Genomic DNA, 72,089 nt, shown 5'->3' with positions numbered 1-72,089 from the left:
AACTGAGCTGTAATTTTCAATAACGTTGCGGCCCATTCCTTTTGGGTATTCTTTTGGATATACTTCCAGTGGAATTTATGGGGGGCTACTTTCAAATAATTGTGTTACCAGCCTGACTGAAAAATGTCTTTTGATACTAGGGAAAGTAGGATGTAGGCATCATTAAGTCCAGGGAATAGACATGTTCCTGCTTTCATCTTGCACTATAGTTTCTGATGGAAGCTTTCAGCAAACAGATATGTGCACATCTTGCTTCTTTTCCTTCATTCGTTATAGTGAAAGTAGAAGGTACGGGGACATCTGCTTGCTGCAGGTAATTAAAATCTGTATTTTAAGATTGAGGAATTACTGGTGTCAGCATTATTCCATTCATTCTTCTAAGATGCTTCATAACTCTTTGTCTCATAACTCTGCACGAACTGATATGCTGATTGGCCATTGCACCACTGTTCTACAAAAAAATCTTACTATTTAATGATCTGCTTTTTCTTTTATTAGAATGTGAATTCTATTTAAATTAAACTCATTCATTAACTTGTTAATAGCCAGCCTTGTACATTGCTTGCTAAATCTCCAGCTGTGAAAAATGCAGTGATTTAAAAACTGGGCTGAAATAATGCTGCTTGATTGTGCTCCTATAGGCATATTGGCTCTGGCATCTATTTATGGAGAAAATGCATAACTGTGTGTGAAGGAAGGCTTAATGAGGTTTTCATCTAGCATCTTTACCCTGTTTTCAGGATTTTATAAAAACGAACATTTCTGTAGCAATAAAGTGAATGTTTCAGCAGTAGGCTGGCATGCAATGTCTCAACCTTTCCAACCTTGTTGCAGTGTAATACCTAAAAGCTGAGCATGATTCTCTAATGGAGGGAAAAATGCAGAATAAGTTGCTATCTATGTGTTTGGGGCGATTAGATACACACAGCTAGTCAGCCTGGAATGATCACGTGTGTTCTCATTTTGGAGGTCCTGTCACAATTCAGTTGACTGTTAACATTCAGTTCTCACCCACAATTTGCACAGATCTTTTGGTTGGTGAGATTCTGTATTCGTTATGTAAACGAATGTTGTATCTTGCAGAAGGTACATCTGAGAGATGTTAGACTTTTCTCTCTTGATTATGGTTTTCTGTTTTAGGATTTCCATTTAAATAAATTCCATACATGTTCTCTTTACGACAACTGGCACGCACAATTTCTTAAATTCCCACAGGCGTCTTGGAGTAGTCTGAGTTTTAAAACTTTAGATTGCTGCATCCCATTCTACAGTAAAACAGTTTTACTCATATGTACTCTTTTGAGTTCTTGAAACCTGCTCACCTGTTCGTATTCTGTGGCAGGAATGGAGATCATATTAAACTATAACTCCCACAATCCCCCATTAGGCTAGTTGCAGACAATGAGGGGCCCAGTCCTGCATTTGAGTAGCCTCTCTCCCAACCCTGCTCCATGGTCAAGTTTTTTATAATTTGTGCTTTTTTTGGTGTCAGGAGCAACTTGAGAAACTGCAGATCGCTCCTGGTGTGAAGGAATTGGCCGTCTGCAAGGATGTTGCCCAAGGGACACCCAGATGTTTTGATGATTTATCATCCTTGTGGGAGATTTCTCTTATGTCCCCACATGGGGAACTGGAGCTGACAGAGGGAGCTCATCTGTGCTGACTCTGGATTCCAACCTCCGACCTGTCGGTCTTCAGTCCTGCCAGCACAAGGGCTTAATCCACTGCACCACCGGGGGGGGAGGGGGTCTTATATAATCTGTGTTGTACAGAACATTCTCCACCATGAAAATGAAATGCTAAATCCTATTGGGAATAGCTGTTGTGTGGTTGGGACAAAATGAGAGCATTGCTCCCTCAATAAGAGCCTCCTCCCTCATTAAGTTTTCCTTAATTTCCCAGATTTCCATTGTTTTACTAGATTAAAACTTCAGTTGAAGCATCCAGAACAACTGTGCAAGCAAAGTGACCAAGTGTAAATACAGCAAATATCAGTTCTAGATGTGACATTTTCAATGTTGCATTCTCTGCAATGCTAGAAATTAAGAAAAAATTCACGGGGAGACAGAATTCTTACTAGGGGATGGGGGTACAATGTTCTCCTTCCCTTTCCCCAGTACTCTATGGAACCTATGGAAGTCACATTTACATAGTCTCTTTCAATCGTTTTTTGAAATGTGCATAATCTTCTCATTTGCATACATTTGACATGCTTGAAATGCTTTCTGTTTATATAATTTCCCCTACTATGAATGACAGATGGATACAGTAGTCTTGCCACATCCCCATCATTGAAAGTTTTTATCTAACTGGATTATGAAATGTCAGTAAGGCTCACATGTATGGGACAAGACTATACTATCTTTGTGGCCATCAGGACTAAAAACATGCTTTAAACATTTACACCAAGACTCTTTGAGTACAGTTGTCTGACCATATCTGTTGGGGATTGGTTCCAGGACCTCCTGCAAATATGAAAATCACAAATGCTCAAACCCTCATCTTAACAACCAAAGTGGCAAAGGGACTGTCTACCATCCACCTTGTGTGTCAGCCACTATCGAAGGAAACATCGGGGCAGCTTTCCATCCTTCACTGAATTTCCGGTTCTGCTCCAAGCAATCCCCTCTCTTATTCTTTTCCTCTCTTCCTCACTTTCCCCCTTGTTTGTTTGTTTGTTTGTTTCATATATTTATATCCTGCCTTTCTCCTCACAAGGGGGACTCAGCGCAGCCTCACATGAGCATCAGAGGATGCTAACAGCATAAATACCATAAAAATTACAATTCACAAAATAATTTTAAAACATGGTACAACATCATCAGTAAAATTTAACAATAAATTAATAGATTAACATGCCAGTAAAACCAAGCTCAGCTGGGAGAATCCATGTCGCAAAATCCAAATTTCATTTTCCTATTGCCGCTGGCCTCTAATCGAACACCTGGCCTCAGAGCCACGTCTTCAGTTGTCTTCTAAAGGACAGAAGGTAGGTGGCCAACCTGATATCCTTAGGGAGAGAGTTCCACAGATGTTGGGGGGCACTGCCGAGAAGGCCCTGTCTCTCGTTCCACTTCAACGGCTTCTTTATCCTTAGCAGGGGAGCTCTGCAGATCGGCTTCTGCCACAGTCTTCTCCATTCTTAATGATTTGGTTGAATCCATAGATATGGAACATGCAGATATGGAGGGACGAATGTATCTGTTTTTTAGAAATACTACCTAATACTATATTTTTTTCCTATACTCACAAGCAGTTGCAATATAGACATAGCCCTGTACATACTTTGGCTGGAAGGCTCTTCATTATTTATGAGATTGTAAGTCTGACTTGTGATCTTATAATTTTGGAGAATCATTACAATCGGTAAAGACCAATTGCAAGCCCAGAAACCTACCTCTTAAATAAGACGGCTCTGCAATTTAAGAGATTCTGATGGTGAAGCATTTGTGGGAGGATCCTGAGGAGTCTCTCCAGTTGCCTGTCTCAATGACTCCTGTGTCTGGAAAAGTACTGCATTTTTAGGTCACCAGAATTGTCCAGAAACAAAATACATTGATGTATTTGGTTCTCTATAGAGCAATGTAGTAGGAAGATATCCCTGTCCGAGGAACAGTATACATTTTGACAGAAAGGAAAATGAGGGATAACCATGAGCAAATGAAATCACATGCATTTAGCTTTTGTTTCAGTTACAGAATACTATCTGCTCTTACTCGTGTCAGTCTAGCACCAAATGGAGTGAATAGACAACCCTGATTTGTCTGATTTGGCAAATTATTGTGAAACAGTCCAGCTTGCCACTTTGACCTTCGGTGAGAAATTAGCTTTGCATTAAATGTGATCTAAGAGAAAGCATGAAGTGTAACCAGATCTGAGCTTTAGGCGGGCTGGGGAAGCTCATTCATGATTGGGAAGGCTGTAACCTTGTTGAGGGCTCAGCATGTAAAGACTCAGCTGTTAGATGAAGAAGACATGATCTTGAGCACTACACAATTCACCTATTCACATTCGGTCTGCCTGGTTTATCAGCTTTTACCCTTAGCTGAATAAGGTTGTTATTATTCTGTTTGCAACCTTTCTGAGTATGGGGTTAGATAACGAGAGTCGTAAACTTAAGGCATCTGGTAGGTGCAAAGTTGGGAAGGGTTGATTTGTTTGATTGTGCAAAACAGTCTAAAAGATTTATGTATAGCGTATCTTTCTCTCTCTTAGTAACAAAACCATTGTTAGGTAGTAGGTTGTCACTGAGCTCCGGGTACTACAGGACTGAGCATAAACGTGACGGGGAAAAAATTAAATTGAAAAATTCATCATTTTTCCTGTCTTCGAAGACTCAAGCGCAAAATGCTAATGTTGGCCTCAGAGGGGAAATAGTTCTCCTGCATATTTGAGAAAATGTGAAACCCTTTCAAGGAAATCTAATAAACATAATAATCGCAGCCTGCTGACACAAAGAAAAAGGGACCTCATTCGCTCTTTCTTTTTTATGCTGCAATTTAGTGGCCCCTACTGATTTACAAATTGGATCGCTATAGTAAATTACCCATTCTCGTACCTGTGAAAGCAAGCACTGAGATCCATATTTGTTTGGGGTTCTGCTTAAATCAGCAAAAATGATAAATTCGATGGTCTGAAATTGGAAATATCAAGGGCTTTCTGCAGTGATTGAGCAAAACGTCTCCTCTTGTAATTTATTGTGACCCTCTTTCATTCTAGACACTTTGTATGTCTAATATTTATTTCAACACAAATTAAATTGCTCCCTCCAATATTGTCACATTCCTGGTTTTATTGATGTTGTCAAAATCAAATTGCTATCCCCCTGCCTGGATTCAAAACAGTCGCACCAGTTTATATTGTAAGAAAACATCTGTTATTAAACCTCTGGTTTCTTTTGTGTTTCCATTCTTGCCTGAGTAGTTCAAGGCACTGGAATCAATGTGATAATTTTGATGGGGGGGTTGGTGGGAGAGAAAGAATAGTATTTTGGAAATAATTAAGTTAAATGAGGGCTGATGAGAAGAGGTGAACAGGAGTACGTTTATTGGTTATTTAATTGCAGTGATGGACATCAGCCCACCATAATGCAGTAGCCTCCATTGTTTTCCTGTATCAATGATGCTGCTAAGCATTTAGCTGTGGACCTGGTTCCTTCTCATCACAGTGTATGAGAAAGGGTATAAATGCAATAAAATCCTTTTTGGATCAGGGACTGTGCATGGAGTATAGAAAATATTTTTGAAATAAGAATACAATCTTTTTTAGGGGCAATGGTGCTACAAGACAAAGTGCATAGGTACCTCCTAAAAATACAGTCAATAGGGTTGCCAAGTCAGGATACCTTAAGAGATTTTGGTGCCAAAACCTGGTAAAGGAAGTAAATATGCCTGAGAGAATGAAGGGTTCACTTTTGAAAATAGCAGATCTTACATTGCAGGTTTCAATTAAAAGTGGTTGCTTCAGCATTGTGTTCTGTGTATGGGTAGACACTGCAAGACAACAAAACTTAACCCTACTGTTTGTTTGATTTTTTTTCTTTTTTAAATATTGAGATAAAGAATCTGTCATCTTAATATGAGATAATAATTTGGTATGTACAGTAGTATACTCTATTAGAATGTGCTGCAGCTGCAAAGTTTAATCCTGGGAGCAGAAATCTTCACAATGTGCTTTTAGTAAGCTCCTACCGTTTGTTTTTAAGATGTTGATGGAGCTAAGCAAATGTGTGCGACCAATTCTTTAGCAAACTGGTCCCTGCCTTGAAATCTCAGACTTATTCCAACCTTCTGTTGTGTTTTTGTCTGCCACACATTGCCCTCTGGTGGTAGTTTCTATACTTTTTTTAAAAAAAATGGAGGATTTAACTTTTCCGACTTTCTAGTTCTCAGTAGTTTTATGGAAGTCTCCCTGTAAAGCTGGAAATCCTCACATCATAAGCTCCTGTTCAGCTGAATGTCAAGAGTCCTGTCCTTCCCATTTTTGGGCTTGGCCTCATGTTAGCCACCCCAATTCCCCTTTGGGGAGATGATGGCAGGGTATAAATAAAGATTATTATTATTATTGACACAAAAGCACAGTATGTCACAGCAAATGAGATCTCTATGCTGGATTTCGTATCACAAAATCACAAGTCGAACACTTCCCAAGCGGCTAGGACTGTGTGATGTATTTTCAAATGATGCGCATAGATCCAAGTAAGGTGGCCTTTTGTAGTTGACAGATAGTGATTTTGTCGATGTTTATTGTTTCCAAATGCCGACTGAGATCTTTTGGCACGGCACCCAGTGCGCCAATGACCACTGGGACCACTTGTACTGGCTTATGCCAGAGCCTTTGCAGTTCAATTTTGAGGTCTTGATAGCGGCTGAGTTTTTCCTGTTGTTTTTCCTCAATGCGACTGTCACCTGGTATGGCGACATCAATAATCCAGACTTTTTTGTTTTCCACAATCGTGATGTCTGGTGTATTGTGTTCCAAAACTTTGTCAGTCTGGATTCGAAAGTCCAACAGTATTTTTGCATGTTTATTTTCCACGACCTTTGCTCCACCTTGTTGTGGTGGGGGGCTTAACTGCTCCAAGGATGCTGAGAGCTGTGCTAGCAGTAGTGTAACTACCAGCAGGTCCAACCAAGCCAGAGAGGTCTCAGCTGAGGAGTGGAACCAAGAGCACCTAACCCATTAGCACTATGGAGAAGCAAACCAAAATGAAGTCTATACTGGCTCGGTCAACGCCCAGGATAGAAAGGACCGCGGTGGATGCTGCTGATTCTGGACAGCCATCCACAAGTGGGCTACAGAATCAAAATACAAATGAACCATCACAGAAGCGGCAGAAATATACAATGTCAGAAAATCGCACTATTATTATTATTATTATTTCCCTTCCCATCTCAAGTCAACACTCTGACACCATGACTTTTTCATCACATCCATTTCATCCATTCCTCACTTAATTTTTTGTAACATCTAATGAAAAAATATTGAAAAGCCCTAAACATTTATTGCTCTTTTCTTTGACTTCCCCAACATTTCAGAGATGGAATCAGGAAAAATGTAGCCATACAACATCAAGACTGTTGGGCACAAGTTATTAATGAGGAAGAACACACAAGCTAGGAGAGAATGCCACAGTTTACTTTTACATGTGACAAATGCAACATTCTGTCCCTTCCTGCCCTCTCCTGCTGCTGAGACAATTGAGGGCAAACTACTTTTGCACTTTGAACTCAGAATCCAGGGACCGAAGTATGCCAGATTGAAAGGGAAAAGCAGAAGGAGAAAGAAACTGGGACATTTTGAAAGCAGGTTGACAAATGGGATGAAAGAGGATTAATTAGGACTGTTTCTGCCAAATCTGGAAGGTATGATAAAATATTGGAACGAATCACCTCTCTATTCTCATCTGTCCTTTTCTCTATTATGGAAGCAGTGAAACCTCCTAGGATCATGGTGTAAAAAGTTATTTATTTTGGCTCAAGAATCTAATTCTGAAAAGCAATTCCTCCTTTGCAGGTGATAAAAAATAACCTGTATAATCCAATAAAATTGTTTAAAAAAAATAACCTGAAGACTTAATGCACAACCCTCAAATGGGTGCAGAATGGCTTTCTGACATTCTCATTGAGCTCAGTGTGTGTCACTCTCGACTCCCTTGCGTATAAAAAGTGAGTTGCTAGAAAATCGGTATTTAACAGATGCTGAACAATCTGAAGAATATTTGCAATAAATACAAGGGAGACGTTTAACCTTTCCTCCTTCATTTTCTATCTACTTTAGCCCTGAGGTATGGAAATGGTATGTGCAACTTTAGAAGTGTTTAAATTAGGGTGGGAATCATCATGTTCTCTAGGTAATGTCGGACTGAAACCTACAGCATTCCTCACTTTTGTCTCACCCTGTTCATTCCACAGATATATAAACCCTTTTCCCTAGTTCCAACAGACCTCACTACCTCTGAGGATGCTTCCCATAGATGCTGGCAAAACGTCAGGAGAGAATGCCTCTAGACCATGTCCATACGGCCCGAAAAAAACCTACAACAACCCAGTGATTCCGGCCATGAAAGCCTTCGACAATTCCTCACTTTTGCTATGTGGGATAAGGCTGATGGGAATGAACAGTCCAACAATCTCTGCACAGCCACAAAACACTCTGATTTAAATAAATACATATTATTGTTAATATTTTATCACTATTGTTCTCATGACAGAAGAGCTTTCTCAGAAGATCTCAAGGCATGGGCTTGAGATCATATAGGGTTAATGATCACTAATAAACTAATAATCATTTGTTAAGTATGTCACATATTTTAATGCACCAGTAAGCATTTTCAAACAACTAAACGATAGAACCTCTGTGGGCTTTTTGCAGGGATTCCTATTAAAATGTCTGTACATATAAAACCATTTTTGTTATCGCACTTGTATCTCAACTTTTAAAATAGTTGTCCCTGGGAGCCACAGTACAGAATTAGTTTAGCTCATATGATATACTGTATATACTCGAGTATAAGCCTAGTTTTTCAGTCCTTTTTTTAGGCTGAAAAAGTCTCCCCCAGCTTATACTCGAGTCAATATTATTTATTATTTTAATTTGTTTTTGTTATTATTATTATTACATTTTATTGTTATTGCATTTATTATTTTACTCTATTATTGTTATTGTTACATTTATTATTTTACTGTATTGTTATTATTACGTTTATTATTTTACTCTATTATTATTTTACTCTTTATTATTATTGGAGGACATGTAAGCATATTTACATTGAAGAAGGTTAGAATAATGGTTTAATCAGAGTTGGGTAGTCTTATCTTGATTTACACTTTTATGTAAATATTCAAAAACGTTTAACCTACTGATGCCTAAATTAATATAATTTTATTGGTATCTATTTTTATTTTTAAATTTACCAGTAGCTGCTGCATTTCCCACCCTCGGCTTATATTCGAGTTAATACATTTTCCTAGTTTTTTGTGGTAAAATTAGGTGGCTTGGCTTATATTCGGGTCGGCTTATACTCAAGTATATACGGTAGATAACGTAAGCACTCTCTGGCATTTTTCAGCTTACCCACAGTCAATTTAGTGCTTAAATCCACTGGAAATTCAGATGGCACTTAACAAGGCAGCATCTGTTGCTAGATTAGTGATATTCTCCATACATTGTGATCTCACTTTCAGGATACATACTGAAAGAAAACATATAAACTTATAACTGCCAATGTGCCACCCTTTTATGGAGGAATGCATTTATTTATAAAGATTTATCTCTGGTAGCTTTGATGACACTTAACTGGATTAGTTGAAAATAATTTGATTTACCTTGGCAATGGATAAGACTATAAAGGAAATTTTCCCTAATGTCTTTAGTTTCATTTCACCTAAAGAAAGGCACTAAGTCCCTGAAATCAAACTGCTTGGGATTAGTTCGTTAATTTCGTTTTAGGAGGATAAACACAATTCATCCAATCATGTTTACTTGGAGGAATGTCCCATTGAGTTTGATCAGATTGATTTTGAAGTATTTTTGAACACAACTGTGGCCTAGCAGCACAATCCTACATACGTATGACCCAGAGCAAGTCCTGTTGGGTCCAGAAGGGTATTTTTTAGCAACTTGTTAGGATGTGACTAAACATAGCTACTGTATTTTCTGGCATCTTCCCAAAGGGGACTCTGGGTGGCTAACATGAGGCCAAGCCCAAAAATAATACAACATAATTAGACACTGAAACAACAAAAATACATCATAACAAATATAATTGTTTCTTGTCTGGAGTTTCAGTTTCGTTCTTTATTTACTGTTTTAATTTTAGAGTTTTTTTTAATACTGGTAGCCAAATTTTGTTCGTTTTCATGGTTTCTTCCTTTTTGAAATTGTCCACATACTTGTGGATTTCAATGGATTCTCTGTGTAGTCTGACATGGTGGTTGTGAGAGTGGTCCAGCATTTCTGTGTTCTCGGATAATATGCTGCATCCAGGTTGATTCATCAGGTGCTCTGCTATGGCTGATTTCTCTGGTTGAAGTAGTTTGCAGTGCCTTTCATGTTCCTTGATTCGTGTTTGGGCAATGCTGCGTTTGGTGGTCCCTATGTAGACTTGTCCACAGCTGCATGGTATCCGGTAGACTCCTGCAGAAGCGAGAGGATCCCTCTTGTCCTTTGATGAACGAAGCATTTGTTGGATTTTCTGGACCACTCTAACAACTACCATGTCAGGCTAGTGGTTCTCAACCTGGGTTCCCCAGATGTTTTTGGCCTTCAACTCCCAGAAATCCTAACAGCCGGTCAACTGGCTGGGATTTCTGGGAGTTGTAGGCCAAAAACATCTGAGGACCCCAGGTTGAGAACCAAACCATTGAAATACACAAGAATGTGGACAATTTCAACAGAAAGAAGGAAACCATGAAAATGAACAAAATCCAGCTACTAGTATTTAAAAAGTCTGAAATTATAACAGTAAATAAAGAATGAAACTGAAACACAGAGGAACTCCAGGCAAGAATCAGGAACAACTAACCACCTCTCAATAAAAGATTCCCCCAGGCAGTAACAAGCCACACCTAAAACTGTGAGGTCATCAAATGCTAATCAAGGTGTCCAACTGAAACATTCATACCTAGCTCTAACAGAAAATAGTTCTTTGTCCCACCCTGGACATTCCACAGATATATAAACCCAATTTTCCTAGTGTCCATCAAACCTCACAACCTCTGAGGATGCCTGCCATAGATGCAGGTGAAACGTCAGGAGAGAATGCTTCTAGAACATGGTCATCCAACCTGAAAAATATACAACAACCCAGCTGCTAAGCTTGCTGGGATTTTTGGGAGTTGAAGTCCAAAACACTTGGCAGGTTGAAGTTTATTTATTTATTTATTTATTTATTTATTATTTGCGACATTTATATGCTGTCCTTCTCACCCCAAAGGGGACGAGCAGCTTACAAGATATATATAATATAATAATACATTATATTATTAGCTTAGAATATCAGTATGAAATATTACTATATTGTACTATACCATTATATTGTAATATTATTAGTAATATTACATGCAATATAAAATATATAATTATATTATTATTAGTATATTGTATTACATTACAATATTATAAATGTTATATGTATGGACCCCCAGTGGCGCAGTGGGTTAAACCCCTGTGGCGGCAGGACTGAAGATCGACAGGTTGCAGGTTCAAATCCGGGGAGAGGCGGATGAGCTCCCTCTATCAGCTCCAGCTCCTCATGTGGGACATGAGAGAAGCCTCCCATAAGGATAAAAACATCAAATCATCCGGGCATCCCTTGGGCAATGTCCTTGCAGACGGTCAATTCTCTCACACCAGAAGCGACTTGCAGTTTCTCAAGTCGCTCCTGACACGACAAAAAAAAAAGGTTATATGTATATGTTGTTAATTTGTTGTCGTTTCTGACTCTTTGTGACTTCATGGACCAGTCCACGCCAGAGCTCCCTGTTGGCCGTCACCACCCTCAGCTCCTTCAAGGTCAATCTGGTCACTTCAAGGATACCATTCATCCATCTTGCCCTTGGTCGGCCCCTCTTCCTTTTTCCTTCCATATATATATATGTATGTATGTATATGTATATATTAAAAATAATGTATGTATGTATATATATGTAGGTATATGTATATACAATATATTATATTATTAGCATAGCACAGGAGAAAGACAGCTTCCCCGCTTTTCAAAAAAAAAAAAAATAGAACAATTTCTTTCCAAGACCCTCTTTTAAGCGGGATATAAATAATAATTCCACCAGAGAATTCTAAAAGCAGAGCCTTCCACCCACCCCTATTGCCCTCCATGTGGATTTGCCCACTGCGCAATGACGGGGCTGGAAAGGCGTGTACCATTCCGGGCTGCGGGGGGGGGGGGGGGCGTGGCCAGCTCGCTTCTGAACTGCAGGGCGACTGAACTGAGAAGGCGCTACGCACGGTCGGTCACGCGCCCCCTTCGCCCGGGCGGGGCCGGAGGAAGAAGCTGGCCCGCGCCGCCCCTTCTGCGCATGCTTACTGGCGCGCGAGGCTCACCCATAGACGCCACAGGAGGGCAGAGCGGCTCGAGCTGGACGCCACATCCGGTTCCTGCGGGGTTTGCCTTGGAAGGCGGATGGAGCGGGTTCTAGAGCGCAGAGCCGGCGAGGGGCGAGCGGGCCAATGAGAAGCGCGCTCTTGCCGGCCTCCTCGCCTTCCGCCTCGGGGCAAAGGCGGCGGAGGAAGAAGAAGAGGAGGAGGCGGTGGCAGTAGTTCCAAGGCAGAGGAGGGAGGATGCTGCCCGCCTTGGCCGCCCGGCGCAGCGGATGGGGCTGCCTCTACCAGCTGCACCTGCTGCGGCCCAGCGCCAGGCTCCCCTTCGCCAGGGCCGGCTGCCACGGTGAGCTCCTGCTGCTGCTGCTTGTTGTTGTTGTTCCTGCCCTCAAGGAGACGGCGAGTCATGGTCACCTTTTGCCTGAGAGACTCAGGGCTCTGGCTTGCTTGACCGAATATATCACTTCGGCCTTCCAGGTGTTTTGGACTTCAACTCCCACAATTCCTATCGAAGGCTTTCATGGCTTGAATCACTTCCTAGTGAGTTTTCAAAACTGTATGGCCATGTTGCAGTAGCATTCTCTCCTGACATGTCTCCTACATCTGTGGCAAGCATCCCCAGAGGTAGGAGCCCCCAGTGGCACAGTGGGTTAAACTCCTGAGACCGACAGGTCGCAGGTTCGGATCTGGGGAGAGCGTGGATGAGCTCCCTCTATCAGCTCCAACTCCCCATTGCAGGGACATGAGAGAAGCCTCCCACAAGGAATAGTAAACATCAAAACATCTGGGCGTTCCCTGGGCAACATCCTTGCAGACGGCCAATTCTCTCACACCAGAAGTGACTTGCAGTTTCTCAAGTCGCTCCTGACATGACAAAAAAAAATCCCCATAAGTTTGTTCATTATTCTGTTGGAAGTGAGGCAAGTGGAGTGTATATATGTATATCTGTGGAAGGTCCAAGGTGGGAGAAAAAAGAACCTTTGTCTGTTTGAAGCAGTTGTGAATGTTGCAGTTAGCAAGCTGGATTAGCACTGATAATCTACGACGGTTGGAACTTTAATAGTGGCAACACTGCTGTAAAGATGCCACGCAGTGAAACCAAAGAACATTGTGTATACCACACATTAGTTACATACCAACCTTACCTCTGAGCAGGACCCCCTGGTGGCGCAGTGGGTTAAACCCCTGTGCTGGCAGGACTGAAGACTGACAGGTCGCAGGTTCAAATCCGGGGAGAGGCAGATGAGCTCCCTCTATCAACTCCAGTTCCTCATGTGGGACATGAAAGAAGCCTCCCACAAGGATGATAAAACATCAAATCATCTGGGCATCCCCTGCAGAGGGCCAATTCTCTCACACCAGAAGTGACTTGCAGTTTCTCAAGTCGCTCCTGACACAAAAACAAACAAACAAACAAAAACCTTTTGAGCAAAAAGACTTGCCCTTCCTACATCAGAGTGATGCGAATAATTGAGCCTCGTATTAGCGTGCGGTCTAAAGTAAGTGTTGTTGCGATGTTTTTGAAACAAGAACAACGGAGTTGGATAAAGATTGAATGTGCCAGAGGTCGTACAGTAATTATGCCATCGTTCGATTGGCGTTTCAGCTCTGGCTGGTATGATCTGGCCCAAGTCTCATCCAACGTAATGATACGGCGTAAGAAAGTCTCTTCTTCACGCTCATAGTGTTCCAAGTGGGTACGAGCAACATCAGATCGTAGCCATTTCTGCATTTCTGTCAAATGATGTGGAACCCATCGTGAAGCAATTTTTCTCATGTCCAGGTGTTCTTTCAGAATGTGGAGCACAGTCATATGTGCAGATCCTGTGTTTTGGGCCAGCTCACAAATCGTATGCCCTTGATCACTATCTATGAGTGCGGCAACAACATTCAGATTACACAGAGGAGCCACTGAAATCCACAAGCACTGAAACAGGGGAATTCCAGACAGTAAACTATCAAGTGGCAGCTAACACCTCCCAAACAAAGGATGCCCCCAGACAACAACAGCCAGGCTTTGCAGCTGCAAGGCTACTCAATGGTATTCAAGCCAGCTAATTGCAACATTCACAACCATTTCAAACAGACAAGAGTTATTTCTCCCACCCTGGACACTCCAAAGAGCATGAAAGGCACTGCAGACTAATTCAGCCAAAGAAGTCAGCTGTAACAGAACACTTGATGAACCAACCTGGATGCAGAATATTATTTGGGAAAACAGACATGCTGGACCATTCTAACAACCATCATGTCAGACTACACAGAGAAGCCATTGTAATCCACAAGCATGTGGAATTTCAACAGAAAGGAGGAAACTATGAAAATCTGGCTACCAGTATTAAAAAAACCCACCAGAATCAAGACAGTAAATAAAGAACACCACTCAGAAACAGGAAAATTCCAGACAGCAAGCAACCAAGTACCAGTTACCATTTTCCAGACAAAGGATGCCTCCTGGCAACAACAGCCAAGAAATACCCTCACTTATTGACTTTGTAGCTGCGCAACTTTCACATTTGTCACAAACAGACAAGGGTTCTTTCCCTCACCCTGTACATTTCACAGATATATACACACCCCACTTGCTTCATTTACAACAAACCTCTGAACAAACCTCTGAGGATGGCTGCTATAGATCCAGGTGAAATGTCAGGAGAGAATGCTACTGGAACATAAACATACAGCCCAAAAAACTGACAGCAACCCAGTGATTCCGGCTATGAAAGCCTTTGACAACACTTTGTGACATAGTGTTATCTGACATGTGGACTGAGAAAGCTGGGAATTGCAGGCCAACAGCACTTGTGACTCTGAGGTTGGGGAAAGGTTAAAGGACATTTTAAAGTCAGGCATCACATCTGCAAGCCTTGTATCTAAACTGGTGTTCTTGAGCTAAGCTAATGACATTCCTTTATTTTATTGTCTAAATTGTGACAGGAAAACCATGGTCCGTTTGATGCTTGGCTGGAATATAGGAGATTTGAATACTAGTTCTCTTGAGCCACGAAATTGTCAGAATGCACTGACTAAAAGAACAAACATATTTGTGTTTATTAAAAATATTTTCCCTTAAAGTTTACATATTAGAACTAAGTAAATCTGTAAAGTACGTTGTACATTCTACTTGATAGGTGGAAATGAATGCCTTCTGTGTATCTACCAGTGGGGCTTATTGAAGCAACACCTAATTTTGGTGTATAAGATATTTATTATTATTTATTTATTTCAAAGTTTTATATACTGACCTTCTCACCTCTTTGAGGGACTCAGACCGGTTTCCAACCACAAAAACACATACAATCGGTAAAACATTATAGTTCATATTACAATAACATATTAAAACAACAAATATGTTTAAAACTACAGTGGTCAGTCGTCATACTAAAATCGATTATACATCATCTTCCATCCAAATCTTAGGGTGTTGTCTCATTCATTGAAAGCCTGTCTCCATAAGCACGTCTTCACCTGTTTCCTAAATGTCAGGATAGAAGGGGTGGTTCTGACCTCCGGTGGGAGAGAGTTCCAGAGTCGCGGGGCCACCACCGAGAAGGCCCTGTCCCTCGTCCCCACCAGACGCGCTTGTGAGGCCGGTGGGACCGAGAGCAGGGCCTCTCCAGACGATCTTAATAATCTTGATGGTTCATAGGAGAGAATACGTTCGGAGAGGTAAACAGGGCCGGAGTCGTTTAGGGCTTTATAGGTTAACACCAGCACTTTGAATTGTGCTCGGAAGCTAATTGGCAGCCAGTGGAGCTGGTGTAACAGCAGAGTGGTGTGCTCCCTGTACCTAGCACCCGTTAGTAGTCTGGCTGCCGAGCGTTGGACTTGCTGCAGCTTCCGGGCAGTCTTGTCTACATCCATGTAGCAGTTAGCATATGTCTTCCTATCTTCAGTGGCCGCCATGAGATTTTGTTGCCTCCAGTAGCTTTTAAAATGTGTTGATTCTTATTTTTTTCAGGATGGCAGATGCCTATTACACTTGGAAGTCCACTACCCAAGCTACCAGGTAGTTTTCTGCCTGTTCATTCAAGTCAAGTAAGACTTTATACTTCTGATGGACAGAAGGACAGCACCGGAGCACAAGATGCAAGCTCCCCAGGTTCTGAAGGCAGTGCACAAAAGACAGCAACAGGTATGCCTACCTTGACTTAGCCTTGTTCTCTTCAACAGTTAGAAGGGATGACAGCTTTCAACCCAGAGATTTCTTGGCGTGTAATCCTCTTGATGTGCCTCTTACCAGTAAGGCTCATGAAACACAATTGGATTTAATTCTAAGTGGTGATTAGGCTGTATTTTAAAGAGGCGGCTCTTCTCACCTGTTTTCTACTCAACCAATATAACTTACGCCCCTTCTACACTGCCCTATATCCTAGGATATGATCCCAGATTATCTGGCAGTGGAGACTCATCAGATAATCTGAGATCAGATCCTGGGCTATAGGGCAGTGTAGAAGGGGCCTTAGCTTCCCTTCACTGCTTGCTATGTTGCCTTCAATCTTTTATCCTCCAGATATTTTGGGCCTCAGCTTCCAGAATCCGTGATTGCTTCCATGCAGACTGAGGCACTTTAGAAGCTAAAGTCCAGAAAAGCTAGAGGACCAACAATGGGCGGATGGGTGTGAGGGTGAAGAGATTAATGCTACAGTTGTAATAAGTAGTTGTGTTGTCCTACTTAGCTAAGGGCTTGAAAGGTATATCTTGGTGGCAAGATGGAAACCCACATGACATTTTACTTTGTAATGTATTACTTCCACTGCCATGCATAATATAAATATATGAAATAAATAAATAAATAAAAATTGGCAGACTGGCTGATGGTGATGGGAATTGTAGTTCAGCAACATATGGAGGGTTTCAGACTACTGAGCATCTGTCAGGAGATGATTTGCAGGAATGTCTCTTGGACAGGTTTGAAACCAGTGAAGGTGGTGAGGAAGCCAGAGCTCCTATTCTTCTCTGTTTCTTTCATTATTCCTGCTGGGATGGAATGTATAGATCTCTCTTGCCAAAGTTTTGAACTGTTCCCTTTGAAAAGGGTTTTTAAAATCAAGCCAAGAGTTATCTGGTATTGGCTTCGCTGTATCACAGCTTCTTAAAGTATGGGTCCTGACCCCAAATATGGTCCTCATAGCTCAGTCTTGGGGCCCCAAAAACTTGGCAGCAGTAAAAGTTGTCTGAACATTGCCTACTCTTTTCAAGCTCTAGTGTGATAAGGCCTGGGCCCATAAGTGTTTTAGACATTTACACAAATCTGTTGTGCAGTATTTACAGTGGACTCTGCAGAAGATGCTTTAGCTGTACTTTATAAAAGGGAAATCAGCCAGTTTAGCAAGCCTTCAAGTGCTGATTTGTTATCAGTAAATATTTGATGTATTGTCGAAGGCTTTCATGGCTGGAATCACTGGGTTCTTGTAGGTTTTTTTGGGCTATATGGCCATGTTCTAGAGGCATTCTAGAGGTTTCACCTGCATCTATGGCAAGCATCCTCAGAGGTAGTGAGGTGACCTCACTACCTCTGAGAATGCTTGCCATAGATGCAGGCGAAATGTTAGGAGAGAATGCCTCTAGAACATGGCCATATAGCCCGAAAAAAATCTACAACAACCCAATAAATATTTGATTTTATATACCAAGGGGTCTCGTACAATTTTCTTGGGCCAAAAGGGGTATTGGATGGAAAAGTTTAAGAAGCTCTGCTCTAAAGTATGTCCCGGACATGTTGTGCCAAACTCTTCAATTCATCAATCCATGTGGGAAAGGTTCTCTTTATGGTCTCTGTGATTCACACAGTTGAGGTGATTTTTGCCTGCGCAGTGCATCATTGGGAGCCTTATAGAGCTATTATGTGTTTTGGTGGCAACCTCCTTTTCACTAGTCCATGTGACCAGCATTGTTCCAGGTCAATCCCTTAGTTTGGTTGTTGTTGTTTTGTTTTGTTTTTTTTGGGTTTTTTTGCTGCAACAGAAGCATAAAAAGAACTATTAGTGGACTTGCCACTTTCTTTTTAATGGACTTTTTGGCCTAGTTTTCTGGCTTCTTCTGGACTTTGATTTCCAGCTTGATTCAGACTCCCTAACTTTGGTAACTGACTTTGGGTTTTGTCTTGACAGTTCTGTTAGTACTGTAGCTTATTATGGCTTCATTAGCCATAATAAAATGTCCCTCTTGTGGGGACAGGATCTCTGACAACAATGATCACTTGTATTATTTCCTGTGCCTGGTTGAAGGGGCTGGCTCTCATTTTCAGGCATTAACCCTATGAGAATGCAAGGACCCCTGCTCTTGGTTCAAGAGCCTCCTCTGGGAGAAAGCCTTGCCACTCTGTGAGAAGCCAACTGATTTGGGCCATGGGTTGTAGCCTCGTCAGTCCTCAGCTCCAGCCACCTCTAGTTAATTGATTCGGGTGGGGTTCAAATAATCTTTCCAAGACAGCTCTACAAAAAACTAAGGCATTGGACCTCTGATTCTGCCTCTCAATCTAAAACAAAGGACTGTTGATGTGGAGACTTTATCTTGGATACCTTTGACAGCTATTGTCCTCCCAACTCTTCTATATGCCTGCGAGACATGGACTATCTACAGACATCACATGCAACCCTAGACTGATTCCATCAGTGTTGCCTCTGAAAAATCCTGCAAATCTCTTGGGAAGACAAGCGGACAAATGTCAGTGTGCTGGAAGAAGAAAAGACCACCAGCATTAAAGCGATGGCCCCCCACCATCAACTCCACTGGACCGGCCACGTTGTCCGGATGCCTGACCACCGTCTCCCAAAGCAGTTGCTCTACTCCGAACTCAAGAATGGAAAATTATATTTTGGAGGACAGGAAAAGATATTTAAAGATGGGCTAAAAGCCGACCTTAAAAACTCTGACATAGACACTGAAAACTGAGAAACCCTGGCTCTTGAGAGCTCCAGCTGGAGGCTAGCTGTGACCAGCAGTGCTGTAAAATTTGAAGAGGCACGAATGGAGGGCGAAAGAGAGAAAAATGTCAAGAGGAAGGTGCATCAAGCCAACCCCGACTGGGACCGCCTTCCACCTGGAAACCAATGCCCTCACTGCGGGAGAACATGCAGATCAAGAATAGGGCTCCACAGTCACCTAAGTAACCACCACCAGTACACCGATCTTGGATGACAATCCTGCTCGGACAACGAGGGATTGCCTAAGTAAGTAAGTACCTTTGATGCTGGGGCAATCCTTTGATATGGAGGCTGCCACAATGGCATCTAAGCACTGAACAGAAAAGAGGTGCCACAAGAAAAAGTAGGGGACAAAAGATGCAGAGGGCACACATATTGCCTTGTACTGTAAAGTGATCCGTTCAGCCTCCTTTTGTGGAGGAGATGCAACAAAGGAAATCTTCAGTACTGATCTTTGTGGAGTTGAGGCATTCCTCTCCCTAGCTTGAACTGCAGGTGGCTGAACCAGTGCAGATGCACCTTTCAAGTTGGTATCACATCTGGGGGAAAGATTGTTGAGTTGTTACCTTGAGTGCTGCAAGGATCTTCTAGGGGTGCCACCCCTGTATTGCTCCTGTTCAGTCATCCTGTCAAACTGTTTGATGTCATGTCTGTATCTAGCAGTTCCAGGGCATCAGGTTATCTCCATCCCCATCCTGTAGCCCTTTGTCAAGGTTATCTTCATGTCATCAGTAACTCGTGAATCAAATTGCCATCAATGTGGACATGATTTTGAGAATGATGGATGTAGGTATAGTGCTTATCAAAGTGCATATTATAACTATAAATCGTCCTCATCTATGAAGTTTGATTATGTGGAGTTGGAGGAAGGTTCGTATTGTTCCAAGGGATCACATCCCCACTATCACCATTATAGTCAATATCACAGGTTGGAATCTGCCTTAGTACCATCCAGACCACAGTCTCCCATTCAAGAGGGATGGTGGACAAAGCTGGTTGTAGCATAGACTGACCCTTTTGCTTAGTTCTTCTGGTCACTGCTTCCTTTTGATAAGGTAAACCGAGAAGGTGTCTCCTTGGATTTGGCCCTCAGTACATTGTTGGGTATAAGAACACTTCATACTTCATGTTCTCTAGTCCATATGAGTAGATGGCCTATGGAAGAGTCTTGGGTCTCAGAGTATTCTGATTCAGACCCAGCCAAAATTCCCATGCACATACCTCAACCCACAAGGTATGCACAAATCGATTCAAAATATTAAACAACATTAAAACACACTCACAATTAGACAAAACAACTGAGCATGCGCAATGGCACCCCACTGCAAGTCCCTGGCGCGTGCACATGGCCGAACGGCCAACGCACCCTCCACACCCTCCCTCCCCCGCCCCGCACGATCACGCCACACCACGCCCCTCCCTCCCTCCCCCGCCCCGCCCCACATGATCACATTCGCCAAACCACGCCCCTCCTCCTCCTTCTTCCCCTGCCCACGCCCCCTCCAAAGAAGCCACGCCCCCTCCAAACCCCGCCCCACCCCTTCCCGCCCTGTCAAAATCCATCCGTCCTCCCCCTCCTTCTTCTTCCCCCGCCCACGCCCCCTCCAAGGAAAGAGGGAAAGAGAGCGAGAGAAAGAAGGAAGAGAGAAGAAAGGAGTGAGGCCAGACAGAGACGAGAGAAAGAGGGAACACAAGAAAGAGAGAAGGAGGGAAGGAGAGAGAGAGGGAGGAGAGAAAGGGGGAGAGAGAGAGAGAGAAAGAGGGGAAAGGAGGGAGTGTGTGAGAGAAGTAAGGAAGAGAGAAGAAAGGAGGGAGTGAGGCCAGGCAGAGACGAGAGAAAAGAGGGAACGCGAGAAAGAGAGAAGGAGGGAAGGAGAGAGACAGGGAGGAGAGAAAGGGGGAACGCAAGAGAGAGAAAGAGAAAGAGGGTTAAGGAGGGAGTGTGTGAGAGAGAAAAAGGGAAAGGATGAAACCAAAGAGTGAAATAAGGAATGAAAGAAAGAGGTAGAGAAGGAAGAAAGGAGAGAAAGGGGAAGGGGAAGAAAAAGAGGGGAAGGAATAGGTAGGTACCTCTCTTTTATAATAGTCCAGATATCTACCTCTACTTCGAAAATTCTTACTATAGGCCACAGCAACGCGTGGCAGGGCACAGCTAGTAGATTATGTATGCAAGATCCAGATCTGAAGCTATGCTGTTTTCCTGCCTCACAGGACACTCCTTCTGGTAAATAGTTTGCTAATTTTCCATTTGCATGGGTCACAGAGAATATGAAGAAGAGTGGGGTGCGTGCCTGTAACCGTAGTTTGTCAGTGAACTCACACAACATTTGTTCTCCCTCCCTTCTGTATGTCCTACTCTCTCTAGCCTCTTGGCTAATAATAATAATAATAATCATCATCATCATTATCATCATCATCACCATCACCCCACCACCATCTCCCCAAAGAGGACTCGGGACCCCTAACAGGCCAAGCCCAAAGATACAACACAACAAAATAAAATACAGAATGCAAACAACAAAAATTACATCAAAATAAAATACAGTAGCAAAATAAGATAAATAAAACAAATTAACACAATATAAAATTGAACAGAATGGGCAGGCCAAATGGAGGAGGTAAAATAATAAAACCCTGGATGAGGTAGGGAAGAAAATATGTAATGAAGGGGAACCCAAAAAGAATAAACAGTGGGGTAGGCATTTAGTTTAGGATGGGGGAAAGTGCATCATAGGGGCAATTTCTTGGCTACTTCTTTAGCATTCAGGGAAACGAACTAAGCGAGAACTGCGCTGGTTGCATGGTCCACATGGCGGACTGCTGCCAGAATGTTTACATAGTACTGTAGATCTTGAAGGGTCCAAATGATGCTCTGTTCAGGTATAGACAACCCCTTTTGTGTGAGTTCACAGATGACCACACAAAGAACTATAATTATAGGTAAACAACTTGTCCTATCCTCAGGTTTTGGTCTTTCTCATAAGGTTATTTGGACCTGTCATTTTGCAATCTGAAACATTAATATTCTGGAGATTAATTTGTTTCAGGTTTCAAAAATTATCATCTTGAACTTTGCAGGACCCAGAAATCACCTATCTTGTATTTGAGTAGGTCAGATTTCCCTTTGTTCAGCTGCTGTGTTTTTATCAAGCCTCTAGGCTGCCGTTCTGTATTTTTTAAAAGGGCACAAAATGCTGTCTGCATTTTCAATAGTAAATCTTGACATTTGATAGGCGATTATTTTTCCTGATGAGTTTATGGTTCAACCTTTTCTTAAATAATGTCACAGTGAGCTCCCATTTTACAAGAGGGAAAAATTCATCCTCAAGCCTGAGAGAAATTGTGACAGCAGCATTCAGCAGTGGTCTATCAGACTAATGCCCGCCTGTTCAGTACATGAATGATAAAAAGGAGATGGGGGCATGGAGGGTAGAAGAGAATAATTTTTAGTCAGCTTTTAGTCTTGTTATTCTTGAAGAAGAATACTTTTTGAAGTGTCTAAAAAGTCGCCACTCTATTGAGCTGGGGGAAAAAACCTTCCATATTTATTAAGTCTTGCATTATAAAATGCAAAGCCATTTTTCGAGCTTCCTTCTCTTTTAAAGAGCTAAAGTAAATTATGCCTACCCATTTTTTAAACTAAAGGAAGGAACAAATTGCTTAACTAAAGGCATACGTTGTATAGATCAAGTGCTTAAGTTTTGAATAATTCATAACTTGCACCAAGGTTTCTATTAGGAAAAAAAAACCATAACCATGTACAGTTGAGCTTGGAGGGGTAACTCTAATGCCTCCAGTTTCGGTAAAATTAGTTTCAATTTACTGGTAGCGGATGTGTGGCAAGCATCCAACCCTAGAGAATAAAGCAGCTACATATAAGCTGCTGTTATTGAAGTCATAAGGACTTGATTATATTGATGCATTTAATTAAGATAGCATTGTCCAAAGGAGAAACATGTATTTGTGTCAAATATTTCCCAAGGAAACCACTGGAACATAAAGGTCCTTAACTTGGGCTGGTTCACATTATGGCTAGCAAGAGAGTATTTCAGAATTGCCATTCCTTCCATTTTGAAGTTTTATTGATTATTCAGAAAAAAATGACACAGATCATACACTAGGAAAGAGAGCAAAAGGCTCAGAGAGGTGTCAAGATATGCAGATGTATACAAAGGAAAAAAGAAACCCTGCAAGGAGAACAAATGAGGGAGAACTGGAATGGAAGGCTCTCCATAGACAGTTCCTGGGAAAAATTGAGAGCCAACTCGACAAAGAAAAAACATGGCTGTGGTGGGATCACAAGCTGGAAAAAAGTTACAGAGAATGAACATGCCAAACTCCTCTGGGACTTCCGGATTCAGACAGACAGACTTTTGGAGCGCAATACTCCTGACCTCATGATCGTGTTAAAAAACAAAGTATGGATCGTTGATGTTGCAATCCCAGGTGACAGCAGGATTGCAGAGAAACAACCGGAAAAGCTGACATGACATGATGATTGAAAGACTGAACTGCAAAGACTCTGGCACAAGCCAGTAAAGGTGGTCCCAGTGGTGATCGGCACACTGGGTGCAGTGCCTAAAGACCTTGGCCTGCACTTAAACACAATCGGCGCTGACAAAATTACCATCTGCCAGCTGAAGAAGGCCACCTTACTGGGATCTGCACACATTATTCGCTGCTACATCACACAGTCCTAGACACTTGGGAAGTGTCCAACGTGTGATCCAATACAACAGCCAGCAGAGTGTCTGCTGTGGACTCATCTTGTTGTGTTTCAAATAATAATAATAATAATAATAATAATAATAATACAAAATCCAGCATATAGAACTCGTTTGCTGTGACATACTGTGCTTTTGTGTCAACAACAACAGCAACAACAACATCAACAATATTTATTTATATTGCACCCTATAAAGGCAGATTCTGACATACAATGGCAAACATTCAATGCCTCCATAGAACAAGCAAGTACCGACATAATAATCCCAGAAAAAACCCCACATATGAAAACAGTATTAGAACCTAACATCAATAAATTAAACCAAGCATAATCGAACAAAAATTACATAATGACATAAAATTTGAACATAAAACATCCACATTGATTTATAAAAGCCAGCTATCATTCAGAAAGTTGTGTGGATTGATTGTGTGGCCAGTGATAGTAACTGGGCTAACGTGAACTAGCAGAGCATAGTTAGGAAAAGCTACAGAGAAGGAGAGGATGTCTTCCTTGCTACTTTTGTACTGGGTTCTTATTCCAGCGTTGGTTTATATATAAGTTGACCAAGGTTTTTTGGTGGCTGATTTTTGTGGGAGGGGAAATTGACGCATACATGAGTATATGTGGTATATGGTAGTAGCCTGTATCCCATAGAACTATAGAGAAGAGCACAAATGTAATTGTTCTAATTAGCCTAGATGCTTGTTCAGAAAATTAATATTTCTCCATTTTTAATAGCAGGTTCCAGCATAGCACACCAAACATCTGTTTTAAAAACTAAGCCTGAATATGTGTTGTCGAAGGTTCTCATGTCCTGAATCACTGGGTTGCTGTGAATTTTCCAGACTGTATGGCCATGTTCCAGAAGCTTTCTCTCCTGATGTTTGGTCCACATCTATGGCAGGCATCCTCAGAGGTCTCAGAGACCTCACAACCTCTGAGGATGCCTGCCATAGTTGTGGGTGAAAGGTCAGGAGAGAATGCTTCTGGAACATGGCCATACAGCCCGGAAAACTCACAGCAACCCTCTAAGCCTGAAAAGCTAGTCAGCCATCTTCTCCTTTCCCCTCAAATAAATCCACTCCACATTTCCCTTCCTTCCTTTCTACAGCTAATCTTCATAATCGTTTATCAATTTTCTTGTTCTGCCTTCATCGAATTCCAGAGAACAGAAGCAAAATAGAAGGCAGGTCTTGTTTCTTTTAGGTGAATAAAGGGGAGATAAGAGAGATTGCAATTTGCGATTAGTGCTAAAGAATGGTGAAATACTGGGGGAAGGACATACATGAAGGAAGTGAAAGGGAAATTTGAAATTGCCCCTTTCCATACAGCCAGTTAATTTGCAGAGTACAGTTTCCTGTTAAAAATATTACCTGCAGTTGAAATAATTGGCAGGAGCATATTCTTTAAGAGGTGTATATTTTAGCTGGATTTTAAATTTATTTTCTAAGCTTGTCCGAAAATTTTGTCCAAATGACTTTCTGATGTTTTGAATTTCAAATGAATTTCTGGCTTCCCCCGCTTTTTTTACAGCCCGGGATGCTGGCAGTCAGACACTGCCTTTGTTGCAACAACCAATTCATGTAAAAGGTAATTATAAACATAACTTTACAGTACGAATGCGTGCCAATGAATGAAAGTTTGCATAGGTTCTCTTTGAACACTTTGAGTAAAGCTACAACAGATGCTGTGCCGAATGGAAAGCAGGTGTTGAAAACATGCACTTTTGCTCTCCTGTCTAGGTTTATAAAGCACAATGTGACTCCTCTACAGGGTTTTCAAAAAAAGTGGGCCCACTTTCAGTGTATTTCCACAATGGCAACATGTGGCAATTAATTGAAACAGAATCATAGAGTTGGAAGAGACCTGATGGGCCATCCAGTCCAACCCCCTGCCAAAAAGCAGGAAAATTGCATTCAAAGCACCCCCGACAGGTGGCCATCCAGCCTCTGTTTAAAAGCTTCCAAAGAAGGAGCCTCCACCACACTCTGGGGCAGAGAGTTCCACTGCTGAACGGCTCTCACAGTCTTCCTAATGTTCAGATGGACTCTCCTTTCTTGTAGTTTGAAACCGTATCTCCCTCCATGAACCAACTCGGGCCCTCTGTTCTTCCGGGAAGGCCCTTCTTTCGCCCCTGCCAATTTCACAAGCTCGCCTAGTAAGTACAAGGGAGAGAGCTTTTTCCTCTGTGGCCCCCCGACTCTGGAACTCACTACCTGGAGAAATTAGAAAAGCCCCTACCTTAGAAACCTTTAAAAGGGACCTTAAAACCTTAAAAAGCTCTTCCGCTGCGCATTTGATGAATAGGTTTACATTCTCACACTGTTGCTTAGCCTCAATGTTTTGTCATTAGAGTATATGCCCCCCCCCCCCTTTGTGGGAAAGCCTGATTCCACAACCCCCACTATAATGAGTCCTCCTCCGCAAATAATCTGCCTCTCTCTTATCTCGCCTGAGTTTTAGTTTTAATCAGTCTCTCTTTTAATCATTACATGTAGCCTGCCCATTGTCATTGTGATTGTGCCTATTGTAATTTTATATTGCTACGTTTTCATATGTTTTATGTAATTAGGTTGTTTGTTGTTTATTGTTTGCATTTTCGGTTTTATTTTATTTTAATGTGCTGTTTGGGCTTGGCCTCATGTAAGCCACTCTGAGTTCCCATTGGGAATAATAATATAATAATAATAACAATTATTATTATTATTATTATTATTATTATTATTATTTATCATTCCACATCCTAGTCTCCAGGGCAGAAGAAAACAAGCTTGCTCCCCCCTCCCTATGACTTCCTCTCACATATTTATACATGGCTATCATGTCTCCTCTCAGCCTTCTCTTCTTCAGGCTAAACATGCCCAGCTCTTTAAGCTGCTCCTCATAGGGCTTCTTCTCCAGTCCCTTGATCATTTTAGTCACCCTCCTCTGGACATATTCCAGCTTGTCAACGTCTCCCTTCAATTATGGTGCCCAGAATTGGACACAATATTCCAGGTGTGGTCTAACCAAGGCAGAATAGACACTATACTCCTATTGATGCAGGCCAAAATCCCATTGACTTTTTTTGCCATTGTTGGTAATTACACAAAAAGTCACGAACAATTTGATGAGTTATCAGACTTTACTAAGCATTTTGAGAATGAAACAAATCTAAAAAATAACCCTGTACATGGAGTTTATCTTATTAGATGTGTCCTGTGCCTGGATATTGCTCACTTCAAGATTAAATCTGTTGTTCAAACCCTAGTTTGGTGGAATATTGGCTTACTGCTTTTCAAACAGAAAAAAATGCAAATTACAGGCCAGGGCCATTAGTTGGATGAACTTTTAAAAATGTATTTATTTATGTGTTTATTTTGATCGTATTTTGCTTTTGTAATTGTACAAATCTAGTTCCATTTTAATATTTCCCTTTTGTGTGTTTTAAATTGTAATGCCTTTTAAGTGTGAGCCCCTTTAGGTCTCAAAAGTAGTAGTAGTAGTAGTAGTAGTAGTAGTAGTAGCAGTAGCAGTAGTAATTGTTCCACTGAAAGCAAGTATTGACTTGTTTGGGAGCCACAACCCAGGCTCTGTCTTGAGCATGAATGGTACGTTGAACAAACCATTTTTGGTTTAATGTATTGCTGAAGGCTTTCATGGCTTGAATCACTGGGTTGCTGTGAGTTTTCCGGGTTGTATGGCCATTTTACAGAAACATTCTGATCTTTCGCCCATATCTATGGCAGGCATCCTCAGAGATTGTGAGGTCTTTCGGAAACTAGGCAAGCAAAGTTTATATATCTGTGAAATGTCCAGGATGGAAGAAAGAACTCTTGTCTGTTTGAGGGAAGTGTTAATGTTGCAATTGGCCACCTTGATTAGCATCGAATTGCCTTGCAGCTTCAAAACATGTCTGGTTGCTGCCTGGGGATCCTTGGGGGGTGTCTACAAGAACGTGGACAATTTCAACAGAAAGGAGTAAACCATGAAAATGAACGAAATCTGGGTACTCTAAAATCATCAGTAAATAAAGAGCAACACTAAAAAAATCGGGAATTCCAGACACGAATAATCAGGGCCAGCTAACACTTCCCAACAAATGATTCCCCCAGACAGGAAGCAGACAGGTTTTGAAGCTGCAAGGCTGTTAAATGCTAATTTAGGTGGCCAATTGCAACATTCATGCTTGCCTCAAGCAGACAAGAGTTATTTCTCCCACCCTGGACATTCGACAGATATATAAACCTCACTTGACTAGTTTCCAACAGACTTCACAACCTCTGAGGATGCCTGCCATAGATGTGGATGAAACGTCAGGAGAGAATGCTTCTGGAACATGGCCATACATCCCGGAAAACTCACAGCAACCCATTTTTGGTTTGTTTAGCCACTCACAGTAGTGAGAGGAGCCATTTGAGAAAAAGCAACATGAAACTAGATCATAGTAAGGTTAGATTCTCCAGAATCCTGATTAACAATTCCATATAAGTGAAGTCTATACGTTGCCACTTTAACAGATAATTATCATGTCTCTGCTAGCTGAGAGTATGTATTTAGTTTGTTACCAGACTATAATTATCTTATTAAATATATAATTGGCTGTATTTATGCTATTCTGTTGTCATGTGTGGTGCATTTCATTTCTGCGACAAAAAGTGCATGTTCACTAATTTTCAGGTTTGAAAACAGCTCTGTGAATACACACAGTTCTGCATGCGTTGGCGCCTCCACTGTAGATTGATCTTGTGGTGACTTTGAAAACTGATTGTAATGTTTTAATTTTTAAAGTGAAAGCTGTGCTCAAAAAGAGAGAATATGGACCAAAGTACATGAAGAATAATTTCATCACCGGTGTCAGAGCGATCAATGAATTCTGTCTTAAGTCCAGGTAGGATTGCTGCAAATTTAAAAATTAGAATAAAATAGCTTCTAGTTGCCTTAATGTGCTAGCCAACAAGTAATGAAAGAAGCAATAATACTGTTTAGGGTTTTTCATGTTGTGTTTTTTCAAATATTGTCGGATTGCAGCTTCCATCAACCCTAGTTAGTATAGTCAATTGTTAGTTATATTGGGATTTATAGTCCAGTGACTCTAGGAGGACCAAATTGCATTTTCCACAGACACCAAATGTCCATTTCAGACTACAGTGGGGGGAAAAAGTATTTAGTCAGATACCAATTGTACAAGTTCTCCCATTTAAAAAGATGAGAGAGGCCTGTAATTGACATCATAGGTAGACCTCAACAATGAGAGACAACATGAGAAAAACACATCCAGAAAATCACATTGTCTGATTTTGAATGAATTTATTTGCAAATTATGGTGAAAAATAAGTATTTGGCCCATAACAAAAGTTCACCTCAATACTTTATTGGCAATGACAGAGGTCAAACATGTTCTGTAAGTCCTCACAAGGTTGGCACACACTGCTGCTGGTATGTTGGTCCATTCCTCCATGCAGATCTCCTCAAGAGCAGTGATGTTTTGGGGCTGTCGCTGGGCAACACAGACTTTCAACTCCCTCCAAAGGTTTTCTATAGGGTTGAGATCTGGAGACTGGAGTGTGACTGCTTGAGGTTGTGGACAGGTGTCTTTTATATTCATAACAAGTTCAAATAGGTGCCATTACTACAGGTAATGGGTGGAGGACAGAGGAGCCTCTTAAAGCAGAAGTAACAGGTCTGTGAGACCCAGAAATCTTGCTTGTTTGTAGGTGACCAAATACTTATTTTCCACCATAATTTGCAAATAAATTCAAAAATCATGTGATTTTCTGGATGTGTTTTCTCATGTTGTCTCTCATAGTTGAGGTCTACCTATGATGTCAATTACAGACCTCTCTCATCTTTTTAAGTGGGAAAACTTGTACAATTGGTATCTGACTAAATACTGTACTTGTGTTTACTAGACAGTCCAGGGGGTCAGAAATGATTGTAATGTACTGTTCAGTACAAAAGATAGCAGAGTTAAAGAAGTATTCATTAATTGACTATAGTTCACATGAATTGAGTGTGTTTATTCAGTATATAAATATTTGTGTGTGTACAAGAAAATCCAGAAGAGAAATGTTTACTTCAGGGAGCATACCAGTCATGGTTTGTGCTAAACAAGGTTCAGAACCATTCTGTGGTTTCTGCTACCAGATCAACAGCAGATAAACCATGGTTTCAAGTTGCTTGCGGTCGTGCTTTTTCTTTCCTTTCAAGCACCTCTTTCTGTTTTTCAACAGTGACTTAGATCAGCTCAGGAAAATCAGACGACGAAGCCCTCATGATGACACAGAAGCTTTCACGGTGTTTTTGAGAGCAGATGTGGAGGCCAAGTAAGCACAACTTTGAAAAAGTAGTTCTCCAAAGTATAGTTTGAAACTTCTATCACTTTCCCATTTTATCTACCTTTTTGTGGTAGTCCATTCACTATGTTGTTGGAGTTTATTATGGGTTTATGTTGAGATCTGTCCCACGACTGGTCAAGAGGACCTCTGTTTTGTCAGGATTAAGCTTCAAATTGTTAACCCTCATCCAGCCCATCACAGCCATCAGACACTGGTTCTGGACCCGAGGGGCTTCCTTGGAATCTGGTGGAAAAGAGTAATAGAGTGTCATCCGCGTACAGATGGCACCAAACTCCAGAACTCGGGATGACCTTATTGACCAGCCTATCCTTTAACTAGTTTTGCATATTGGCCCCCCTCCCCCCCCAAAATGAGTCTGTTGTTGTTTATGATGCTTGTTAATTATTGTTTATGCTGTTTTTATGCTATTTTAATATGTTATTGTTCTGTTTTTAAATGTATGTTGCCTTAGGCTTGGCCCCATGTAAACAGCCCCGAGTCCCCTTGGGGAGATGGCGGCAGGGAACCTCGGTTCTCTCAGTCTCTGCCTCTGAAGGGTGGACAGTGGTGGGCAGGCCGAGAGGGAGCTGCTCAGATAGGGAGGAGGAAATGAAGGATGGAAGGACTGGCTGAAGCCCCTGAACTCTGTTAACCCCATGTGACCTTGCAAATTGGTTTAATTTCTTCTATGTCTGAGCTCTGGAAAGGATTAATAGTATTTCAGTGCATTTCAATGTGAAAATTTGCTTTGACATACAAGTTACAAGCTTGGTCACAGAACAAATTAAACTTGTATGTCAAGATATTACTGTATTTAACAGCACTTTAAAGTTTTTATATACGGAACGATCCATTTATCTGCATAGATATGTTATCAGATTTACTGCGGTTAGCAAAATTTTTGGCTAAAAGTGAATCCTATTGAATGAACAACTTCCAGGGTAGCATACTATGTTGTTGTTCATTCGTTCATTCGTTTCCGACTCTTTGTGACCTCGTGGACCAGCCCACGCCAGAGCTCCCTGTTGGCCATCACCACCCCCAGCTCCTTCAAGGTCAATCCAGTCACTTCAAGGATTCATTCCATCCATCCGTCTTGCCCTTGGTCAGCCCCTCTTCCTTTTTCCTTCAATTTTCCCCAGTATCACTACTATAGAATTGTGCTAAAAGACCTAGGAAATGTCTAGAAAGGACACATCTGTAGGTATGGCTAAATCCTTCATTCTGACTGGTCAGCTTCTCACAGAAGCATACCCTAAAGTCATGCTGGAAGACTTAGGAAGTGCCTGGAAAGGATTTGTTTTATCACATATAAGTAATGAAACTGCAGATGCTGGTTTTGTTGATATGGGGGTTATATGATACTGACTGTATTTCAGAATTAAAATAATCAGAAAACAGGAGGTATATTGTTTCACAGTATTTTAGTTGTATGAATAAATAGAATTGTGTGTGTGTTTACTTTTGAATTCTTGATTATAGGTCTTTAGAGGTCTGGGGAAGTCCAGAAGCTCTTGCTCAAGAGAGAAAAAGGCGTAAAGAAGCAGAGATTGAGTACAGAGAAAGTAAGTGTAGAATGCTGTAGGAGATGGTTAATACTGCATTTCATTGTGTAACGGTTGCAGCCTCCTTTTTTTTCTTGTTGCTTTAAGAAAATCGGATAACTGGTAAGAGGAAATGGCAAGAAACAGGTTTTGAGTTAATATTAACATCAACATCTTAATGGTAGTTGCTATAAAACAGACAACATCAGAACATGTCTCGCCTTTAGTGGAGAAAATTAAGTAGAAGCTGAGTGGCCAACTCTCAAGAGTACTATAGTTGTATCCCACACTATAGTTTTTGTTTTGACTGAGTGTTGTAAAAATCTCTTTCAGATCTACAATTCATACCTTTGTTGAAAGGAAAGCATGCATGTTTGTTGAGTTGTGCATTTATTGGAGATTAGCAACCAATCCCAGCTCTGAATCTACTTATATTCTAGTTTTTACATATGCACAGCAGCAACTTTTTAAAAGATTGTTCTGGCCTAGAACTTGTCATGTAAGATTTGAACACTGCATATTTTTGTTTGTTGTCCACAAAAGAATCTGAAATTCTCCTTCCCTCTTCTTTTATTAGTAATACCTGCTTCTAACATATTTTCACAGATTTGTTTAGAAACCAAAGATTGTTGAAGGAATACAAAGACTTCCTCGGAGAAACAAAGGTGAGAAAGTTGCTTTTGTATAACTTGCTTGTAATACTTGGTCATGGTGCAATACTAGGTATAAGTACAGGTTGAGTCTCCCTTACATGGCAATTTGAAATACTCTAAAAAGCAGAAACCTTTTACCATCAGCCACCCAATTCCACCTTCGGGGAAAGGGGGCTAGTCACACATGGCTGCGCATGGTGGTGGGTGGCCTGGAAACAGACAATGAAGACAAGTGGAAAGCAACCCCATTACTTTTCTGCTACTTTGCTAAAAGGACAAAAAGTGTGCTGACCACCAGGGATCATTTACTTTTTACAGGTGCCTTCTCTCCTTCCCCTTCTTCCTTGTGCTGTGTGTAAAGCCTTCCCGAGTCCTTTGGGGAGGTGGTGGTGGGATACAAGAATAAAGTTGTTGTTGTGGTGGTGGTGGTTGTTATTCACCTTTGTTATTCACCTTTCTGGGTTTCTAAAACTCATCAGGCACTGGATGTGTGACTAGCCACCTCTCTCCTTCTCCTTCTTCCTTGCCCCGTGTGTAAACTTCCCCGAGTCCCTTTGGGGAGATGGTGGTGGGATACAAGAATAAAGTTGTTGTTGTTGTTGTTGTTGTTCACCTTTGTTATTCACCTTTCTGAGTTTCTTAAAACTCATCAGGCACTGGATGTGTGACTAGCCACCTCTCTCCTTCTCCTTCTTCCTTGTCCCGTATGTAAGCCTCCCCGAGTTCCTTTGGGGAGATGGTGGTGGGATACAAGAATAAAGTTGTTGTGGTTGTTGTTATTCACCTTTGTTATTAACCTTTCTGGGTTTCTTAAAACTCATCAGGCACTGGATGTGTGACTAGCCACCTCTCTCCTTCACCTTCTTCCTTGTGCTGTGTATAACCTCCCTGAGTCCCTTGGGGGAGATGGTGGTGGGATACAAGAATAAAGTTGTTGTTGTTGTTGTTGTGGTGGTGGTGGTTGTTGTTGTTATTTGCCTTTCTGGGTTTCTTAAAAGTCATCAGGCACTGGATGTGTGACTAGTCACCTTTCCCCCCATTCCCCTCATTTGCTATGTATATGCAAATACAGATATTCCAAAATCTGAAAAAAATCCAAAGCCTGAAAAACTTCTAATCTCAAGCATTTCAGGTAAAGGAGACCCCATCTGTACCTAGAATGTGATTCTTCCTGTGTAATACTGCGAACATACAGAATAATAGTATAAAACAGTGGTTCTCAAATTGTGCTGTTCCAGATATTTTGAACTTCAGCTCCCACTATTCCTAACAACTGGTATTTCCGGGAGCTAAAGTTCAAAACACCCAGAAGAGCACAGTTTGAGAAACTCTGGTATAAAAGATGGCATGCAAACAAAGAGATGGGCTTTCTGAGAATCTATCTTTCCTTTCAATGCGGAATAAGTTTCTAGTCCTTATGTATTTGAAAGGCTGTGGACATTTTCTTTCTCATGGGGGTCATGTGTTCCATTGAAAGAATTGAAAATGGGACAGGGGAGGCAAGGTGGATGAAAAATACTGTTGTGAATTGTTTCTCCTTTTAAATAATTATTTTATAAAGCAAAATTGTAAAATATTCCTACTAATCATGTGAAAGGTTGTTTTACTGTATATATAAAGTTGTTTTACTGTTCGTAGGTCTTCAGTATTCAGCTGATTAGTTTTAAGATTTTTCATTGACACTTTTTTACAGTAAAAGGTTCCCTCAGTTAATTTGGCACCAATTTTTAAAAATTGCTTTTTAAAAAATACAGTGCTGTGGAATCTCTGACTCACCAGATATACTATTGGCACTCCAATCTCTATCAGCTTTAGGCAGTTGGCCAATGTCCAGGGATTACAGGATTTGTAGTCTGCCATAATTAGGCTGGCCATAGATCTCCTGCCCTTGCTTTTAATATAAGCAGTTGCAAAAGTTCAGGCATCAGGCTCAGACATTGGTTGCCTACATACTTGTATTGTTTAATAAACTTGCTTTTGCTGCAGAACTGTTGTTGTTTTGATGTGTTTATTTATGCATATTTAACTGACAATCCGTTGCAACTCGTATACATACTTGCTTACAGTTTATTTTACCTGACATACAGCTCTTGAAATCATAATAACAGCACATTATTGAACGCTTATGTTTTTAATTTTAGCCACGTTCTACCACATCAACACTGTTTCTGAGCGGGCCAGGAAAGGTGGTGATGGTTGCTATTTGCATGTAAGTTTTTTCTTAAAGTGTGCATTGGCTAAACCTAGAAACTGAAAAATAAAAGCTTTATAATAAATTTAAGTCCCATAGTATTTTGATTCTGTAATGGTGGCATTTTCTGGTCTGAAAAACAGAATTTATTTTCATTAATGAAGCCCAAAAGTCACCATAGAATGAAGGCGTGAACATCTTGCACCATCTTCTGCAAGATATTAGATTGCTAAACACTTGTTTTTATTTTAGTAGCTGAGACTCTGCTTCTATAGTATTTTTGCTTGCCATTTGTCCTGTTAAGATATAAGGATTTATGGTCCTATCAATATCAGGTTAGGTAGTGGTCTATTATAGATAGATATATTCTTCAACATAGTTTTTAACATAAATAGTGTATGGGTTTTATCCTTCCCACTGCTAATCAAATTGTCCCATACTTACTGTTGTGTAATGTTTAATGCCTACATCGATATTCATCAGACTTCTCTTTTCTTAATAAGAGTTGGTATTATTATTATTACTAGCTTGGGTACCTGGTATTGTCTGTATTATTTGAAAAAGTCAATGTTTCAATTGTTCAAAATGCAGAAGGTTGTGGGTGAACTACAGTTGACATCATGCTAGGTTAACTCTGAGAAACTCCCATCAGTACTTAAAGTTTCTTATGTTGGGCAAGTTTGCTCTAGATGCATCATTGGTGGGGTTCAGTGTGTTCTCTGGCTGTAGGGTCAACTACAACTCCCACTATGGTGAGTCAATCTCCTCAAACCCCTCCAGTAGGTTGAGTTAATCATGGGGGTTCTGTGTACCAAGTTTGATCCTGATCCATCATTGGTGGAGATCACAGTTTCTCTGGTTGTGGGTAAAATATAGCTCTCAGAAAGGAAGGTCAGTTCCCACCAAACTCCTCCAGTAATCAAATTTTGGTATATCGGGTATTTGTACCTAGTTTGGTCCAGATCCATCGGTGTTTGGGTTCACAGTGCTCTCTGTATGTAGGTGAACGACAACTTCCCCAAATCAAGCTAAATTTTCCCAAAGACCTCCAGTATTTTTTGCTCAACATGGGGGCTCTGTGTGCCAAGTTTGGTCCTATTCCATCTTTGGTAGAGTTCAGAGTGTTCATTGATTGCAGGTAAACTATAAATCCCAGTACCTACAACTCCAAATTGTTCAGGCCAATTCCCCTCAAAACCCACCAGTATTCAAATTTGGGTATATCAGGTATGTATGCCAAGTTTGGTCCATATCCATCATTGTTTGGGTTCATAGTGCACTTTGGGTTTAGGTGAACTATAACTCCTATAAATCCCTCCAAAGACCTCCAGTAATTTTTGTTGGTCATGGGGGTTCTGTGTGCCAAGTTAGTTCCAGCTCCATCATTGGTGGAGTTCAGAGCGCTCTTGGATTTCAGGTGAACTATATATCCCAGTACCTATAATTCCTATAAATCATTTTTTCACTTTTATTACATGTATAGATGATGATGATGATGATGATGATACATCCTAGTTTAAAGGGCATCTGTTTTAATTCTCAGCCATGCTTAGTGCTGATGCTATTCAATGGGTAAAACAAACCAGTGAAGATGAAGGAAATTCCTAGGATCACATTTTTTGAAAGCAAAGAGAAGTGCTTATTAAATATATTTAATTTGTGTTTTTCCTTCCTCCATCCCCAGAAATGGCTTGAATTTTTTTTTCAAGCTTCTTGCATGGGTTTACACGGGTTCTGCAAGCATGTTCTCTGAAGCCATCCATTCATTGGCAGATACTTGCAATCAAGTGAGTATTGTCTCTAGTTTTGGATTTTATTGTTAAATAGTGTTGTGGAGTGGGACACTGTCAGCTTCAAAGAAACACACACACACACACAGATATAAAATTGCTCAAAATTTCAAAACCATGGGGGAAAGCTCCCCCCTCCTTTCTTTCCAGAACGAAACATCGGGGTTTTTTTTTTAGAAAAGGCAGGAAAAGCAACATCACCCTCCTTGACAATTTGAAAATTGTTTTGTTAATTTAAGAACATAAAGATCATTATATATTATTTTGTTTAGCATAAAATTGGTATGTTTAATAAAGTAAAAAGGCAGTTTATTAAGAAAGTAATTACAAATTAAACTAAAAGGAAAATCTGTTTCAAGCCATAAGGAGAGGCGAGTAAGAAATATAATAATAATTATTATAATTATAATTATAATTATTAGCTTTGGTTTACCGGTTTGAGCAAAGGGCAAAAATCTGCCAATAAAACAGTACAAAACATCAACATTATTAAAATATAGAAAATTATTTTGTCTTCATTAGTCCTCAGTAGTGTCAAATAAACAGAAAGCACTCATTCCCTTAAACTGACATGAGAGAAGGAAACACAAATCAGGAATAATAGTGATCAGATACTATATTCTTATATAAAGGTTTTCTTCTTTTTTGGGAATGCTTTTGGGCCAGTAAAGTGAACATTTTCTCCCGAGCATTTTATTATTGTCTCTTAAAACAAAACAATGGTCCGTTTTTACAATGTTGTAGCAAAAAAGGGAAAAATTGAATATTTCTGCATGTACATACATGTAATATTAAAAACTGTACTGGCTCTACTTGGCAGAATAAACACTATAGAGTTTCGCGGGATATCCAAACAGGCCACAACTCTCGAAGTTGTGTATTACATGTTTTCCAGTACAAATCATTTACAAATCAGTACAAATCATTTACAAATCAGTACAAATCATTTCAAATTTAGTTGTATTTCCTGTTATAAATAACAAATGTTTTGCTTTGTAAGTATGATTGGCTCTTAGTTTCATTGGAATACAAGCTGATATGCTTTAGGATACGGTACATGGACAACTTAAGGTACACACACACAAACACACAGCCTTTATTGGCATACAACAACAAAATCACAACACAGGCATATACAACAAGAGGAAGTCACAGATAAAAAGGAAAACATACTTAACTCTCAGGAATAACATTTGCAACAGTCTCACAAAAGAATGCATTAGAGTTGTTCCAAAAATATGGAATTTTATAACAGCCTTGCCATTGGGAACGCTGGGAAAAATGGAATTCCTGTATTTCATCTGTATATTATCATATTTGGGGCAAACAAACAAACAATAGTGAAATATTTCAACAGAGACCAGGTCACAAGAACAAACCCTTTTGGAACATTCCACTTTTTATATCTGGGTGGGATTAATCAAAATGCGAAGATATACTGCCACGACTCCATGCTTGCATGTAATTTATGATGTGGTAGGGGAACACGTTGCCTGCTGCAAGACACACATCTATGGAGCCCTATTTAGTTTCTGGAGAAACTTGAGATGTAGTGTATTAAATGATTTATTAATTGCAAATATCCAAATAGGGGAGTCATGCAGTAACAGAGAACCAATCCTAGCCTCAAAAACTTTGAGGGCAGCAGTGATATATTGGTTACCATTACTGTAGAGAAATATATATATTGCCGCAATGTTGGTATGTGCAGAAGCCATTACTGCTTGTCATTGTGAGAGCCATGACAAGTTATATCTGTAGCAAATACCAAGGTATCGAAAGTATTTGACTTGTTAAAATTTTGTGGCCCCTGATCTGCCAAGACAGAGATTTCCACTTGTTGTTGTTGTTGTTGTTGTTGTTGTTGTTGTTGTTGTGTGTTTTCAAGTCATTTTAGACTTAGGTTGACCCTGAGCGAGGGCCAGGTAAATGACCTTGGAGGGCTGTGTCCGGCCCTCGGGCCTTAGTTTGAGGACCCCTGGTTTAGTTAATTCTGAAAATGATAAGCTATTTTAAATTTTATTTTTGTACATTATTTTCATGCACAGGCTTTGTTAGCGTTGGGAATCAGTCAGTCTGTGAGGACACCAGACTCAAGTCATCCGTAAGTAGGTTGTTTTTAAAAACAACACTTATGAACCTCCATATTGTGTCATATTACTTATGGATATGCATGTCCGAACCTACATTTAGTATTTGAATATCCCACATTGTATCCTAGTATGATATCATTGTTTATAATCAGGTCCAAACTCTAAAGGAAATAATTTGTATCAATTTATAATTTGATTTTCTCCTCATATGTAGCCTAAGAGGACTTACAACAATTCAGAACAAAGTTATGCTAAAACTTTTATTATACATGAGTTTTTTAAAAAAATTGACTGTTCCAAAAGTGCCTAGTTGAATAATTTTGGGTGGTTTGGGGCTTTATATTAAACATGAGAGGGATTTTTTCAGGTTTCTTTGACACCTGAAATAAACAGTAAGTTTACTTGCACTGTGTTAAAATGGGTGGGCATGCATGGCAAGGGTGTTTTCACCTTTACTTCCTGGTAGGTCATGCTACCAAAAATCAGCCCCAGAAATCTCACTGGATTTTATTCTTGGCTATTTTGGCCAGGTTTCAGTCGGTTTTGCCTGTTTTCACCTTTAAGACATTGGAAAATCTCCCATAGATTAATGGTAAAATACAGAACTTTTGTGTAGAAGGTTTTAGGTACAATCCAAAGTATTTCTGGGCAAATCTGGCATGAACTTCTGTCTGGGATCCACTGCCAGCTCTGAGCTGGATGGAGCTGCAGTCTGGATTCTCTGTAAAAGGGTTATTTTTTCCTCTCCTTCTCCAGGTATGGCTTCACAAACATGCGGTACATTGCGTCTTTGATTAGTGGCGTTGGCATTTTCATGATGGGTGCAGGACTTTCCTGGTATCATGGTATTATAGGTCTGCTTAATCCTCAACCCATGGAATCTCTTCTTTGGGTAAGTTGTTATATCTTAAAATTGAAGTGTTTTCATTCAGCTGTAGTTTGTAATAATCTCCACATTTTTATTTTATTATTATTTTTTAAATTAGAAGCCAATGCATGAGGGAAACAGACCTGCTTGTGTACAGTTTCTTATACTGAGTTATTTTCTACGTGAATGTTTAGCATCTTGGAGTCAGGTGTGAGATACCTGTTGTAATGGACTCCACTCCCTGTCAGTCCATCACAAATGTCAATAGGCATAATTAGGATTATTATACTAGTTCAACATCTTTTGAGATTCCATGTCTCTACTTCTTTCATAGATGTGATTTGTTTACTAACAAATCCCCTAGTGTTTTGCTGCTGGTTGCAATAAATTTGGGTTTTGGAATGAATGTATTGCAGGAACCAAATGGAAAATGCCTTTGGTTTTTTTTTTTTTGTTTGGTTTTAATGCTTTAATTATTGAAATCCAATGTATTTTAATTTGTGCTATATTATTTCTGTTTCTGTTGGGCTTGGTCCCCATGTAAGCCGCCCGAGTCGCTTTGGGGAGATGGTGGCGGGATATAAGAATAAAGTTGCTGTTATTATTGTTCTGGAACAGCTGTTCCAGGAGCTTCAAATTTGTTTGCTTTGCACTGAGTGTTTGTTTATAGTTCTAAGTTTCAGGGACTCTGCAGATAGGTGGTTTTCTTTGGCTGCATTCATAGGGCAAGCCACCTGTCAATTATCATTGGGTTCCCTGGTTCCACCCCCTTTCTAGGCTTTGGAGGGAAGGGGAAAGAAAAAGGTACATTCTACCACACATGGTGGACTTGCAATAAAGTAAAAAATTACTGGAAACAGATCCATGTATATCTCGAAAAAATGTTAAACACACATTTCAAAATGACACCTCAAATGTACCTTTTGAATATGCCCGATGAAGAATTAGGAAAAAAAATGGAATTTTTTTTATTACATGACAGCCCGAATAGTATATGCCAGATATTGGAAAACCCCAGAGATACCTCCTTTAGAAGAATGGGAAAAATATATTACAGATATGTTGATAATGGACAAAACAACTGTATTATTAAGAGGAGAACTATTAGATAACTTTGTTAGTGAATGGCAACCAATGTATCAACATCTTAATGTAAAATTAAATTAAAAATGTATATAAAGGATCCTATAAGACTGTAGACAAGGAGGAAGCGGATGTAAAGTAAGATTCTACGATATTTTATATGTATTATTATATGTATTATATTATTATATGTATTTTATGTGTAGTATACAGTCTACTATTTAGATAGTAGACTGTGAACCCTTGAAGGAAATATATTATCAGATAAATGATTAAGGAACATTAATAGAGAGTATTGCACTGTACGCAACAAACACTTGCGAATATATGTCTACTTGATTAAATAAAAAATTAAAAAATATATAATTGGAGGAAAAACAGAAAAAGAAAATTACTTCTTCAGAGGCTTCTCTCTAGTTCATTCAGAAATGGTTGAATGTCTCTACTGTTTCCATCAAAATGGCAAAGTTACAGGACGTATGAGTTCCAAAAAAATGACCCTCAGACCCTCCATCATGTTGTACAAGCCAAATGTTTCGGTAAAATTCATTTTTGACCTCTGGATTATTATTTGGAGGACATCATGCTTTTGAGATAGCTGAAATCAGCTGTCTTAGAAGGGAATATTTACTGTATTTTTTTTGTATCCTGCTTCAGTCGAATCTCAAAACATTTGAAGTTATTTTTGAACTCTGATTTATAAGGCGTCATAATGTATATTAACTAACCTCCTCTCCCTCCCTTCTTGTTTTTTTTCAGGCTTATTGTATTTTAGCAGGATCATTGGTCTCTGAAGGAGGTATGCTATCTAGTGGCAAAAAACATGATTATTTAGCAGCATGCCATCATTTTGCAGATGTAGCAATTGATGCTTGAAGTTTGATCTCACTTGCTCTTAAGTATATAAGCCCTCTGACATTTCAAGATACTGTCATGTTAAATGTGAAAATTTAGCAACAGTGAAAAAAAGATTGAAAGATAGAGATATAAGGAACATGGCCTCAGTCTTGTTGACAGCCCCATCCTGGAGAGACTCATTGTAATCAATAACATTTACGTGACTGTTGACTCATCATTCAACAATTAATGCAATGGGTTTATTCTATTTAGATAAACTAATAGGATTCAGGGCAGGGGATGTGGGTGGATTGGATTATTTATTTATTTATTTACGGTATTTGTATACCGCCTTTTTCAGCCCAAAGGCGGCTCAAGGTGGTTATAATCTTAATTTCCCTTCCGTTGTATTATTTAATAGCTGTCCCCTGCCACGTGTTGCTGTGGCCCAGTCTGTGTATATGCGTTTTGCATGTGTATATGTGTATATATATGTTTGCATATATATGTGTGGTTTTGTGCATGCGTTGTAATGTATTTTTTGTTTTTTGGCTTTTTAAGTCTCTTCTGCTGTGTTTTTCAGTGTTTTTATGAGTGATAGTCACTTGTTGGCCTGATAGATGTCTTGTGTCCAAATTTAGTGTCGATTCGTCCAGTGGTTTTTGAGTTATGTTAATCCCACAAGCGAACATTACATTTTTATTTGTATAGATTTATTTATTAGGAGCATTTCTATCCCGTCCTTCTCGCCTCCGAAGATGGACTCAGGCACCATTTGGTGCCAAAAAATAAAACAAGCATAATATACAATTAACCTACATTAAAAGCAATTATAGATACATTAAAGCAGTTTGCCGTTTCACATCATCTTACAAATCAATCAATTTCCATCAGCTAAAAAGTCCATTAAAATAATCTATTCTGCGAATGCTTGATCCCATAACCAGAGTTTGAGCTTCTTCCGGAAGGTCATGAGGGAGAGGGCAGATCTGATCTCATTAGGGAGGGAGTTCCACAGCCAAGGGGCCACCACTGAGAAGGCCCTGTCTCTCGTTCCTACCAAACGCGACTGCGATGCTGGTAGGACTGAGCAAGGCCTCTCCAGACAATCTTACGGTCCTTGGGGGTTCATAGAGGTAGATACGTTCAGATAGATAAGCTGTGCCAGAACTGTTTAGGGTTTTATAGGTTAAGACTAGCACTTTGAATTGTGCTCAGAAGCTAATAGGTAGCCAGTGGAGCTGGCGTAACAAGTGGTTGTATGCTCCTTGTACCCTGCTCCAGGGGAAATCAGCCTGTTTAGCAAGCAAGCCTTGCAAATGCTGATTTGTTATCATGTTTGATTTTTACATCCAATTTAGATACCTATAAACCTTGTTTAGGGAGCCCCTGGTGGCACAGCAGGTTAAACCACTGAGCTGCTGAACTTGCTGACTGAAAGGTCAGTGGTTTGAATTCAAGGAGCAGGCTGAGCTCTCGCTGTTAGGCCCAGCTTCTGCCATTCTAGCAATTCAAAAATATGCAAATGTGAGTAGATCAGTAGGTACTGCTTCTGCAGGAAGGTAATGGCGCTCTATGTAGTCATGCTGGTCACATGACCTTGGAGGCATCTATGGACAACGCCGGCTCTTCAGCTTAGAAATGGAGATGAGCACCACCCCCAGAGTCAAACATGACTAGAGGGAAATTTTTATCTTTATACCTAATTTAGATACCTGTATACCTGAGGTCATGTAAACATTTCTTGGCCATAAGAGGTTGCGAGTGGAGAACTTTAAGAAGCCTATTTTAGAGAGTTTCTGTAGAAATCCCAGGAATGCATTCTGGAATAAAAATGTAATGTAGCTAGAATTATTTCAACCATTTAGGAGCTGTTCTTTATCTCTTAACGCCGATATTAAAATTCACAAATGAACATGCTGCTTTTATTTGCATTTTCTCTCTGTCTTGTGTTTTTATGGAGTTAAAACTGGTGTTTTGCTCTCTCTCTCTTTTCAAATAATGGCCTCCCTTTTGTTTCAGCGACACTTCTTGTAGCTATAAATGAAATTCGAAGGAGTGCTCGGGCCAAAGGTGTATCGTTTTATCAGTATGGTAAGTAGCTGTTTAATGATCTGTTTAATTGGGTTGGATCTGAATTGTCACCTTGTCCCCTTTCTCCAGTGAGTAGCAGTCTCTCTGCTGCCCAAGCCAACAGTTTGCCCAGTTGGTCTTCCTAACAATTAGATTCTAGTTCCCACTGTTGCACTTGTGGAAGAATGACTGTAGATATAACTTTGAATATATACACCTTAATTTCTTTATAAATATGAATTTTTTAGATCATTTGTTGCAACTAAGGAAACAAGAGCTCTTAAAATACTGTAAACAAGAGCTCTTGAAGGTGACTGGGGGTATAAGATGACCCCCCAACTTTTCAACACAAAATACAGAGTGATATACTCTCCATTTAAGATGACTCTGCATTCCATGGAGCTGGGGGTGATGGCCTGCTGGGCTGTCCCCATGACCCCCACCACTCTACCCACTATACTTTCAAGGTCCTCCTCCGCCCCGCCGCTCACCTCCTCCGAAGGCCACTGGGCTTGCCTTAGGTCCAAGGAAGCACCTCCGGAAGACAACTTGCAGCAGCCCCAGGTGGTGGCGTGCCTGGGATGTGCTTGCTGAGGCATTCTGGGAGCCGTAGGAGTCAAGGAACTACAGCTCTCAGAATGCCTCAGTGAGCACATCTCAGGCACACTGCTGCCAGGGTTGCAGGGAGTCGTCATCTGAAGGTTGCAGGGAGTCGTCATCCGAAGGGGCAAGGAAGCGCCTTCGGATGACTCCCAGCAGCCCTGGCAACTCCTTCAGCTCTCAGACGATGACTCCCTGCAGCCCTGGCAGCAGCGTGCCTGGAATGTGCTCACTGAGGCATTCTGGGAGCTGTAGTTCCCTGACTCCTATGGCTCCCAGAATGCTTCAGTTAGCACATCCTAGGCGTGCTGCTGGGAGTGGACTGCTGGGCCTAGATGAGCCCAGTGGCCTTCGAAGGAGGTGAGCATCGGGGGCAGAGGAGGGCCATGATCACCCCCGACCGGTCTGCATGGCAATAAGGCCTGTTGCTCTTCCTCCCAGCGCCCTCCCTCCACCCTCCTCCTCCTCCCTCCTTCCTAAGGTAGTTGTATTTTATTTTTTCTTTTAATTATTATTATTATTATTTTAATTTTATACCCGGCGTACTAGAAGACCCCCGACTTTTCATAAGATTTTTCAGGCCTAAAAAGTTGTCTAGTATGTCAGAAAATATGGTAGTTGTATTTTTAGTTTCGATATCCCATGAATTCTGATGGACCCCATTTAAAAATGTGTAAAAGTGCTCACTTCGAGGGTAGGCACTTTGTCATCCTCTACAGGTTTGGGGACTATTATAAGCTCCATAATCCCCAATCTGTAGTCATGCTGAGTAAAATCATGGACATTTAATACAAAGCAATCTGAAAGGCACCACATTGCTTGATCTGGTTTACTGTGTCCTTGAATGGGGGCACTTGTGCAAAGGCTTGTGGTCTTGTCTAGCTAATTCAGTACATTGGAATTGCATCAGTTTCAACTGTGTTCCCATTTCCAGTTATGCAGGCTCGTGATCCTAGTACAAATGTTGTGTTGTTAGAAGACACTGCTGCAGTTCTGGGTGTGACGTTAGCGGCAACCTGCATGGGTCTGACTTCCCTAACAGGTAAGTATCTATAGAAAATGGAGTACTGAGTAGCATTATCTCTAAGTAGCACATACATCAAGGATAGTTTATCAGCTGAGTTAGTAGTGGGTCCTGTGAGTGTTGCTGAAACATCAAGGTGCTGTACAGAGGATCAATGGGCAGTTCCAGTGAACTGAATTAAGTTAGCCTGCAAGTTGGAATCTTTCTCTTCAAATGTTATTCCAGCAGGAAGAAGATTCTATTATTTATGTAAAAAATTAGCATGTCTGGGCTAAGGATAATCTAAAATCCTTGACCTGCTAATTCTCTTGGTACAGGGAATTCCTCTTTTCATACTGCAGCATTCAAGAGATGTCCCTCCATATATGCAGGATAAGATTTCCCAGATTTGAATATTGACTGATTACCACATTTACTTATGCCTCTCTGCTGCTGCCCTATCCATGACCTCTATGATTTCTACATCTTCCAGTGTGATTCCGTGGTCAACTTCTGGAATTAATAATAATAATAATAATAATAATAATAATAATAATAATAATAATAATGACTCTGGCACAAGCCAGTCAAGACTCTGGCACAAGCCAGTCAAGATGGTCCCAGTGATGATCAGCACACTGGGTGCAGTGCCTAAAGACCTTGGCCTGCACTTAAACACAATTGGCGGACAAAATTACCATCTGCCAGCTGCAGAAGGCCACCTTACTGGGATCTGCACGCATTATTTGCCGATACATCACACAGTCCTAGACACTTGGGAAGTGTCCGACGTGTGATCCAATACAACAGCTAGCAGAGTGATCTTGTGGGCTGTGGAATTATCTTGCTGTGTTTCTAATAATAATAATAATAATAATAATAATAATAATAATAAGTACTTAATAACAACAACATTTTATTATGGTCCAAAGACCCTTATTGCTCTGTCAGTGTACAAAATATGTAAGGTTAATAAGATTAACAACAGCTGACTGATTTAACACATAGTTGGATGAAATTAGCAATATTTAAAATTGGTTAAAATACAGGTTTAAAACTGATTGAACTCATACAAGATGGCTATGAGCATAGGTAAAAGACTGCAAAAGGTCTCTGTGTCTAAAACAGAGAATTGTCTAATCCTGGCTGTCTTGGAAAGAAACTTGGCAACAGCCAGGGTCACACAGGGAAGATCATCACCAAGTAAAAACTTCATATAAAATTTCACTGGACTGGCCAGTAAGTTTCTCAGGAGGGGATTAATTATGTGTGCTTGAGCATATTCATAAAAACTACGTGACAGTAGGAATATGGTAGATGCATTCTACTTCCTGTTTGTTTCATTATATGGGATACCCACACATTTCCCATGTAGCAGTTCAGATGGGAACACATTACACCTTACCTTGGAAAATAGGCAATGGTATTTGGCCACAGTCAAGTTTTTAGATAATTTGCTGCATGGGAAGGCCCAGCGTAATGTATGGACAGGGCACTTGGGGAGCAAGATACATATGAACGTGAGCACAGCTCACAAAAAGCAATATTCCACAGTCTCTGATTGATTTGAGAGCCATGTCAAAGCCCAGGTGGAGTTAGGAAGGATATGGAAAAGCCAATGGAGGAGGCTTTCTTAGAGTTGGTTTTAAATCAGCTGCTTATATCCTGAGTTAAGTGGTGAATTATATTATTATAATAATATGTGTTTTTAATAATAATAATAATAATAATAATAATAATAATAATAATAATTTATTATCCATCACTCCTTTTGGCTCAGGGTGGGGCACAACAGTCTACAAAATCAAATATTAAAACATAATTAAAATGCGACTATGAAAGCATAGTTAAAATATCTGTGACAAAAGTTAAAACACAATAAACATAGAATAATCATACATTTTTATTTATTAAAGTAATAGTAATAATAGAATTTCACTGGAAGATCTAAAAATGCCTAGAGAAGGGCATAAAAACTATTCTATTTAGAGATATCAATTTGTGTCTGTATCCTTTCAGGGAATCCATACTATGACAGTCTGGGGTCTCTTGGCGTGGGGACCTTACTGGGAGCTGTTTCAGCTTTTCTCATCTATACCAACACGGAAGCATTGCTAGGCCGCTCTATCCAGCCCGACCAGTTACAGAGACTTACAGAGCTCCTGGAGAGCGATCCTGCAGTAAGGTAAGAACGTTGACTGGAAAATCTCAATGAATAACAAAGTTTGTGCTCAGAAAACTAGTTAAAGCATGTATGGTTAAAGTCATGAGTACAGTTGTTAAAGTCTAATAGGGAAAAGGCACCGTTTTTGCACGTGTCCACTTGCCTTTTCAATTTAAGGCACTTAACAACTTGTCTTACAAAATACTTATTTCAGGGCCATTCATGATGTTAAAGCTACAGATATGGGGATGAGCAAAGTGAGATTCAAAGCAGAAGTAGACTTCGATGGACGGGTTGTTACTCGGTCTTATCTGGAGAAACAAGACATTGAACAACTGCTACAAGTATGTTTTTTAAAGCATTCTTTTCATGTTTGTTTTTCTTACCCAAGTGCACTAAATTTTGCAAGTCTCTCAAGTTGCTCCTGACATGGAAAAAAATCCCTAAATTTTGCTGCTCACAGAGGCTCCATGTTTTATGTATAATGTCTCCCACATTAACCAATTCCATGTAAGTCTACTTTGTGAATTTTCAAATGGAGAGGTGACATGTACATGTGCTAACCCATAAATACAACTTAAGTTTTTTAAAGAAGAAATTGATGTATGATCTATCAACCAAAGAAGGTAGTTGAATGAGTTTAAAGGACTGTCAATTATGCCAGAGTTTAACAGTGCATTACAGCACGAATATAGAATAATAGTAGTAGTAGGCAAGTTGACACTGCACAATCCTGTATGTGTATACTCAAGGGCAAGACCCATTACATTTATTTATTTATTATTTAAAACTTCTGTATCCCGATCTTCTCAACTTCCATAGAGGGACTCAGACCGGCTAACAGCAAGTATTCAGTGCTCACAAAAAAACTTTTAAAACATATATAAACAGTAAGTTAAAAATATGTATCAGATAAAAAGCATAATAAAACATTTGCCAGGATAAAAACGCCCAACTCAGTCCGCACATTGTGGTCAATACCTTAGTCAATTACCGGTCTCAGCCATCACTCTGCAAATGCCTTGTTCCACAACCGAGATTTCACTTGCTTCCTAAATGTCAGGAGGGAAGGGGCAGATCGAATTTCATTCGGGAGAGAGTTCCATAGCCGGGGAGCCACCACAGAAAAGGCCCTGTCTCTCGTCCCCACCAAACGCAGCTGCAAAGGTGGTGGGACCGAGAGCAGGGCCTCTCCAGAAGATCTTAATGCCCTTGATGGTTCATAGGGGAGAATATGTTCGGGCAGGCAAACTGGGTCAGAACTGTAAATTCATTGTGCTTTGCTCTTAGCTAAGTGGGCTTGGGATCATGGTCTCTAGCAACATTAGTATTTTATTCCACATGTTTTGGATCAAACTCCCATAATCCCCAACTACTGGAAATGCCCACTAGTGTTGATAGCATCTGAAGGGATGTCCAAAGTATCTGAAAGTTACCACCTTGCCACCTAATACTACTGTTCTTAGATGTGGTATATTTATTACGGTAAGAATTGTTTAAAGCATTGCTAACTTCTAAGAATTGTAAGTATTAATGGTACCTATCCATGACCAAACAGACATCTTGCACTGAAAAAAGCTGGATTCTGTAGCCTGAATGAATAATTCAAATTCTTCCAATCCCTGTAGGGATCATAATGCTTCGATTAGGAAGACTGAAGGGCAAATCATTGCTGGAAACCCAAATTGTTGGGGAATCAGAGCTCTTGGGCTCAAAATAAGCCTCAGTTGGGGTGATTCCACGAAAAATATAGCAGAGTACTTATGTGTGGTGAAACTGGGATAAGCTTCTATTCTTAGGATGGCACAGGATTGCAGAGTCAGAACTTTAGGTTCAAAAATATTTACTGAAGTAAAAGAAATACATTCTAGATAGAAAAGGTCTTGGAGCTAACTAGCTTACTAAATCTCATCTTTTAAAGCAAAAGGGTAAAAATTAAAAAAAAATCAATGCAACTATATTTTGCCTAAAGAGAGAGGCAAAATGCGTCCTAACTGGAGGGAAGAAAAGGTAGAAGAGAACAATGACAGAGACTACATGGTCAGCCCAGGGCAATAAAACTTAAAGAGGAAGTTTCCTCACAGAATTCCATTTCTGCATAATCAAAGTGGGGGAGGAGACAGTGGCTAGCAGGAGGAGTAAAGACAAAGCCCATTTGGGAAACATGCATGGTAAAGTGGGGAAAGGAATCCCTCAGCTTAGTCCTGTCTCTAGTCTAGCTACTTATTGAGGTCTGGAAACTTGATGACACAAGAGACTTCTGCAGTCCAGGGATGAAACCCAACATAAATGAATTCTGATTTCAGTAGATAAAGTTTCTTGGATACATGAGGATTAGACATTTGTTTTTAAAAAGAAAAGAAACCTGATATTCTCATTATTTTCCTGTTATGTAGCAATTCTGTGCAAAATCCTGGAGTGCATTTAACTCCAAATATAAGCAGTTCATTTTCTATGGAAGTATGCTACTATTTGAATGTTTTTTTTTTCCTTTGACATTGGTAGTGCTTTCAATAGTTAACAAACAAAACAATCCTTTTTCTGGTATCTTGATTTTTATCTTATTGGATAAAAATGTGCTTGCATTTTATAATAACATGGAAATGACACATTTCACTCTCCACTTTGTTCATATTTTTACTTTGTTTGATGACAGGAAATCCAGCAGGTGAAAACTCTTGAAGAATTGGAGACTTTCATGCTCAAACATGGCGAAAATATCATCGACACCCTAGGAGCAGAAGTCGATAGGCTAGAGAAAGAGCTAAAGGTAAGAATTGGCTGTGAAATGAATCATTGTGAATACTTTATTGATAAACTGGCCCTTTTGGGAAAATATTGTGTTTATAATCATATAGCCTCCATTAGGCCAGCAAGTATACTTTTAAGGGATGAAAACCTGTGTTGAACAGTTACCTTGGGAGATTGTACTTGTCTTGCCTTTTGCCCTCTTGGCAAGGAGCATTTGAGCCCTGGGGTACATCTACACTGTAGAATTAATGCAGTTTGACACCATTTTAGCTATGTAGATGCACCCCTAGTCTGCTGGGAAACACGTCCAGTTAAAATGGTTAAAACGGAGAATTGATGTTTTCCCCCAAATAGCTGAAAATGTGGTCAGTGAGGAGGCCGTGAGAATAGTGTATGACCTGAATCCCATTTGTTTTTGTTTTATTTTGTTTCCAATTAAAAAGTGTATTTACTAATTTCAAAACATTTCACATAATACAGTTGTCTTGCTACATCCTCTATTCCCAGATCTATGCTCCCCCTATACCATCATTCATATAGTGTGATATATAATACAGCTCAGTCAGTTCTATCCTACTACTTATTTTAGTTTAATCCATTACATATAATTGTTGCAATATATATTCTAGTTGTTCATCAAAAGCTTTTCTTGATCATTTGGCGGTTTGAATTCACGATTAGTTTTACACACTACGCTAATAAAGGGCTTCCATGTATTACACTTTGTAATAAGGTTTTTTATTCCCGGGTTATAAATGTTATTTTCTAATTGGTTCTATATTTAAATTTTTTTATTAAACTGCAAAAACTTTGTTTTTGTGGTCCGCACAAAAGGTTTAAAATGGCATAGGAAAGGGTAAAAATGGCACATTAAAAGGTTAAAAAAATGGCAGCCACAAAAACAACGTTTCTGGAGTATAACTACCTTTCGAAGTAAGTACCGCAAAATGAAACAGGAAACAACACTTTCAAACTAGGAACAGATTTTTTTAAATCAAATTTCATTATATAGTATTATCAAATAGATCTTCTATTTTTCTTTTGCTAATGTTTTCTTGGAAGTTAGCTTTTCCGGCAGTGCCCATGCCCTATAAACAAGTCCTCATTTTCAAATTATCTAGGTTTTTCCCCCCCAAGTTTTGATTATTTCAAGTATTGTGGTACATAATACAAGGGTTTTTTTTAACCAAATCTTTATTCTTTGTTTGTCCTAATAGTTGATCTGTTGGTAATGTGTTGAATGTTGAAATAAAATGTGGATAAATTCAGTTGATTTAATGCAGTGGTTCTCAACCTGTGGGTCCCCAGATGTTTTGGCCTTCAACTCCCAGAAATCCTAACAGTTGATAAACTGGCTGGGATTTCTGGGAGTTGTAGGCCAAAACATCTGGGGACCCAGGTTGAAAACCACTGATTTAATTGGTCTACTAGTTGAGACTTAATAGCAAAATAAGTTATTACTGAGCATGATTGATAATGCTGGTTATGGACTATATGAATTGGGTTCAGGCTGGCAAATTATTGAGCTCTTCTCAGTTCTACTATCCTCAGAGGCACATTTGCATGATCTTTGTAGTTGGAAGTGTAAAATGCAGGTGGAGGAGATGAGGATGGACGTGTTACAATTCTGTTATAATTATAATGTGTTATAATTAACCAAGAGAGACTTTGAACAGAACTTTGAACCCTGGTGTCCTCAATCCCAGTGTTATAATCTGTTAGAATGCGTCTGTGGTTTTTCTGCCTGTTTATTGAAAGTGTGATCAATTTTGTTTCAGAAACGGAATCCTGAGGTGCGGCATGTAGATCTGGAAATATTGTAAGCCTCATGGAAGCCCCATTTGAACTTCTCTCTTCTGGATCAGCTGTGTTTAGGGACAGAGCAGCTCCTGAAGCCGGAGAGATCTCGAACCACCACTACATTTAAACCTCCTGGTTTTGGCGCTGGTTGTTTTTCCCCACTTCTTTTTCCTTCCAGAAGAGCAATGGGTTTCCTGCGGACTGGTTTCCAAGGACAGTTGCTTCGCCTCTCTTTATTTGTGAATATGTATTAGAGATGAATATTTGGGACAAGAAATTTTAAATTTAAGTAAGTTATTGAAATGTCAGTTTCTACAAATACACACTATATGTATTTACTGCCCTACTTCAAGTTTTTGTATCTCGTTTGCACATTGAGTTTCCCTACAGCTGCTATTTTTTGAGCATTTGTTTGGGATCTTGAAGATGTATTCACGACCCTTTAAACAAGGCTGCATTCCTCCTTCAGTCAAATGGATTTAGACTTTCATGGGACTAACTTATATGCACTCGATGAGGACTCTGTGTTCTTCCTCAGCATTATGAGGTGGAAATCTAGCTAATTTAGTATATTTAGTTATTTGTGTCAACTTCATACATTAGCTGCCATTCAGTGTCCTAGAGCAAGTTGAATTGCTGCAAAGAATGGATGTAAGTAAGTGAACGTATGTCTCATTTCATACATTAGCATTGCAAATTGTGGCAACATATGCAATTTCCGCCCTTATGGTCAAGGCAGTGTTTGCATGTATGTTTACTAAGGCACTGGTCTTCTGTAAGGCATTTAAACCTCATGGACTGAAGTTGCAATTGCTACTTGAAGCAATCTGAGAGTATTTGCAGGATTGCAGCAGGGGTGTTCTCAGAATAATTTTATAGACACGTGTCTATATTTTGTTTTCCTTCTCAAACTTTAGTTGATTTTTAAAAATTTACTTGCTGACCTTTTAACTTCTAACTTGATAGTGTCAGAATCTAAAACATGAACATTTGCTATCCCACTTGTTTGTTCTGAACACCCATTGTTTTTCTGATTTTTCTTTGTTCTATGCCACATGTGACATATTTATAGATGCGGGAAGAAATATGGAGTAGAACATACAAGATAGTCTAAAATAACCTTGAGGTTCTTTGTAGTAGGAATCGAGCAAGTTAAAAGAACGGAGCAGCAAGTTGTCTTCTCTCAAGAGGGTCTCATGTTTGTCTCAAACAGCAAGTGTTTCTGAATCGGATGTGTATGTGTGTGTCGAAAGCAACATGTAACGATCTCATGTGTCTGCTGTTTCAAGGGGAAGAGTCAAATACCACTACAATAGCACGAAGCAACTCTTTGGAAGCCAGTTTAGAATATTTAATTTATTTATAACTGATACAGCTTCTTTAGTCCTGAATAGTAAATGAAGTGTTACCGCACAAGAAACTTGCCTGCAGGGAACAAAACAGTCACATTGAATGTGACACTTGCTTTCAGGAATGGTAAAGCAGCAAGTTCACAGCTTGGGCTCTGAACGCTGTGCCCAGTGGGGAGCCTGTGAGAGGTGGAAATCAAGCTGCAAATGCTTTTGCTTGGGTGACAATCTGGAATTGTTCAGCACAGATTGGAAGTTTGAGGGTTTTCTTTGGTCTAGCATCTCCAGGAACATTCACCCAGCATGGCCAGTGACTGTGCTGCCTGGGGGATTCTGGGAATTGTAATCCTCAGAATTTACTTTTCTGAGCTCTGCTGTTTATTTGGAGTCAAAAGCAAAGGAAAGTGTATTTGGAAGGAAAGGAGGTTCAGGGGGACCCATGTCTTTGTTACCGGTTTGGTGAATTGGTTCACATAGACATGTATATACATCCCATGGTTGCTTAACACTTAATGTGTGGATTCCCTCCCTTGAAAAAGGTTTTATTTGAGGTGAAGGAACTGAATGCTTTCTGAGAAATTGGGTCTATGATGGCTCATTCACTGATGCATGTGAAGAGTTTGATTACTGCTGCCATGTGATGGACACGCACCCGTGAGCCAACTGTTCGGAACCAGAACGTGGAGAAACTTGCTTTGCAAGTAAAATATTTTAAGCACTTTAACAAGATTTGTGTTACTTATTGGGATGACTTTGAATACTCCGATTTCTCAGTGATGCAAAGTACCCTTGATGGCACAGTCAAACATTGATATGGAGCTCTGCCACAGAAAGATATATTATCAGTGATGATTTTTCATTTAAAAAATTATGGTGGAGAGCAAAATTTGTCAGTATTGGGTAAGTTTAAAACGTCTTTTCTGGAATTAACAGTCATTTAAATAGCATGAGTTTTGACAACTGCATGTGCTTCTTAGTGTAGAAATGTTCCAGTTCTTACATTTCAAAAATCTGGATGTATATATTGTAATTAGTGTGTAACGATAGTTTTGTTACATACATTTAAAAGTAAAAAAGCTATTCTATATGTAGTCATTCAGGCCCATTTATTAGTCCACGTTTCTGATCCTGCTCTCCAACAATGTAATCAGCGCTTTTTCAACCAACACTGCAATGTACACATACGGGAAGTTCTTTATGCACATGAAGATACCAGCTTTCTCCAGGGCCATGTTTGCAACTTTCCAAGGTGTAGTTCGAGAGCACTGTGGCTGGGACATTTAGTGGAATTCAGTTCCACCTACTGTGTGCTTGCAAATGGCCATTGTGGCTTATAGGATGGGCAAATAGGCCAAAACACTATCCAAGGTTCATCTTTTGGACCACAGATTCCTTGCGTAGGTGTGCGGGCACAGATAGTTTAATATGAATTTTTGAACTGGTCTTTTACACGTATGGATTTACATGCAAATTTGGCTTTGGACAGTATCTTACATAATATTTGTTAAAATAAGATATTTGGTAAAATTGTGTAACCAAACATTGTGTTCTAAAGTAGTGATGGCCCATCAGTGGTTATGGACCACCATTTTCATCAGCCCATTCTGTTGACTATGCTGACTAGAACTTAAAGGAGTTGCAGTTCAGTATCCCCTGGAATGCCATGAGTTTTGAAAGCAAAATCTAAAATGTGTAGAGAAAACTTCTGAAGGGTCTTCCAAAATACATTATGTCCCACAGATCTTCTGAGGTGAGCTTTTAACACTCCAGATCTTCTGGATTTCAACTCTCATACATTCCTGCCAGCAGGGATGGTGGGTTTTTTAGTGTAAAATATTTGGAGAATAAAAGTTTTCTCAACTGCATTCTGGTCTGTGAAATTTCACACTGATTCTCAAGTAGTGAGAGCAGATCAACCTGCAAAGGGTATGGTACACAAAGTTCTAAGAAGTGACAGGCTTTGAGGCATTTAGAGCATCCACCCTTGGATCCATCAAATACCGATTCATACTAGATTAGCAGGATGAACGCTTCTCCACACTTCCTACATTTCAGAATGCGGTTAGTGTACAACATTCATAAAAGGGTGTCTATAGGTTGTCCAGTCTTTTCCAGTGCCACTATTAGGTAAGTACTCAAGCACGTAGACTTCTGTGGGAATCTTATGTACTACTTTTCACTATGGAAGAGACTATTGATGTCACCATAAATTAAAACAAAGTCCAAAAAAATGACAAGGATAATTAAAGGTAAGAAACAATGGGCCAATGAGAATGTAGTTATACCGATTTCACTTTCCATATTGTTCATCATGTCTTTGGCATATGGATTTTTATAGTTTCTCAGAAAATTAGAATAGTATTTGCCTCTGAATGAGATCAATCATAATGGAAAAGAACCAACAAGAATGAGAAAGAGGCTAATAATATTGGTTGAACACAAATAATCTTCAGTTTAGTTTGGTACAATGGGCACATCTGGAGCATTTCAATAGGCACTGGGGAGCTTTAGTAACATTGTGCAGAGATTCTGAATGATCCTGATGCTGGGAGTTCACTTTCTCTTAACTTGTTTTCCATTACAATAGGGGAGAATGTTTGTCGGAGCCTGTGGGTCTGTCATTCTTTTAAGGTTAAAATATGTATGAAGGGGGCTGGCCCGTTACGAAGCCAACACAATATTTTGTTGACCCAGAAACTGCTTTGAAAGTCTTTATTCTTAGTGATGTTGTTAGTTATGATGCCAATGGGTTGTGTTGATATCACCAAGGGTCTGAAGAACTTCTAGTTTGGCAGTTAAATGCAGAGGAGGATTTCACAGGCCCTTAGAAATGGGATGTTTGAATATATAAGGTTTGTTCAATTACATACATGCTGTTGAATGATGGCACCTGGATGCAAATATGTGTAGCAATTCTAGAGACTGGATGGAAACCAATGGTACCTGTGATCTATTTTGTGATAATGAAGCTTTCCTTTAAAAAATATGCAATACTTTAATGTACTGTTCTGGTTTGCCAGTGAAAAACCGCTACTCCGATTTTATAGTCAAATTATGGCTGGTACTATAAATCAGATTAGCAGCTGTCAGTTTGTTGGGTGTAACAGAGTTCTTTATGTAACATATTTTAAGTTTTATAAAGCACCCTAATCTTTCTCTTCCTAAAGTAATCAAGCCAATCTTTAGAATGTACATTTCTAGCCAAAAACACTCATCTAGTGTACTGACAATATGGAAGCTTATTGAGTATGATCAGTGTAAATTTCAATGGATGTTTATCCTTAGTCCTAAACAGTCCAGGTAATATGGATGAAAAGCAATTCAAACAAGATGATTAAAGATTACGTTTTATCACACCATGGCCCCTTAATTCCCTGTGAAATTTACTGTGTAACTCCTTCTCATGTTAAGCTTTCTAGAAACTGGTGCAATATTGGAAAGCAGAAGAGCCAGAACTTGTAGACATGTTAACAGGATGGGAAGGGGACATGGAGATAATGTTAGAAGAATTTAGCAATCATCATCTTACCAAAATTCCTGCAGTGGGTAGGTTGTTGTTCATTCGTTCAGTCATTTCCTTTGTGACCTCATGGACCAGCCCACGCCAGAGCTCCCTGTTGGCTGTCACCACCCTCAGCTCCTTCAAGACCAATCTAGTCACTTCAAGGATGCCATCCATCCATCTTGCCCTTGGTCAGCCCCTCTTCCTTTTTCCTTCCATTTTCCCCAGCATCATTGTCTTCTCGAAGCTTTCCTTTCTTCTCATGATGTGGCCGAAGTACTTCAACTTTGCCTCTATTATCCTTCTCTCCAATGAGCAGTCGGGCTTTATTTCCTGAAGTATGGACTGGTTGGATCTTTTCATGGTCCAAGGCACTCTCAGAATTTTCCTCCAACACGACAGTTCAAAAGCATCTATCTTCCTTCTCTCAGCCTTCCCTATGGTCCAGCTCTCACATCTGTAGGTGACTATGGGGAATACTATTGTTTTAACTATGCGGATCTTCGTTGCCAGTGTGATGTCTCTACTCTTCACTATTTTATCGAGATTGGACATTGCTCTCCTCCCAAGAAGTAAGCGTCTCCTGATTTCCTGGCTGCAGTCTACGTCTGCAGTAATCTTTATAATAATAATAATAATAATAATAATAATAACAATAATAATACTTTATTTATACCCCTCCACCATCTCCCCAAGGGACTCGGAGCGGCTTATATGAGGCCAAGCCCGACAACACATCAATAAAACAGAAAAGCAATAAACAAAAAACAATACAATTAATATAAATCACATATAAACAATAACACACAAGGATTTAAAATCTATTTAAAAAGCTTTGCACCTAGAAATACAAAGTCTGTCACTGCCTCTACGTTTTCTCCCTCTATTTGACAGTTATCAATCAAACCGGTTGCTATAATCTTGGTTTTTTCGATGTTTAGCTGCAACCCAGCTTTTGCGCTTTCTTCTGATTAGAAGGCTCCTCAGCTCCTCCTCGCTTTTGGCCATCAGTGGTGTCATCGGCATATCTAAGGTTGTTAATGTTTCTTCCAGCAATTTTAACCCCAGCTTTGCATTCATCAAGCCCCGCACATCGTATGATGTGTTCTGCATACTAGTTGAATAGGTTGGATGAGAGTATACAACCCTGCCATATGCCTTTCCCAATCTTGAACCAGTCTGTTGTTCCATGGTCTGTAGTGGGTAGGTAAGGAGCACTATTATAGTAATAAACTGGATTAAGTGAGTGCCGTGGCTCAGAGCTCCTTCTGGCCTAAAAAAGTATTTTAGCTACTTCTTATAGCTTTGAAGCAACAAGGAGAATGTGTGTGTGCTTTCAAGTTGCCTACTGAATCGACTGATGTACGGTAAGTAAACACTTAAACCCCAGTAGTTCAGATTTTTTTTTTACAGAAATTAGTGAGAACAAATTTAAATAATTAAATCCCAAACTCTGGACACAGTAATGTGTTGGACAATCTAGATTAATGACTAATTTTTTGTCTGTATAGCGGCCTAATAAAACAAAAGTGCGTACACTGAACACACAGTTGACGAAGGATAATTTTTTATTGTGCATTGTTAATGCAACAGAACAAATGGATTTGGAAGCAAGAGGTAATAAAACCCAATGTTTAAATAAGAGTGAAGACCTGATAATAGTAAACTCTAGTAACAAAAGTTTTTTTATATAATCAAAAAATATCACTGTTTTTAAAAACTTATCTAAAGTTTTTATGTTTACTTTCTTAAAAGAAAATTGTGGCCTGATATCACATAGAAAACAATTCACATATCCTATAGAAATATTCACCAAAACATACTAGCCTATATTACACTATTCACTTTGTACAGAATCAGGTATTTGTCTACCCCTAATTTTTGTTTACTCTACACAGGACAAATTGTTAATAGAACCTTACACTATAACAGTAAAAATATTAGGAGGAATGAATTCTTGGTCACAGTATCTCCACAAATATATTGTTATAGAAAATAGAGCAAAAGGCATGTTGGCACTGGTGTTGGTGCAGAATTGATTACATACACTGAAATGGAAGGATTGAGTGATCAGAGAAGCTAAGGCAATGATATATTCCCCCCCAAAAAACTGAAATTGGTATCTTTGTTTTATATGCAAGAAGACCTGATAGGTTGGCCTATCAAATGTGCAGGAAGCAATGATGCCGTTTGTGGTTTGGATAGAGGTAATTTGATATTTCTAGTTGTGAGGTTTGAATGAGGCAGCCCAAACAGAACATGGTGCCCAAAATGGAAGGCAAATTCTGGCCTGAATGAGGTAAACTTGCTACTGGTAACATTTAAAGACAGAAAAACAAGCTATATGGCACCCTACTAAGACGCTTCCTCATTTTAGCACCATCCAGGAAAGACATTTGACTGTTGACAAAAAGAAATAGATTGGAAAAGGGAATTGGGGTTTTAAAACTAGTCCTGGATGGTACCATTTCCAACCACAGGTGTGAAAATCTAATTTCATGCACTTCCCTTATAAAAAATGTGCTGTGCTGTGCATTACAAGAGAAACCCAGAAGAGTTCCTCCCATGCCTTATGCGTCTCTTGTTTATGCAGAAAGGTCTTTCTAGAGAAAGCAATCAGTTATGCAGTAGAGACTCGCTTATCCAACCTTCGCTCATCCAACGTTTGTATTATCCAACGCAGTCTGCCTCCTGCCCAGAACCACAGCTGTTTCAATACATTGCAATGTTTTAGTGCTAAATTTGTAAATACAGTAATTACTACATAACGTTACCATGTACTGAACTGATTGACTTGTTGTAAAACATGTTTTGGTGCTTAATTTGTAAAAATCTTATGTAATTTGACGTTTAATAGGCTTTTCCTTATCCCTTCTTATTATCCAACGTTCTGCTGGCCCTTTTACGTTGAATAAGTGAGACTCTACCAATGTTCCTTAAACTCTGCTCCTCCAGGTGCGAGTTCCCAGAAATCTCTGCCAGCTTTCCAGCTGTTAGGAATTATGGGATCTGAAGTCCAAAACACCTGGATGAGCACAGTTTGAGAAACCCTTGAGTTATACAATCCCATACATATTGAATTCAAAGGACCGCTTTATTGCTTCATCTCTGGTCTTTGTCTTAGTTTAAGCAGCTACTTTCTGAATTAGGCTGGTAGTGATTATGGTGGACTGACCAGTTAAAACAAAAAGTTGGAGCAGTAAGTTTAGTGAATTTATTGCGATATTGCTGTAAGGATGCAACTTTGTAAATCTACGTTCATTATTGGGACTTACTCCCTTGAAAATAGTATGGAACTACAGCCTTTAAAAAATCCTATTCATTTGAAAAGCTAGTAACAGTAATTGAAGAACCATCTCTATTGTCTTCCTATTATTTGGGGCCTTCGTCTTTATTATGTCGAGGCAGCAAGATTACATTTCTTAAGTTCCTGTAGATCAGTGATTCTCAACCTGTGGGTCCCCAGGTATTTTGGCTTACAACTCCCAGAAATCCCAGCCAGTTTACCAGCTGTTAGGATTTCTGGGAGTTGAAGGCCAAAACGTCTGGGGAACTACTGATGTAGATTCTAAATTTCAGTGAGAAAATATTCCTGGTTGTGTTAGAATAGGGAAATAAAAGGCATTCTAAAGGAGGATCTGTTTTGGTTTCAACACACAACATATGAATTTATCTTTTCTTTTAAAAAACCATGGCTAATAAAGCTAAAATATAGATAAAACTATCAAATTGTGTTTTGGGTGATGAGCCTCAAAAGGGGAAACACGTTTAATAGCCACTTTCTTAAACTAAAAGATACTAAAACTTGATATTGTCCCGTGACTGAAACTGAATTTTCAAAACTTTCAGATTCTTTGGAATATGTTTTGGCATGACAGATTTCTGATGCTGTTGAAATCTGATGGTTTTGCTGTTGTACATTTTATGATGTTATAAATAGAGTGAGATATTAATTGGCATTACTGTGAGTTGATAGCATAATTTACTGCTTTGCTAGAAGCAACAGCACGTGATTACCAGCCATTATTTCTAGAGTAATAGCTCTTTATCCAACTTAGTGTGGAAGCCACTGTAGCATAGATTTATCCTGCTGCACTGAAGTTGGAAGACCTAGACTCCATGGCAGAAGTTATGTCATAGTACCATACCATGGAAAGAATAGGAAGGATTGTGGACGTCTTTAATTGGCCTCCTCCTACTGGCATTTCAGTAGGGGCACATATTGCTAAGGTAGGAAAGGAAAGGTCACTGACACCTATACATTGTCAACATGTAGGGGACCTGTATCATGATATAACCTCGTGCACAACAAGAATACCTGCTACAATCCAATGTATCTGGATCATACAGTCCTGTCCCCATCCCATTTGCAAACCTGATGTGAGATAGACTTCACTCTCTGATACGCAGCCATGAGGTGAAGACTTCTGGAAGCAACTACATGTTTTGATGTACGAGTGGGGCTTGAAAGAAATCTGATGGCAGCCCTCCTAGTAAAACAAAGCTAGACATACCCGTTGCCTTAGCAAGTCCCCAATGGCATTGCTTTAGTGAGGTCTGTTATATGACCCTTAATGTGCATAATTCAAACATAACATTTTTACATAACATCATATACAAACATTGGATTTCACAGAGCCTTTACAAAAATACATTATAATGAGATTATACTCTGGACAAATGTACGTTCATGCATTTTATCTGACAATTTTTATCAAGTGATGCAAAAGTGACACCACAGGAAACGAACACTGTCAAGATCTGCACCATTTTAGCAGTGTGGTAGCTAATGTGTTAAGTATGGGACCAAACAACGAGAACTGAATTGCTATAATTTCTGAATGATGGGTTATATTTATCTTCCCGATAGGCATCCATATGCCAATGAATATATCCTGCTGCTTACAAAAGATATGTTTGAAAAGTGATGGTATTGAACAATTCAGATTATATTATTGCACAAGTTAAAAAATGAATGAAGTTATAGTTTCCCTTTTAAGACTTATCAATCTCAGCGGAAAAGAGGAGAGCAAGTGTTTGGACTTCAGCACTCACCTTAGGGGTCAATGGGCAATGGCCTAAATCTGAGTAGAAAAACAAGATCAGATTATGTTGCCAAAAAGCCTAGCTTTTGCTCTTTCAAGAAAAAATATCTTTAATAAAGCCTTAATCCTTAATTATGGGTTTTATTTATACCTAAAAACAATTTCTGATATAGAGCATTCTATAAACATAGTTTGCCCATATCATCCACACCTGTAGCACTATGGAGATGCTTGTTTAATTGTGCATCCAAATGGCAATGTATGTGCCTTGTGACATTGGTGCTTGCATGTATGACCTGAACGGATTATCGATTCCTTAGTTATTGTCTTTCTCAGGATAGCACAGAAGAGTAATTCCCTACCATTGGATTTCTCATTTGTGCCAATCAACAAGTCAGGACCATTATTTTCATTTATATCCATTTTTTTTGCTGTCCTGCTAACATGGGCCAACTCTTCTCTGAGAATCAATTAGATCATTACAAGATATATGATTAGCAAAAATGTTAAGTCAGAAAGAGAATGGAAAGAAATGGTAAGTGTAAATCAGAAAGATGCTAGCTGCCAACACCATTGACTGCTCTCTGTCTCGCATAAGGATAAATGATGATCCTTTTTAACTTCCAACAAAAGTAAGACAGCAGAATTAAAATGAAGAAAAACAAAGATGTAATAAGGAAACACAGCTCACTATGAAAAATATTGAAGCTCATGTTATCTCTCAAAACAAAAACACTGAAAAACTCCTATCTGAGACAAAGGTTTACCTGCAAGCTGTGAGAAAAAATGCCTCTGGAGCCACAAAATCACTGTTTGGGCCCTCCCAAGTGCCATTTACAAAGGGACCCAGGAGCAGAGAAAGCTGTTTGTTCTTCGTGGTCTCTCTGAATCACAGTCTGGTGTTTTGTGGCTGTGCAGAGCCTCTTTGGAACCTTTTAGCATCTTGAGGCAGAAGATTTTTGGTGGCCATCCACCCACTCGCCATATAAATCACTGGTTGCCATCCCCACCCTCAGTTCCTGCATCCGCTTCTAAGAACCTTGTTTTCTTTTCACAGTGAAGGCTTCTGTTCATTGTTTTTTCTTCTCCTTCGCTCTACTCTGATTCTTTGAGGACTATTAATCTTCCCAGAATCATTAAGAGTTTTCTGCTGCTTTTTTGACGGTTTATTTATCATCTACAGTTTGTAATGATGTCTACCATGTGTTTCAAATGCTGTGAACAATGCAATGGGAAAATGCCTGATACTAATGGACACACCAAATGTCTTGTGTGTCTATGGGAAGTGCATATTGTACAGGGCCGTGCTTATTACCAGGCATTTATGTCCCAGGCCTGAAAGAATGAGGAGGCGAAGGTTATCCCTTGTATAGAGGGCGCTTGGGTGGTGAACAAAATTTCCAAGGCACCCCAACATCCATTGAAAAGGACTGTGAACTGGCTGAACTGAACTGCTGCTAAGGCTAGTCAGAAACTGAATGGACGTGGCTGGCAAACTTTCCAGATCCATTTAACTGACATCCCAAGGAAGATGGATCTGCAGACGGTGATTGACACCGCTTTGGCACAAATGCAACACTTGGGGAATCAGAAGCTGCCCAAAACATTTGTGTAGCCATTTTAAATAGCCATAATGTCACCATCAACCTCACATATACCCAAAAAGAGGCACTCAAGGTTATGTGTGATTTTTCATTACTTTTCATGGGTGGGCAAACTGTCACAAATGACCATCCCCTGCTAGTCACTGTGAGTGACTGCTGCAGGGCTATCTATGAGATGCAGTTTTGCGTGTCAACCTGTGTGGAATGAACTCTTGTTGGTTCAGCCGTCAGAGAGATTAGGAAGTATATCCACATATTCACTATTGTTTCTTTTTCGAGTTCTCTGTGAATGCACGAGTATACTGCACATGTGCAGGCAGTAACAGAAGCTTTCCAAACTGTTTATTTTCTATTTTTGGTGGTAACCCTGCCCACTCTTCCCCAGGGCATAAAAGGCACCCTGGCTCCATGCTCCCCAGTTCCTTTTTTCTCACCGCCACAAGCTCTTTGGAACTTTGTCATGTTGACGAAGAGATCTAAGAGATAATATGCAGTGCAAATCGAAGATACCAGACTCAGATGGCCATGCTAAGTGCCTCCTCTGCCTAGTGGAGAGCCATGTTGTGAGCTCGTGCCCCCATTGCCAAGCGTTTATGGTGCAGGCAAAAAAGAATAGAGCCTTCCACTTCAGCAGTAAACAAACAAAAACTGGAGTGTGCATTTGCATAAATAACGTGGGGCTGTAGTGGAACAACGGTGCAAATGTAGCCATGATAATTGGTTCTGGGCTCCCCTTGACTCCTGCCTCCTTTTCTCCTAAGAGAAAGAGGGAGGCTTGATCTTCGTTGCCCATTATCAGCTTCTCCTTTCTTTCTAAGCAGCCTTTCCCTCCTCATCTGAGCAGTAGCCCTTTACAAGGAGCCCTTTTCCCTTCCCATGTTTTGGCTTGAAAAGGCTGCTTCCAAGGCCAGCCTACCTTGGAAAGGGTGATGCATGACAGGCAGAAGGTGGCAGCTCCAGGACCACACTCCCTTAACATCTATCTACCGCTGACTGGCAGGAAAAGAGTTTGCCACGCAGGTGTATAGATCGTCTCCCATCCCTATTTTTTTCTCTTTAATTCTCTTTAAAATACAATTCTAGCCAAAAGGTTCATTTCTTTCCATTAGAACAACAGTTAAAAGTGTCCCTGACTCCATCATGAAGCCCATGGAGAACCAGGGTGGGCAGGTAACTTGAGCCCAAAGAACCAGGAGGAGACTAAGAAGTAGACAGGCAAAGGGGGGGATCCCCTTCAGCTCTCCTGGTTTGAACCTATGGAATTCAGGACGCAGGAGCCCAGCTCAGATTTGGAGGCCTTTGAGAGTCTGTGCACAAACTCGGACTAGGTGCTGGTGACAGAATTTGCTCTGTCAGTGAGCTGGAGTTGGGGACGTGGGGAAGCACCCACCGCTCAGTGCCATCCCACTGAACTAGGAGATGTTCTTGTTCTCCAGGCATCTGTGGTGGAGAGCCTTACTGGCTAAGAAGACAGATGTCTGGATGGACTACTTTCTGGAAAGTGGAGGCCAACACACAGTAATTGCTGGGGAATTGAAGAGGGATCCCCTGAGGGTCGAGCGCAAGGTAGTGTTGGGCATGGAAGCTGTGATGTTCAGCTTCCGGACCTTTTTGGATGTGGTGAGCTCTTCAGGATACCGAGCTCTTCAAGAGAGAGGCGCCACGTCAGGTCATGGAGGTCGCGCTCTCCATCGCGCCACAGCAGGCAGCCGAGAGGACGCCAGTTGTGGCGGACGCCAAGGGGAAGGTCCCGGTCTGGCCCGTCCTCCTCCGTTTTTTTCTTCTTCTTCCTCCTCCTTCTCCCAAGGCTCCAGAAGGGCTCACCACTCTTGAAGATTGCACTCTTCTGCATCTAGATGGGGGCCCTACGGACCTGCCCCATACTCCTACCCGGGTTTTTGGCAGATGGGACCATCAGGGCATTTAATATATGCCCAGCACCCTGGCCCCTCCTTTGTCTCTATGCCAGGCATGGTGGCTATCCCTGGCATCCAGCAGAGAGGCTGTGGAACCTCCACCACTATATTTCCGCCTACAGGCTCCCTGCCTACACCAGTATCTGGCCCATCTTCTAAGGGACCTAGACTCTTACCTTGTGCTGAACAAACTGACTGTGTAGACCAAGCTCCTTGTGTTGACCAGAACCTATGTGCTGACCGCTCCCTTTGTGTTGACCGTCTTAATTGCGATGCTGCTACTGTGTTGACCTCTACTCACCCTGAACCTCCCTGTACACCAGGACATGTATGTATGTCAGGACATGGATGTTCCTCTAGGGGGCCATAAGACTCTTGAACTAGAGGACTCAGACTCAGGGGGATGTGGTTCTTCGACCACTGTTTTTTCCCCTGCATCCTCTATGTCAACACCAATGACTGCTCCCTCTGTAAGAAGGCAGGGCCAGCTAGACTGTACTAGCCAGGTTGTTTGTGCTGATCAAAACCTTGATTGTGTAGACCGATCGTTTTGTGTTGACCTAAATGCTTGTGATGCTGCGAATGCTCTCGCCTCTGGCCATCCTGAGCCACCTTGCACGCCCCAGGTGACTCAGGAGGTGGCACTACCAACAGGCGAACAAGATGTTGTGGACTTGGAGGACTCAGATTCCTTAGTTGAGTCACCTGACTCGCCCCAGGCCAAGGGGACACCTGACTCCGCACCACTACCCCCAGACTTTAACAAATTTACATCCCTGATGGATAGAATCATCAAGGCTCTGGATATACCGGCCCCGAAGGCCCCGGAGCACATCGAGGACCCTATGTTCCCCTCAGAGGAGCAAAATGTCCCGACCTCTACATCGCTCCCCGTGCTCCCTTATCTGTTGAAACTTGCCAAAATTTTGGACACGTCCCCAGCCAATGTGCCTGCCACACCCAAAAAGGTTGACTCTTTGTATAGAATCGACCTTGCGGCCGCCAAGTGGATAGCTAACCCTCCAAAGCCCAACACAGTGGTGGCGGAGGTTGTAAAATCCAAAAAACCTAAAGGAGCGTTATCTGCCCCTCCAGATATGGAGAGAAAGAAGATTGATTTATTAGGAAAAAAGGCCCACCTGGCCACGGGCCTGGTCACCTGAATGGCTCATTACGCTACGTACATGAGCGGATACCAGACTTTCCTCTGGTCGAAAACACTCCCACATTTGGAGAAACTTCCACCAGAGGAGCAGCACTTCCCCAAAGCGCTGCAATCTGAAGCCCTCTTGTTATCTAAGGTCCAGAAAGACTTCGCCTAAACATTTGGCTGAATCTGCGGGACATCTTTTCGCAACCGCGACCTCCATAAGCAGGCATGCTTGGTTACGATCAGTCAATCTGTCAGAAGAGGGCAAGGCCCTAGCAGAAGACCTTCCTCTACATGAGGAGGGTCTCCTTAATCCTGAAACCGACGTGACCTTGAAAGAGAAACAAGAAGTGCGACAGGCTGCGGGCAAGCTTGGGTATACCTGGCAGCCTTATTACCAGAACCAATCTAGACGGCAGGCTGCGCCCAACCCATATCGTAAGAATTTTAACAATTCCTACTCTGGGTTTACTAGGGGGAGGGGCTCTTCATCCCCCAGATTTCAAAACAATAGAAGGAATACGTACTCCTCCAAGCCCAGGTATCAACCATATCAGACCAAGTTGAAGCCTCAGGCGCCTCAAGGAAGCGCCTTTGATGCCTTTGGTGAAGAAGCCTCTTTAAATAAGAGTGAGATATCCCCTTACAGGGATGGTTCTTCTGTGTTGCCTGTTAATCCCTGCTGTGATGTTCAATCCCCAAGCTTTAGCACACCTGCCCTACCTATATTCGGAAATAGACTACAGGCCTTCTATAATAACTGGGCTAACATTACCACAGACAGATGGGTATTGGCTATAGTCGAGAAGGGTTACGCCATTGAGTTTGAGACAACCCCATCAGTGGGAGGGATCAAGGTTACGCCTCCCTCCAAGGTTTTGCTCCAGGAAATTGACACTCTCCTGGAAAAGAACGCTATCTCACCAGTTCACACCTCAATGTTTTCTATGTGTTTCTTCTCAAGGTACTTTGTTGTAAGTAAGCGTGGTGGTGGTTTTAGGGCCATCCTTGATTTAAGGGGCCTAAATAAATCAATTTTTCCCAGAAAGTTTCGCATGGTGACTCTTTCATCTATCATGCCCTTTCTACCGGAGGATGCCTGGTTCGCTACCATTACTTCCACTTTTCGATAGTGCCGCATCACCGCAGATTTCTGACATTCATGGTGGGCCACAGGGCTTTCTGTTACAACGTGCTCCCGTTTGGACTAAGTACATCTCCACGGTGTTCACCAAGTGTATGGCAGTAGTGGTAGCTCACCTGCGGACCCAGGGGATCGTGGTTTATCCCTATATAGATGATTGGTCTATTGTCTCACGATCATCCGCCCAACTACAGGAACATGTCTATGTTGCTTTGTGTCTCCTTCAGTCCCGGGGTCTGGGGGTCAACATGGAGAAGTCCTCACTGTGGCCATCTCATGGCATCCTCTTCATTGGAGAGCTTACCTCCCGGCCGATCGTTTTACCAACCTACAGATGCAGGTCAAGTCGGTTTTGTAGGCAACCAGGGTATTGGCCAAGCAAATTCAGACCCTGCTGGGTTATATGGCTTCTACCACTGCGGTAACCCCTTTCTCGCAGTTGCGTATGCGACCCCTCCAATCCTGGTTTGGTTCGGTCTTCAATCCCCTCAGGGACTGCCCCCAAGTCAGGTTTACCTTGCCAGAGGAAGTTCGTCTATCCCTTGGATGGTGGATGCAGGCCCATTTTGTATGTTCGGGCCTTCCCTTCCAGTTGCCGTACTCTACCAGGGTAGTCACGACAGATTCATCCCTAACAGGGTGGGGCGCCCATTCTCAGGGCTTAGTCGCTCACGGCAAATGGTCTCCAAATGAGACAGTGCTTCACATAAATATCCTAGAACTGTTAGCAGTAGAAAGAGCGCTAAAATCATTCGAAAGACTCATCTGGGGTCAGGTTGTTCAGATTTTAACAGACAACACAACAGTCATGTGCTATCTGAACAAGCAGGGAGGCACTCATTCCCAACGATTGCTGGACCTCACAATTCAGATTTGGGAATGGTGTATTCGGAGGGGAATCTACTTACAGGTCACTCACCTCCCAGGGCAGGAGAACTCACTGGCGGACACCCTGAGCAGGAACCCTTTGGGACATCACGATTGGTCCCTCAATCAACAGGAAATGACCTAGCTCTTCCGATTATGGGGGTTCCCAATGATCGATCTTTTTGCCACCAAAGAGAACACAAAATGCGAGAGGTTTTGTTCGAGAATTCAAATCCCCAGGGCGGAGGGATGCCTGGGAGATGCGTTCCTTCTGGGGTGGGGGGAGGGCTTGATGTACGCCTTTCCTCCATTCCCGCTACTTCTGAGAGTGGTGGCAAAACTTCAGAGAGACAACGCTCATTGCATCTTAGTGACCCCGTGGTGGCCCTGGCAACCTTGGTTCGCCCCTCTTTTAGTTATCGCGAGGGAATTGCAAGAGACTCAAGAACAGAGCAGACCTCCTGACATTGCAGGAGGGTAAAGTTCTATACCCAGATGTGCACCTTCTCAAGCTAACGGTTTGGCTCATACTACCGTCAGAATAGAAGCAGATTTGAATCTTCCACATACAGTTAGGTCTATCATTGAGGCTGCTCACAGGCCATCCATAAAGCGTTCATACATATTTAAGTGGACTTGCTTTTGGGATTTTGCGAGATCGAAAGGTCAGGAGCCCGAAACTGCCCCTATTTCTATAGTTTTAGAGTTCTTGGCAACTCTTTATGACTCCGGTTTTTCCAATTCCTCTCTCAAATGTTATCTCGCGGCCATTTCATGGTTCAGAAGGAAAGCTGGTTTGCCATCTTGTTTTGTGGACCCGTTAGTTAAATGTTTTCTGAGAGGTTTGGGAAACATCAGACCGTCTGTAGCTCCTATTGCTCCCTCTTGGAGTTTGGAATTGGTGCTTTCAGTGCTGATGAGAACCCCCTTTGAGCCGCTAGCCACCGCAGATTTGGGACCCCTATCTTGTTAGGTGGATTTCCTGGTGGCTATAACCTCAGCCAGGAGAGCTAGTAACCTTTGTGTGCTTCGAGTAAACCCGCCTTATCTTAAGTTCCACAAGGATAAGGTAGTGTTGCGCACAGATGTGGCCTTTTTTACCCAAGGTAGCGACTAGGTTCCATACTTCCCAAGAACTGGTTTTGCCTGCATTTTTTCAAAATCCGGATACGGCCTTGGAAAGGGGCCTACACTCGCTAGATGTGAGAAGGGCGTTAGCGTTTTATGTACAGAGGACGTCTAGTTTTAGGCAGTCCCCAAAGTTATTTGTAAAACATTGAAGGGATACTAGGGGTCTCCCAGTTTCATCCCAATGTTTCTCTATATGGATTATCTCTGCAATCCGTACTTGTTATAGATTGGCAGGAAAGGATTTGCCCCAACAAGTTAGAGGTCACTCAACGAGGGCTGTGGCTGCCTCTACGGCATTTATGAAGGGTGTTCCCCTAGAGATGATCTGTCGAGCAGCTATTTGGGCCTCTCCGTCTACCTTTGTCTCTCATTACAAATTGGATTGCGTATCTAGGAGAGAGGCTGATTTTGGTAGAGCAGTGTTATTTTCGGCGGTGGCATGACCCCACCGGCCATGTTGTGAGCTTGCTAGTCTACCATAATGTGCGATTCACAGTTGACTATGACAGGAAATGAGAGGTTGCTTACCTGTAACCGTAGTTTCCTGAGTAGTCACCTGTAAATTCGCACAAACCATCCCTTCCTCCCCTCGAGTGTCATGCCACGCCTTCTGGCTGCTTTGTGGCGGAAGAGGACTGGTGGCTAGCTCCACCCAGGGGTCTTATATACTCGAGAGGGAGGGTGGAGCCAGGAGGGGGATACAGTGCTTTCGACTTTCTAGAAGGTTCCAAAGCTGGCCTGCATAGGTGCAGGAATACCATAATGTGCGAATTCACAGGTGACTACTCAGGAAACTACGGTTACAAGTAAGCAACCTCTCATACTCTAGGGATCATTGTTTACCCGTATATAGATGACTGATTGTTTCTAGATCATCTAGCCAACTACAGAAACATGTCGATGTTGTTTTGTGTCTCCTCCAGTCCTTGGGCCTTGTGGTCAATTTGGAGAAGTCTTCCATGCAACCGTCCTGCCGAATTCACTTCATTGGGGCTCTCCTGGACTCAACTTCACAGAGGGCTTACCTTCCTGGCGACCGTTTCTCCAACCTGCAGGAGCACATCAAGTCAGCTCTGGAATCTTCCGAGCTATCAGCCAAACAAATCCAGGTCCTCTTGGGCCACATGGCATCTACTACTTCAGTGACCCCCTTCTCATGACTCCGTCTTGGTTCAGGTCAACTTTCAACCCCCTCAGGGACAGCCCCCATACCAAACTTGTTTTGCCGGAGCGGGTTCGCCAGTCCTTTGGGTGGTGGACGCAGGCCCAATATATTTGCTCAGGCCTGCCATTTCAGTTTCCCAATCCCACCAGGACAATCACAACAGATTAGGCTTTGACGGGTTGGGGTGCCCATTCACAGGGTGTCGTCGCCCACGGCAGGTGGTCTCCAAGTGAGGCCATGCTTCACATAAACGTTCTAGAACTAATGGCTGTAGAAAGGGCTCTAAAGTCATTCGAGGGATTAGTTCAGGGAAGGGTCGTGCAAATACTAACAGACATGACCATCATGTACTATCTAAAAAAGCAGGGAGGCACTCACTCCCAGCAACTTCTAAACCTCACAATTCAGATTTGGGAATGGTGTATTCAGAGAGATTTACTTGATGGCCGCTCATCTTCCAGGGGAGGAGAACTCCCTGGCGGATTCCTTGAGAGGAACCCCTTGAGTCACCACGACTGGTCCCTCAACCAGAAGGAGGTGTCTCGACTCTTCCGTATGTGGGGCTTCCCAGAGATAGACCTCTTTGCCACCCGGGAAAACACAAAGTGCACCACGTTTCGTTCAAGGACACAGCCTTCCAAGGGGGAGGGGTGTCTGGGGGACGCATTTCTTCAGGATTGGGGGGGGGGGCACCCTGATGTATGCCTTTCCTCCATTTCCCTTGCTTCTGAGGGTGGTGGCGAAACTGCAGAAGGACAATGTTCATTGCATTCTAGTGACCCCATGGTGGCCTCGCCAGCCTTGGTTTGCCCCCCTTCTGCAACTGTCAAAAGGTGCCTTCAGGAGACTCAAGAACAGGGTGGATCTTCTGACCTTCCAACAGGGTCAGGTACTTTACCCAGACGTACATCTCGTGAGACTAACCGCTTGGCTAGTACAACCAACCTAGCAGCGCCTTTTTTGGATTTACCACAGACGGTTTTGTCCATCATTGAGGCGGCGCATAGACCGTCCACGAGACGTTCATACATTTTTTAATGGTCTCGCTTCTCTAAATATGCTAGATCAAGGGGCCTGGAGCTGGAGGTTGCTCTTATGTCTGTAGTTTTGGAGTTTTTAGTAGTTCTTTATGATTCGGGTCTCTCCAATTCCTCCCTCAAGTGTTATCTTGCGGCCATCTCTTGGTTCAGGAGGAAGGCTGGATTACCATAATATTTTTCTGACCCTTTGGTTAAGACTTTTTTAAGGGGACTTGGAAATATCAGGCCATCTGTTGTCCCCGTTGCTCCTTCTTGGGATTTGGAAGTAGTGCTTTCTGCCTTATCACCTCCCTCCAGGTGTCGGCGGCGCTCTAGATTCACCCGCCTCCCTTCCGTCCAACGAGGGAGCTATGGCCCTGCATCCCTGCCTCCACAGGGATACTGGCAGCTGGGACCTTCGGGTCAATTTATCTTTGTGCAGGCGCCTATGCCTTTTTCCATGCCTGCCCCCTCGGCACCTGGACCCATGGTTTCCCTTGCAACTCCCCAGGCTGGGCAAGCCCTGTCATCCATCACTGCCCCAGCTGTGGGCACCGTCCCACCAACGGCTGTTGCATCCTTTACAAGTCCGGTGACTCTTCACCCAGATGCACCCACTTCGTGTACGCCTCGTGCTGAGCCAGGGGCATGCAGTTCGTCTGCGGCTTTGCCCCCTATGACTGCAACCCCGTGCCGTCCCGACGATAACAAC

General features: G+C 41.1%; 2 protein-coding genes across 2 annotated transcripts in view; both read left to right on the top strand.

The window, feature by feature from the left end:
• The window catches only part of TMEM33 (transmembrane protein 33), a 15,809-nt gene extending 14,990 nt beyond the window's left edge, over positions 1–819 (top strand). Inside the window, exon 7 of the mRNA XM_060778454.2 lies at positions 1–819. This exon is cut by the window's left edge and continues 2,871 nt beyond it. The gene's annotated coding sequence lies outside the window, so the exon portion shown is untranslated.
• Positions 820–12,070: 11,251 nt separating this feature from the next.
• On the top strand, positions 12,071–56,190 carry SLC30A9 (solute carrier family 30 member 9). Its single transcript, XM_060778455.2, has 18 exons — positions 12,071–12,406; positions 16,022–16,195; positions 25,252–25,308; positions 28,489–28,588; positions 29,931–30,023; positions 31,518–31,600; positions 32,186–32,244; positions 34,374–34,441; positions 36,108–36,210; positions 38,262–38,317; positions 39,063–39,198; positions 41,017–41,056; positions 43,117–43,188; positions 44,702–44,809; positions 46,790–46,955; positions 47,149–47,278; positions 49,591–49,704; positions 51,464–56,190. Exons 1-18 carry the CDS (start codon positions 12,301–12,303, stop codon positions 51,506–51,508), a joined length of 1,710 nt encoding a protein of 569 aa, XP_060634438.1. The 5' UTR covers positions 12,071–12,300; the 3' UTR covers positions 51,509–56,190.
• The last annotated feature ends 15,899 nt before the right edge of the window (positions 56,191–72,089 follow it).

The sequence above is a fragment of the Anolis sagrei genome, chromosome 5, assembly GCF_037176765.1.
Source record: "Anolis sagrei isolate rAnoSag1 chromosome 5, rAnoSag1.mat, whole genome shotgun sequence".
Classification (NCBI taxonomy): Eukaryota; Metazoa; Chordata; class Lepidosauria; order Squamata; family Dactyloidae; genus Anolis; species Anolis sagrei.
The sequence above is the reverse complement of the archived record's forward strand: the minus strand, read 5'-3'. Positions and strand labels throughout refer to the sequence as shown.

Excerpts from the sequence above, each read along its gene's own strand:
- SLC30A9 (XM_060778455.2), top strand. The coding sequence starts at position 12,301 with ATGCTGCCCGCCTTGGCCGCCCGGCGCAGCGGATGGGGCTGCCTCTAC. Across the intron at positions 25,309-28,488 it reads ACAACCAATTCATGTAAAAG|TGAAAGCTGTGCTCAAAAAG; the intron begins GTAATTATAAAC and ends TAATTTTTAAAG. Across the intron at positions 30,024-31,517 it reads AGAGCAGATGTGGAGGCCAA|GTCTTTAGAGGTCTGGGGAA; the intron begins GTAAGCACAACT and ends TCTTGATTATAG.